The 72,089-nt window shown below is 37.2% G+C and overlaps 3 protein-coding genes across 3 annotated transcripts in view; all 3 read left to right on the forward strand.

Moving 5' to 3' along the window:
• MARCOL (MARCO like) overlaps window positions 1–5,630 on the forward strand; it is an 11,699-nt gene extending 6,069 nt beyond the window's left edge. The window contains exon 2 of the mRNA XM_057302359.2: window positions 1–5,630. This exon is cut by the window's left edge and continues 2,145 nt beyond it. The gene's annotated coding sequence lies outside the window, so the exon portion shown is untranslated.
• A 13,324-nt stretch (window positions 5,631–18,954) lies between these two features.
• On the forward strand, window positions 18,955–39,300 carry SPINK13 (serine peptidase inhibitor Kazal type 13). Its single transcript, XM_055112773.2, has 5 exons — window positions 18,955–21,442; window positions 22,599–22,701; window positions 27,331–27,368; window positions 35,091–35,218; window positions 39,045–39,300. Exons 2-5 carry the CDS (start codon window positions 22,632–22,634, stop codon window positions 39,091–39,093), a joined length of 285 nt encoding a protein of 94 aa, XP_054968748.1. The 5' UTR covers window positions 18,955–21,442; window positions 22,599–22,631; the 3' UTR covers window positions 39,094–39,300.
• Window positions 39,301–65,556: 26,256 nt separating this feature from the next.
• SPINK7 (serine peptidase inhibitor Kazal type 7) lies at window positions 65,557–69,053 on the forward strand. The gene is made up of 4 exons (XM_003829059.5): window positions 65,557–65,678; window positions 66,508–66,533; window positions 67,234–67,358; window positions 68,773–69,053. Exons 1-4 carry the CDS (start codon window positions 65,618–65,620, stop codon window positions 68,816–68,818), a joined length of 258 nt encoding a protein of 85 aa, XP_003829107.1. The 5' UTR covers window positions 65,557–65,617; the 3' UTR covers window positions 68,819–69,053.
• The last annotated feature ends 3,036 nt before the right edge of the window (window positions 69,054–72,089 follow it).

Raw genomic sequence — 72,089 nt, forward strand, 5'->3', positions numbered from 1 at the left:
TCATAAATTTTCATTCCTCACAAGCCTTCCAGATGAAAGTCATTTGTTCTCTTAGTCATTATCAGTTGGCTGGCATGAAGTAGTAATCTCTCAGAGAGACTCCCTACCATTCAGATCTTAATGACATCACCAGCAGGTCTCTGAGTTTTTAGGATGTCACTTAAATTTTTGCAATTTTATATTTATTCTAGAATAGGAGAAATAACCATGTCCAATTAACACAGTATGTGTGAAATAAATTGATCATCATGAAAGGGTTGTATGATTTGGAAAATATGGAGGTATTTTTTTTATCTCCCTACAACATCTCAGCTCTGAGAATACCACATCCTCTATCAAAAATGTCTCATCATTCTCATTAATGACTCTGTTCTCACCTGCTAGTCAAAGGGTACTTATATTCACAGGCTTCTGCCATTTAGCTCACATCCAAAGAAAATGCATCAGGTATTATTTAAATAAATCCTGCATAATCCTACTTCCTGTATAATTTTTTTTCATGGGCATACCAAAAAAAGGGAATCAACAAATTATGACTGTATGCGTTTTGCATTTGCTTGTATGACTTTTCCCTGACTATTGTTTGTCCATGTAGAGGAAGAATTGCCTCCAGAAAATTAAAATGGAGGCAGTCTGACATATAGTAAGTGAGTAGTTTCCAAATATTTTCCTTGATTCTGTGGGTATCTTTTCACATCATTGATTGCTTCCTTTCCTGCGCAGAAGTTTTTCAACCTGATGTGGTCCATTTTTGCTATGGATTGTCTGTGTTAGTTAGGTATTTCAACCTGATGTGGTCCATTTTTGCTATGGTTGTCTGTGTTAGTTAGGTATTACTCAAGAAATCTTTGCCAGTCCAATGTTCAAGAGAGTTTCAACACAGTTTTCTTGTAGTAGTTTCATTGTTTGAGGTCTTATATTTAAGTCTTCAATCCATTTTGAGTTGATTTTTGTGTATGGTGAGAGATAGGATTGTGGTTTCATTTTTCTGTATATGGATATCCAGTTTTCCCAGCATCATTTATTGAAGACTGTCCTTTTCCCAGTGTATGTTCTTGGCACCTTCACCAAAAATGGGTTCACTGTGGACATATGGATTTATTTCTGGGTTCTCTATTCTGTTCCACTGATTCATGTATCTGTTTTTATACCAGTACCATGCCATTTTGGTTATTATAGCTCTATAGCATAATTTGAACTCAGGTAATGTGATTCCTCAAGTTCTCTTTTTTGTTTTGTTTTCTTTTGCTTATGATAGCTTTGGTTATTCTGGGTATCTTTTGTCTCCATATAAATTTTAGCATTCTTTTTTCTATCTCTGTGAAGAATGTCATTGGTATTTTGATAGGGATTGCATTGAATCTGTAGATTGTTTTGGGTAGTATAGACATTTTCACATTGATTCTTCCAATCCATGAACATAAAATGCCTTTCCATTTTTTAGTGCCCTATTTAATTTCTTGCACCAATGTTTTATAGTTTTTATTGTAGAGATCTTTCACTTCTTTGGCTAAGTTAATACCTAGGTATTTAATTTGTAACTAAGGTAAATTGAATTACTTTCTTGATTTGTTTTTCAGATTGTTCACTATGGGCATAAAAAATGCTACTGATTTTTCTGTGTTGATTTCCTTTCCTGCAACTTTACTGAATTTGTTTATCAGTTCAAATAGCTTTTTGGTGGAGTCTTTAGGTTTTTCCAAATATAAGATCAGATTATGTGCAAACAAGGATAATTTCACCTCTTTTTTTCCAACTTGGATGACCTTTATGTCTCTCTTGTCTAATTGCTTTAGGAGGACTTACAGTACTGTGTTGAATAAAACTTGTGAAAGTGGGCATCCTTGTTGTGTTCCCAATCTTGGAGGAAAGGGTTTTGGTTTTCCCTCATTTAGTTTAATACTAGCTGTGAGTCTGTTGTACACTGCCTTTATTTTGTTGAGGTATAATCTTTCTATATCCAGATTTCTAAGGCTTTTTATCATAAAGGGATGTTGAATTTTATCAAATGCTTTTTCAGCATTAGTTGAAATGATCATATAGTTTTTGTTCTTTATTTTGTTGACATGACGTATCACATTAATTAATTTGTGTATGTTGAAGCATCCTTGCACCCCTAGGATAAACCCCAGTTGGTCATGATGAATGATCTTTCTAATGTGTTGTTGAATGTGGTTTGCTAGTATTTTGTTGAGAATTTTTGCATCAACATTTATCAGAGCCATTGGGCTATAGTTTTCTTTTTCTGATGTCTCTTTGTCTGGTTTTGGTATCAGGATAATACTGGCCTCATAGAATAGGATTGGAAGTATTCCCTTCTCTATTTTTCAGAATAGTTTGAGTAGAAATGGTATTAGATCATCATTAATTGTTTGGTAGAAATAAGCAGTGAAGCCATCAGATCCTGAGCTTTTCTTTACTGAGTGACTTTCTACTATGGCTTAATCTCGTTAGTTGTTATTTATCTGTTCAGGTTTTGGATATTGTCATGGTTCAAGTTTAGGTTGTTTATGTCTAGGAGTTTGTCCATTTCTTCTAGATTTTCCAATTTATTTGCATATTGTTGCTTATAGTAGTCGCTAATGATCCTTTGAGTTTCTGCAGTATTGTTGTAATGTCTCCTTGTTCATCTCTGATTTTATTTATTTTTGAGCTTCTCTCTTTTTTTCTTAGTCTGGCTAACAGTTGGTCTATTTTGTTTAACATTTCAAAAAACAACTTTATGTTTTATTCATCTTTTACGTTATTTTCTTCATTTCTAATTCATTTATTTCTGCTTTGATCTTTACTATTTCTTTTCTTCTACTAATTTTGGATTTGGTTTGCACTTGCTTTTCCAGTTCTTCAAGATGCATCATTTGGTTATTTACTTGAAGTCTTTCTTCTTTTTTGATGTAGGTCCTTATAGCTACAAACTTACCTCTTAGTAATGCTTTTACTGTATCCCATAGGTTTTGGTATGCTGTGTTTCCATTATCTCTTGTTTCAAGAAAATTTTTAATTTTATTTTTAATTTTTTCATGGACTCACTTGTTACTCAGCTATATTTTGTTTAATTTCCATGTGTTTGAATAGTTTTCAAAATTCATCTTATTAATGATTTCTAGTTTTATTACACTGTGGTCAGAGAAGATGGTTAACGTTGTTGCAATATTTTTTGAATATTTTAAGACTTTCTTTGTGAGCTAACATATGGTCTATCCTTGAGAATAATTTATCTGCTGAGGAGAACAGTGTGTATTCTGCAGCCATTGAATGAAATGTGTAAATATTTATTAGTTTTATCGGTTCTATAGTGTAGATTAAATACAATATTTCTTCTTGTGTCTTCTGTATGGAAGATCTGTCTAATGCTGAAAGCGTGGTGTTAAGTCTCCAGCTATTATTGTATTGGGATCTCTCTCTCTTTAGCTCTAATAATATTTTCTTTATATATCTGGGTTTTCCAGTGTTGAGTAAATATATACTTATAATTGTTATATGCCCTTACTGAATTGACACCTTTGTCATTATAGAGTGATAAAAAGAGAAAACTCTTTTTATAGTTTTTATCTGGAAATTTATTCTGTCTAGCTACTCCTGCTCTTTTGTGGTTTCCATTGGCATGGCATGGGGTATTATTTTTCATCCCTTTATTTTCTGTCTATGTGTATCTTTATAGGTGAAGTGTACTTTTTTTTTTCTTCTTTTCTCCTTTCTTTTTTTAGGGGGGCGAGGGGACAAACTCTCGCTGTGTAGCACAGGCTGGAGTGCAGTGGCGAAATCTCAGATCACTGAAACCTCTGCCTTCCAGGTTCAAGTGATTCTCCTCTCTCAGCCTCCCGAGTAGTTGGGATTACAGGCGTGTGCCACCACGCCCAGCTAATTCTTGTAGTCTTAGTAGAGATGGGTTTCACCATGTTGGTCAGGCTGGTCTTGAACTCCTGACCCCAAGCGATCTGCCTGGCTTAGCCTCCCAAAGTCCTGGGATTACAGTCTTGAGTCACCATGCCCAGCCTGTGTATATCATGAAAAGTCATTGTAGTTATTATTTTTGATTGGTTCATCATTTAGTCTCTCTTCTTAAGAGTAGTCTATACACCGCAATTATGATGTTATAATATTCTATGTTTTCCTGTGCATTTACTATTACCAGTGAGTTTTGTAATATGTGGCCTCTTGTGTCCAACTTCTTTCACTTAGAAAGATGTTTCTGAGGTTTATCCATGATGTAGCATGTGTCAGTAGTCCCATTCCGTCCCTGGACCCACTAACTCTCTCTCACACTCCTCTCTGTAGTTCTAACCAACCAGGAATCTAATGTCTGTCTCTATAATTTTGCCACAAACTCTTGTATTCTTATCAAGATTTAGTAGAGTTTTAGGAATAAATATTTCTCCATTTGCTGTATGCCCTCAGGACTGTTTTCAGAAACAAAAATATTTAAACAGAATTTTCATCAATTAAATGCTTGTTTCACTGGGAAGAGAGTCCTCTGAATCGTTCACATTGCCATTCCACCCATTGTGGTTTTTATTTGCTCCTTCCAAATGACTAATGCTTCTGATTGTTGTCTCATGTGCACACAACCATTTCTAAATCTTCATAGTAAAATGCCTGTTCCTATCTTTTGCCAATTTTTTTCATTTGTCTTCTTATTACCGAGTTATATGGGCTGTATTTCATTGTACTCTATTTTTGTTTACCAGATATGCTACTTGTTTTTATCACACCGAAAATAGAAATAGGAGTTTTTTTCCTAACTATTAATCTCTTTAATGAGATTAAGGTCTTAAAAGAAAAATACTTTTCTTGAAAGATTTACTTCTTTATTCCTCATCTTTTGATATTTTGCATAAATTTTTCACTAGAATCAGGTCTTCTTTTCTAATGCTTTTCTTGTGTTTGAATTTTTTTCAATTGAGGGTCAACCTTATAAAATTTTCCCATCATGGGTGGTCTCTTTATTGATTCTGGCACCACTTTAAGCTAGAAATAGAGGCACTGGCAACTAATGGACAATTTGGGCTTATTTCTCATTATTGTCTCTTTTACAACTTTTTTTCTCTATACCGGAAAAAACATACAGGTATTCAATTTATATTATCAAGCTCAGTGATCATCTACCCCTCACCACCTGGGGTTCAATAAAGGCACTCATACGTGAGAAGAAGGAAAATGCCAAGATGGGCATCACCAGGAAAGCTCTAGTCATTTCTGGGATTCAACTATTTGGCCACCATCCAGGGACCTGCTCCTTAAGGCCTGTAAGGTTGTTGGCAGTTATCACCTCACAACTCTATATTCAGACCATCTTTCCAAACACAATATTTCTGGGATTTCTTTCAGTCTTATCAGTCACTTGACCAAGGCAAAGAGGTGAATATGGAATGATATCAGAGGGAACTCAGCGGTCAGAGATGGAGAACAATATCTAGAGAACAATAGGGAATATTCCACTGCCAATACTTTTGTTTTTCAATATCAAAAGAAAGTTGACCATATAACCACTACTCCATTAATCACAACAGAATTTAATAGCAAACAAGCAATCAAGATGTGTTTATCATGCAAATCTTGAAAGTGAAAAGACTTTTCATCTTTATTGTATAGACACAGAAAGAATTCTCTTAAAGCCTTTTGCTTTAAGGTATTTAATTTTTTCCAAAAAAAATGAATTAACCTATCAAGTTTAATAATTTAAATTAGTTTATGTAAATACATCAGGACAAATAAAAAGTACTATTAAATTCAAACAATTCAATATTCAAGATAAAACAGTAAACAGAAAAAGTATGTTTCAAAAAAATTTAGGAACTATCTCCTAGCTATGTAAGTTTAATCAATTAAAAAGGCAAAAACTTATCTAATGAGAACTATAAACAAGATTATATATAATATATATACATGTGTATATATATGAAGGTATATATACATATATATTCATATACATGCATGCATAAGTATATATACATGTGAGTGTTACAAAACTCTTTACTTACAGCATTTTTAAAGTAAAAATTAAGTATAATAATTTTATGACCAATGTTTTAAAAATAAACCACTGAAATATCTAGCATATATTAAGCTATTAATATATGCTTTGTTTTTTTAAGTTTAAATCTTTCAGTTAAATGCTAGTATTTTCAATTGTAATATATAATCCCTCTTTGAGCAATTAATTTACTATTTGTTCTAACTAAGGTTTCATAACTCCTAGATATATCTTACTCTTGCCCAGCTCATATAAAGGCTATAAGAAAGTTTCCTACTGGACATCAGATGAAATCAAACTGTCAACTTCACCAGAATGAACCAGAATATTTCTATTAAATCAATGTATGTCAATTTTATTTGATTATCCAAATAATTTCTGTCCTTAAACTTTTAAATTTTATTTGTTCTTATGATTATAGTCATTAAAATATTTGTCTTCTAGTGATACCATGAGTTCTTATTATTTAGCTTCAACCTGTAAGTGAGAAAATGTGGTATTTACTTTTCTGTTCCTGCATTAGTTGTCTAAGGATAATGCCCTCCAGCTCCATCCATGTTCTTGCAAAAGACATAATCTCATTCTTTTTTATGGCTGCATAGTATTCCATGGTGTATATGTACCACATTTTCTTTAATCTGTCATTGACAGGCATTTAGATTGATTCCATGTCTTTGTTATTGTAAATAGTGCTACAATGAATATACGCATGGCTGTGTCTTTATGATAGAATGATTCATATTTCTTTGGGTACATACCCAGTAATAGGATTATTGGGTTGAATGATAGTTCTGTTTCTGGCTCTTTGAGAAATTACCCACTGCTTTCCACAATGATTAAACTAATTTACACTCCCACCAATGGTGTATAAGTATTCCTTTTTCTCTGCAACCTCACCACCATCTGTTATTTTTTGACTTTTACATAATAGCCATTCTGATTGGTGTGAGATGGTATCTCATTGTGGCTTTCATTAGCATTTCTCTAATGATAGGTGAGATTGAGTTCTTATGCTTGTTGGCTGCGTGTATAAGTCTTCTTTTGAAAAATGTCTATTCATATGCTTTGCCTACTTTTAATGGGGTTTTGGTTTGTTTGTTGTAAATTTGTTTAAATTCTGTATAGATGCTGGCTATTAGCCCTTTGTCAGATGCATAGTTTGCAAATATTTTCTCCTATTCTGTAGGTTATGTTTACTCTGTTGACAGTTTTCTTTGCTCTGCAGAAGCTCTTAAGTTTAATTAGATCCCACTTGTCAATTTTTGCTTTTGTTGTGATTGCTTTTCTATTTGATGTTTTATTTTCAATAATGAATTGTTTGAATTTAATTGTACTTTTTATTTGTCCTGATATATTTGCATACTAATTAAAATTATTAAACTGGACAGGTTAATTCATTTCTTTGGAGAAAATTAAATACCTTAAAGCAAAAGACTTGTGATTGCTTTTGACGTCTTTGCCATGAAATCTTCGCCTGTACCTACGTCCAGAATAGTAGTGCCTAAACCCCAAGTCCTCTAGGGTTTTTATAGTTTGGGGTTTTACATTTAAATCTTTACTCCATCTTGAGTTGATTTCTGTCTATAGTATAAAGAAGAGGTTCAGTTTCAATCTTCTCCATGTGGCCAACTAGTTATTCTAGCACTATTTATTGAATAGAGAGTCCTTTCCCCATTGCTCGTTTTCATTAGCTTTGTTGAAGATCAAATGGTTGTACATGTGTGGCCTTATTTTGGGGCTCTCTATTCTGTTCCATTGGTCTATGTGTCTGTTTTTGTACCAGAATCATCCTGGTTTGGTTACTGTAGCCCTGTCATACAGTTTGAAGTCAGGTAACATAATGCCTTCAGCTTTATTTTTTTTTTTTGCATGGGTTGCCTTGGCTATTTGGGCTCATTTATGGTTCCATGTGAATTTTAAAATCGTTTTTTCTAGTTTTGTGAAGAATGTCATTGGTAGTTTGATAGGAATAACTTTGAATCTATAAATTGCTTTAGATAGGACAGCCATTTTAACAATATTCACTCTTTTTATAAATGATCATGGCATGTTTTTCCTTTTTTTTGTGTGTATCATCTCTAATTTCTTTGAGAAGTGTTTTGTAATTCTCATTGTAGAGATCTTTCACTTCCATGGTTAGCTGTAGTCCTTGGTATTTTATTCTTTTTGTGGCAGTTGTGAATGGAATTGCATTCCTGATTTGTCGCTCAGCATGACTGTTTTTCATTTATAGGAATGCTAGTGATTTTTTATGTTGATTTTGTATCCTGAAACTTGGCTGAAGTTGTTTATCAGCTGAAGGAACTTTTAGGCCAAGACTATGAGATTTTCTAGGTACACAATCATGTCATCTGAAAACAGGGAGAGTTTGACTTTTTCTCTCTTCCCATTTGGATGCCCTTTATTTTTTTCTCTTGCCTGATTGCTCTGGCCAGGACTTCCAATACTGTGTTGGATATGAGTGGTGAGAAAGGGCATCCTTGTCTTGTGCCAGTCTTCAAGGGAAATACTTCCAGCTTTTGTTCATTCAGTATGAGTTTGGCTATGGGTTTGTCATACATCCTTCTTATTATTTTAAGGTATGCTCCTTCAAACTTAGCTTTTTGAGAGTTTTTAACATGAAGTGATGTTGAATTTTATCAAAAGCTTTTTTGCATCTATTGAGATAATTTGTGGGTTTTGTCTTTAGTTCTGTTTATGTGATAAATTATCTTTATTGATTTATGTACGTTGAATCAACCTTGCATCCCGGGATTAAGCCTACTTGATCATGGTGGATTTGCTTTTTGATATACTGCTGGGTTTTGTTTACAAGTATTTTGTTGAGGATTTTTACATCAATTTTCATCAAGGATATTGGCCTGAAGTTTTCTTTTTTTGTTGCCTTTCTGCCAGGGTTTGGTATTAGGATGATGCTGTCCTCATCGAATGAGTTGGGGAGAAGTCCCTTCTCCACAATTTTCTAGAATAGTTTCAGCAGGAGTGGTACCAGCTCTTTGTTGTACAACTGGTAAAATTCACCTGTGAATCCATCTAGTCCTGGGATTTTTTTGGTTTGTAGGCTATTTATTACTGATTCAATTTTGGAGCTCATTATTGGTCCTGGTTCAGTCTTGGGAGGGTGTATGTGTCCATTTCTTCTAGATGTTTAGTTTGTGTTTATAGAGTGAACATAGTACTATTATATTGACATTTTTCTTCCTGTGTGATCAGAGGTAACATGCCCTTCATCATTTTTAATTGTGTTTATTTTGATGTTCTCTCTTTCTTTCTTTATTAGTCTAGCTAACAGCCTATCTATCTTAGTGTTTAAAAAGAAACCCAACTCTCATATTTGTTGATCTTTTGAATGTTGTTTTGTGTGTCAATTTCCTTCAGCACAGCTCTGATTTTGGTTATTTCTTGTCATCTGCTAGCTTCAGAACTGATTTGTTCTTGCTTCTCTAATTCTTTCAGCTGTGATATTAGGTTGCTAGTCTGAGCTCTTTCTAACTTTTCAATGTGAGCATTTAGTGCTAAGAATTTTCCTCTTAACACTGCCTTAGCTGTACCCCAGAGTTTCTGATACGTTGTATCTTTCTTCTCATTAGTTTCAAAGAGCTTCTTTATTTCTGCCTTAATTTTATTATTTACCCAAAAGTCATTTTGGGAGTATGTTGTTTAATTTCCATGTAATTGCATTGTTTTGAGTGATCTTCTTAGTCTTGACTTGTATTTTTATTGTGCGGTAGCCCTAGAGTGTGTTTGTTATGATTTTGGTTCTTTTGTATTTGCTGAAGATTCTTTTACGTCCAATTATGTGGTTGATTTTAGAGAATGTGCCATGTGGCAATGAGAAGAATGTATATTCTGTTGTTTTCAGGTGGAGAGTTCTGTAGAAGTATATCATATCCATTTGGTCCAAAGTGGAGTTCCAGTCCTGAATATCTTTGTTAATTTTCTGCCTTGATGATCTGCCTAAAAACTGTCAGCAGAGTGTTGAAGTCCCCACTATTATTGTGTGAGATTCTCTGTCTCTTTGTAGGCCTCTAAGAATTTGCTCTATGAATCTTTGTATTCCTGTGTTGGGTGCATATATAGTTAGGCTAGTTAGGTCTTCTTGCTGAATTGAACCCTTTACCATTATGTAATCCTCTTTTTTTGTCTTAGTTAATCTTTATTGGTTTAAAGTCTGTTTTCTTTGAAATTAGGGTTAAAACCATTGCTTTTTTCTGGTTTCTTTCATCCCTTTATTTGGAGTCTGTGGGTGTCATTGCATGTGACATTGGTCTCTTGAAGACAGCATACCATTGGGTCTTGCTTTTTTATCCATCCTGGCCCTCTGTGCCTTTTAAATGAAGTATTTAGCACATTTACATTAAAGGTTAGTATCGATATGTGTGGATTTTATCCTGTCATTGTGTTGCTAGCTGGTTATTATGCTGACTTGTTTGTGTGGTTGGTTTGTAGTGGCAGTGGTCTGTGTGCTTAAAGGGAGTTTTTGTATAGACTGGTAACAGTCTTTTCTTTCCATATTCAGTGCTCCTTTCAAGATCTCCTGTAAGGCAGGTTTGATGGTTAAAACAAAACAAAAACAAAAACAAAGAACCTCCCTCAGCATTTGCTTATCTAAAAACAATCTCATTGCTCTTTGGCTAAGGAAGCTTAGTTTGCGTAGATATTAAATTCTTGGCTTAAGAATTTTTCTTTAAGAATGTTGAATATAAACTCCCAAACTCTTCTGGCTTATAGGGTTTCTGCTGAGCAGTTCACTGTTAGCCTAATGGGCTTCCCTTTGTAGGGAAATGGCGGCTTTTTCTTGCTAGCTGCCTTTAACATTCCTTTTTTCATTTCAACATTAGAAAATCTGATGGTGATGTGTCTTGAGGATGATCTTTTTGTGTAGAATCTCACAGGGTTTTTCTCTGTTTCCTGAATTTGACTGTTAGCTTCTCTAGTGAGGCTGGAGAAGTTTTTGTGATGATATCATGAAATATGTTTTCCAAGTTGTTTGCTTTCTTCCTGTCCCTTTCAGGGATGCAAATGATTCACAGACTTGTCTTCCTTACATAATCCCACATTTCTCAGAGTTTTTGTTTCTTATTTTTTATTCTTTTATCTTTATTTTTGTCTGACTGTCTTATTTCAGAAAACCACTCTTTAAGTTCTGATGTTCTTTCCTCAGTGTGGTCTATTCTGCTGTTAATATTTGTGATTGCCTTGTGAAATTCTCATCCTGTAGTGTGTTTTTTGCTCTATCACATGAGTTAGATTATTTTTTAAATCGGCTGTTTCATCTGTCAGCTCCTGTACACTTTTGTTGTGATTTTTAGTTTCCTTGGATTGAATTTTGGTCTTCTGCTGAATCTTGATGACCTTTTCTATCCAGATTCTGAATTATATTTCTGTCATTTCTCCAGATTCTGGAGAGTTCACAAGGACCAGGGGCCTGGAGACAGCAAGGACAAGTGTTGTGAAACAGCAAAGACCACAACCCACCCCTCCTACTTGGAGCTCCAACCCAGGGAACTGCAAAGCTACTACTGGTTTGATACCCCTGGTTGGGGGAGTGGCTGGAGACTCAGCCCAGGAAGGATCCACCCAGTGAGAAGATATGGGATAGGGGACCCACATAACAAATAGTCTGGCTACCTTTGTGTAGGGCTGCTGCAGTATGCTGGGAGTCCACCACACTCCCTAGTCACCTCAGATTTTCCAGTATCTGAAGGTATCAACAGTGAAGGCTGTCAAACAGCAAAGATAGTGGCCTGCACCTCCCTCTGAAAGCTCTGTCCCAGGGAGGTATGGACTTGTTGTCAGCCCAAACACACCTGCAGGATGCGGCTGGAGACCCCAGTCAAGAGAGGCCACCCAGTGAGGAGAAACAGGATTGGGAAACTGCATAAACAGGATTGGGAATCTGGCTGCATTTTTTGTAGAGCATCTGTGCTGCACTGGAGGCCTACTCCAGCCTCCAGTCACCTCAGACTTTCCAAAGCCCAAAGGCAAGAACAACTAAGGCTGTCAAACATCACAGATGGTTATCTGTCCCTCCCTCTGGGAGCTTCGTCCTAGGGAGGTATGCAATCACTGTCAGCTGGAGTTTGGATGACTGGAGACCCCAGGTGGCGATTTTGCCCAGTGAAGACAAATGGGATCTGGGTTCCATGTGAATAAGCAGTCTAGCTGCCTCTCCATAGAGTTCCTGGGCTATGCCCTGGGACCACTCCAGTTCCTAATTGCCTTGGACTACCACTTCTTTGGGTTGGGGAAGCTCCCTTGGCTCTGGGTCACTCCTGGGAGGATTGTCATCCTGCCTTGCTTTTCTCCCTTCCCCATAGGTTATTTCTTTGATGAGTCCCAATGTGTGTACCTGGATCTTTCAACTGAAGGTGCTATATTTATTATTACTTGTCCCTTCCTTTTCCCTTAATGAGAGTGGCACACATTAGCTCCTTCTAGTTGGCCATCTTGGCCAACCTCCTCATAATTGTTTATAGTTTCATATTTTCTTTTTCTCTCTCAAACTCTACAAGTACTTGACCAAAGGATGAAATTTTTAATTTGGTTTTAACTTTATTAATTTGAATTTTAAATCAGCAGCAGAAAAAGCTGAGCCCTGGGGCAGAGTGCATGACATTTTTATGTGTGAGGATTATCTGGAAAGAGGGGGCTTATAGTGAAGAGAGACTCAGAAGCTAAAGGTTCCTGTCTTGCCTCCCTATATGTTTAACATGTAATAGGTGAAATTTCCCTCCCTACTTTGAGCCTTCTGCTCCCCCCATGTCCAATGAAATTAACCTCGATTAGGGCTCTAAATTTTTATTCAGCAAAACAATCCTTTCCTCAAATAAATCATCCTCAAAACACCTGTATATATAACACATTAATATGCCTGAGAGATGAGGGTCAGGCTGACTTTGGATAAGATTGGAATCTTACAACTGGATACTTTTTTCAAACCTAACACACACTCTACTCCACCCACAATGCTTTCACAGATTTTTTTGTAGTCATTTTTGTATTACTGTTTTAGATTTGGCAGACTAGCTCTAACCTTTTATATTTCCCCTCTTTCCTTTTTCCTTCCATTTGAAACATGGTATGTCTAAGAAACTTAACACTTTTTTTTAAATTGTATTAATTTAAATCTAAATTGTCACAGGTCCTTTGGCTAGTGACTACTGTGTTGGATGTGCGGGTCCTCAGTTCATCACATGAAACTGAGAAAGGGTACAAGCTTTATTTCTGAAAGCTCTTTCCTGAGACACTCCTGCTCTACTGTGCCTCCTGTAGTCCTGGTAGGCTAACTCTCTTCTGCTTTTCCTCCTTTTACAACTGCTGCTCTCAGTTCCCAGAACCTGAGTTTATTCTACTCCATTATTTTATTTTATTTTATTTTATCTTATTTTATAATTTTTTGAGACGGAGTTCCGTTCTTGTTGCCCAGGCTGGAGTGCAATGGCGCTATCTTGGCTCACTGTAACCTCCACCTCCTGGGTTCAAGCGATTCTCGTGCTTCAGCCTCCTGAGTAACTGAACCCCATCATTTTTCTGCTGTTTTTCAATCATAGGTTGCTTCCAGGTCCCATCTGCTCTTGCATATGGAGCCACTTCTAATTCTTGAATTTCTCAAATACCTCACCTATTACAATTTCTTGTGTTTTCCTATCATTTCGATTCTCATTTCTTCATCTTCTCTTGTCTCCCGTTGTATTCTTCTTCAAAAATGTTCTCACAGCTTTACTCTTTATACACCCTCAAAATCTTAAAATGGGGTCTTAAAATAGAAATCATAAGGCTAAAATAACAGATTCTTATGACAATAAGATCCAAATTCTAAACACGACCTAAGGCCATGCCAGACAAGGGTCAAATCATACACCCCTACAGGTCACTCTGACCCAGTGTATTGGTTAACAGACTTCCTGATTTTAACTTAAACATTCATTTCTGCTGACTCCATATATTTAGACTAAGCTTTATTCCTTTAGCCAATAGCAAATTAAATAATTTCTGAAACCACATATGACCTGTAAGCCATTTCAAGATATCCAATCTTTTAGGCCAAACCAATATATACAGTTCATGTATTAATTTATGACTTTGCCTGTAACTTCTACTTTCCTAAACTGTAAAAAACAGAGTTGTGACCTAACTGCCTCAAGACATCACACTCAAGGCTTCTTAGGTTTGTGTTGCCCTCTGGCTGTGGTCATTCATGTTGGCTCACAATAAACCTCTCTAAAATATTTTACATTGTTTGGGTTTTCCCGGAACAAGTCAAGTAATAAGAGTGCTCCCTACTGAATTAATAAATATATAAGTATTTTGCATCACTCAATTTATTTGAGAAAAGAAGATATTTTACACTGAATATTGCCTTAATCACTCTTCCATTCAGGAGTCCTAGTGACTTCTTCATTGTCTAAATTTCAATCTAGGGAACATGAGGATGGTAGCCTAAATTTATTGAACACTGATTATTCACCAGGCCTTGCAAAAAGTGTTTTAAATCTGTTATTACACTTACTTTTCTCAAAACTAGTTTGAAAAAATACAGTTATCTTCTCTTCTTTCTATATGAGAAAACTGAGGTTTGAAGAGGCTAAAAATGTTTCTTAATTCCAGAAAATTGGTTAATGATGGTGCTGTTCCTGACCTCATTCTTCTGACTTTAGAGTCCATATAATTACTTGCTGCAGTCTACAATATGGGTATGTGAAAACTCCTTTTCTCCTTGCAGCTGGATTGTGAGAGATATAATTCAAGGCACAGGAACATCTTGACATTCTGAGCTAATCCTCATCTCTGTGTGTGGTACAGATAGAACAAATCAGGATAATCCTAGCCAACTGTCCATGGAAATCAAGTGAGGATATTAATAGGAGTATGATGTACAGTATAGGCTAATTATGCATGTCTACTTAGAATTCTTGCTTTTTAGAGCAGGAAGAGAGCAAGTCAACCACCCCATTTTACAGATGGACACACTGATCTCCAGAGAGGGAAATGATTCCTTACTCATATTCCTTACTCATATTCCTTACTCATAATGATTCCTTACTCATGTACATTAGAACTAGATCCCAGGTCTGCTGACTCCCAATCGAGGGCCCAAGTAGTATTGAGGTCTGCATCATGAGACAGTCAACTGTCAGGTTGTGGACCTGAGACACAAGGTGCATTATATTTCTACTGAATATAATCTTAATCTCATCAGATTGTCTAAATATAAATTCTTTCCTTTTTCAGTGATTTTGTCATCTGTGGCAACTTAGTTTCCTTCTTTTTAGCTAACCTTGGGAGTGACTTTGGCTTATGATGACTATATTTTCTAAGCCTTTGACAGAGACAGTTCGTGTGTCCATGATTAAGCCATAAAAAGGCTTATTGGTGTCAGTCACATTCAGCATGAGTATACTCTCTGACCTTCTTTGTTTGAGGAGTATTTTGGACTAGAAGTTCTTTCTGGTGTTTTCTTTTGAGGCCTCCCAGTTTCTCTGATCTATCCTGCTCCTACCTCGGAAATTTCTCAGTTGACTGGATCCTTTCTCTTCCTCTTCTCCAACCCCTGCTGACTGTATGCTCCACTACTATGACACCAATTCTGTCCACTTTCTTCCTTATTGATATGAATATACTAACTTTAAGCCCTCTGCCTCCAATGGGTTCAGTTTTTGAGAAATTCAGAAACCCCAAAAGCAACCACGTGTGGCCAAAGCCATTTTCTCCATCAAATTATATGTTAGAACAAAATATTATATTAAGAGTCCTCCATAATATTAGAGGAAAGTTTTCACCCTCATTTAAGCAGATAACCTTAATATGTCCAATCTTCCAGAGAAAGAATTCTAATAAAAATGTAAAGTGGGAACAGATGAGAACCAACTTTTATACAAATTAGTAAGTTTTATGCTTTTGTATTTGTACCTAACTCATTACTAAAATTTTTAAGTGAAATCTGTAAGGTTTCTATTTGTGTCAGTCTATATGTTTATACATGTTTGCTATGTATATCTGACATTTTTCTACCCCCAGATGGTATTGTCTTTTTTGTTTGTTTGAGACAGAGTCTTACTCTGTCGCCAGGCTGGAGTGCAGTGGTGTGATCTCGGCTCACTGCCAACCTCTGCCTCCTGGGTTCAAGCTATCCTCCTGCCTCAGCCTCCTGAGTAGCCGGGACTACATGCACACACCACCATACCCAGCTAATTTTCTGTATTTTTAGTAGAGACGGGGTTTCACCATGTTGGCCAGGATGGTCTCGATCTCTTGACCTCATGATCCACCTGCCTTGGCCTCCCAAACTTTTGGGATTACAGGTGTGAGCCACCATGCCCGGCCTGGTATTGTCATATTAATTTATAAAATATCTGTATTAGTCCATTTTCATACTGCTGATAAAGACTTACTCAAGACTGGGCAATTTACAAAAGAAAGGTTTAATGGACTCACAGTCCCACGTGGCTGGGGAGGCCTCACGATCATGGTGGAAGGTGAAAGGCATGTCTCACATGGATGGCAGCAGGCAAAGAGAAAGAGTGAGAGCCAAGTGAAAGGGATTTCCCCTTATAAAACCATCAGATATCATGAGACTTATTCACTACCACGAAAACAGTTTTGGGGAAACCAACCCCACGATTCAACTATCTCCCACTGGTCCCTCCCACAACATGAGGAAATTATGGGAGCTACAATTCGAGATGAGATTTGGGTGGGAACACAGCCAAACTATATCAATCTCTTAAAAAGAATTCTATTCTAATAGGCTTAGAAAAAAATAAGCACTTCCTTAAAACTCCCAGAAATTTAGTAACTAATCCAAATGTTTTTCAAGGGTATGTAATTTGTATAAATCTTTGATAAATAAGACAGATTTGATAGTATTGGCTAAATAAAATCAGATATGTGACTGAGTTGTCAGCATGAAGTATAATGGAGACATACATTTTATTCTACTTGGGTTTACTATCCAAATAAGCTAATATTATATTTGATAGGTGTTGAATATTATAAAACTTATAAATCTGATTTTAATCAAAGTGAGTAATTATGCTAACAACTTTTTTTTAGTGATGATTATGTTTTCAGCTAACATTTACTCAATGGTGAAAACTGAAAGTTTTTCTTCTGAGATCAGGAACAAGACATGATACTCACTTTAACCATTTATTTTCAATGTAGTACTGGAAGTCCTAACTGGAAAATTAAGCAAGAAAAATAAATAAAAGTCACCCAAATAGGAGAGAAAAAAGTAATCCCTAAAGACTTCATCAAAAAAAAAATGTTAAAACTGATAAACAAATTTAGTAAAGTTGGGTGCAGGATAGAAAGTCAACATATAAAATCAGTAGTGTTTCTGTATACTAACAACAAACTGTTTAAAAAGTAAATCAAGAAAATAATCACTGCCATGGTCTGAATGTGTCCTCCAAACTGTGTGTAGAAAACTTAATCCCCAATGTAACCATGTTGAGAAGTGTGGCCTTTTGGGAGGTATTTAGGTTATGAGGGTTTTGTCCTCATGAATGGATTAATGCCATGATAAAATGGGCTTCAGGGAATGGGTTCATTCACTTTTATACATACATCTTCTGCCATGTGAGGATGTAGAAAGAGTAAGAAGGCCCACATTAGATGCTAGTACCTTGATCTTAGACTTCCCAGCCTCTAGTACCATTAGAGAATAAATTATTTTCTTTATAATTCATTTATAGCAGCACAAAATAAACTAAGATAATCTCACTTACAATAGCATAAAACAAATAATAAAATACCTAGGAGTAAGTTTAAACAAAGAAGTATAAGATAAGTATACTGAAAACTATAAAACACTGATGAACGGAATTAAACACAAGTAAATGAAATATGTCCCATGTTCATAGATTCAAAGAATTAATATTGTTGCAACATCCTTATTACCCAAATCAATCTATAGATGCAAAGCAATCCCTATCAACATTCCAATGTCATTCTTCACAGAAGTAGAAAAAAATTTCTGAAATTCATATAGAGTAACAGAAACCTCAAAGAGCCAAAGCAATCTTGATCAAAGAGAACAAAGCTAGAGGACCCATGCTATTAAATTTCAAAATATACTACAAAGCTATAGTAATCAAAACAGCATGGAACGACCATAAAAGTAGACACACTAAACAATGGATAGGATAGACAGCCCAGAAATAAACCCACACATATATGATTTTCAACAAAGGTGCCAAGAATCTACAATGGGGAAAGAACAGTATCTTCAATAAATGGTGCTGGGAAAACTGGATATTCACATGCACAGAAATGAAAGTGGATCCTTAGCTCATCCCCTATACAAGAGTCAACTCAAAATTCATTAAATACTTAAATGTAATACCAGAAACTAAAACTACTAGAAGAAAACAGAGGGGGAAGAAAGAGCTCCATAACATTGATCTGGACAATAATTTCTTGGGTATAACCCCAAAATCACAAGCAGCCAAAGCAAAAATAGACAAATGGGACAATACCAAACTAAAAAGCTTTGCACAGAAAAACAAAACAAAACAAAACAACAGAGTGAAGTGACATGGAAAGAGAGAAAATATTTGCAAATGATATATCTGATAAGGGACTAAAATTTGAAATATGCTAGGAACTCAAACACATCAATAGCAAGGAAACAATAAACCAACTAAACAGTGGGCAAAGGACTTGAATAAAGATTTCTTAAAAGAAGACACACAAATGGCCAATACATAAATGAAAAAATGTTGAAAGTTATGTTAAGCAATGGATATTTATTAAATACGTAGATCATTTCTATCTAAGAAACTACTGAAACATTCATTGCTAAACCTAAATTTGAGCTCATATAATTTTGGCTTCTAATTTTTATAGAAATATTAATATTATTAATTACTAAACGTGGAATTTTTCAATTCCACATTGAAAAATTGCACTATTACAGCATATTTATAAAATTTGCTAATCTTCTATAAAATTCTTATATATGACAGATAAATCACAACAATCTACTTTCTCATTTTCTCTGTAAAAGAAAGGTTACTAATGATTGAACATTATAATCAATATATGTGCATAAAAACACTAGAAATAATGAGGGTGAAGGGAAGCAACATTGCATACATGAAAAGTATGCAAGGAATATTGTGTGTGTTTCTATTCAGGGGGAAAATAAAGGGTAACTTTATCCTTAAGTAAAATGAACAAGTTGATTTCAGTTACACAAAGTAAAATGTTACTTTTGTCATACCCGAGTATTATTACCATAAATAATAGTACCATAATATAAGCAATGAAGAGCCAATGGAGGACTTGAGTAGGGCAACAAGATCAGATTTGTATTTGGATTTGTGTCCACCATTGAGGTAATATCTGTACATAAATAAAATGGATAAACTACCCTGCAAGTCAAAAAGAAGGCCCATCATATTCATGTATATAGGAACTATATTATAAAAATATTACTTTTCCAAAATGTATGTGACTCCTTCATCAAAATTAGGTGTTTTTTTTTTGGTGGACTAGATACAATGTCTCTAAATTACATCTGTGAAAACACATTTTTAAAAATATCCAAGAACACAGTAAACAACCGAATAAAAAAAGGATGGGTGGACTACTTTATTTCACCTTATATCTATTTATTTACTGAATACTTACCATGTGGCAAATTCAATACTCTTCACTGTGATTACAAGGTAAAAATTATTAACAGATATAGGCAAGGCCTTTTCCTTAACAGAGCCTATATTCTAATAAATTAGAAGGCAGTATTTTGAAGAGATTAAAATCACTGGCTTTGGGAAAAGCAAGATTTAATGAAAGGAAGAGGGGTACTTTTTTTTTTTTTTTTTTTTTTTTTACCAGAAACGTGAAATGTGTTATACAAGGCATCCATGGTAAGGTTCTAAGAAGACTGTTGGAGGATAAATTGAAGGGATTTTTTTTTCCCTAAACTTAGAGCAAATGTAGAGATAGCAAGTCAACATGGTCTTTGGCATGAATGTCATCTCTGTCCATTCTAGCATGGTTAGTAGCTAGTTGGTAGCTTCAGCAAATGAATTATCCCTTTGAGTTATCCCTATCTCAGTTTCTTTTTCTCTTATACAAGACTCAGAGTGGTATATACCTCACAGGATTATTATGAGGAGTAAATATGATGAGAAATGTAAACTCCATAGCCAGGTGCCGACAGAATGAAAAGAATGAATGAAGGTGTAGATCCCTAGGTAAGTTGATATGGAGTGAAGAATAAAAACAGAGGAAAAAAACGTAGATCATAAAAATTCCAGAATTTTAAAGTAAAAGGGAAAATAGTGGACAGGGCTTGTTCATCCTGAAGTTTGTTTACTCAGCAATGAAGAGATGAAGTTTTCCACTCAAAGTCATGTGGGTGGAATGGGATCAGATAGTGGAAATAAATTGCATAAAACAAAGAAGATGGTGTGGGACACGTGGCATAAAGTAGGAACATGACATTAAATAAGAAGCTTTCACTGGAGTCTAAAGAGCTTAGGTAAATAATGATGTTAGCAGGATCACAGAGTCCCCTGTATGGAACTTTTTCTATCTTTCTCCACAACCAAGGTCTGGAGCAGGAAAATAAGAAGCTGAATTTATCCCAACTTGGAATAAAGAAGGAAAAATAGAGAGCAGGACATCAAGAGAGGATGGACGTGTTAAGGAGCTAATTATTAATGTCAGACTGTGGAATTCAAGCTAGTACAGGAACACAAAGCCACAAAAGAGTGCTAACTACTCTAGGAGAGATTAAAGCCTGTGAAATAGAACTTTTCCAGATAATGGTGAGTTTTTAGGCTTGTTCATGCTGAAGCTTAATATAAGCTAATAAGTAGAGAAATTAGGAGGCTTGGATATTGCAAACTTTATTGGTTGGGGTGTTACCCAGGCTAATAGAAAAAAAATTACATCCTAGAAAGACAGAACAGGTGCGACTTCTGAGAAGAAGGGTTAGAGAAGACTAGAAAGGCTGGGACCACCTTGAATTTGGCACACACACACACACACCCACACGCACACACAAAATCACCAAATGATCTGGAATGTGGTAGGTCATTAATCTGCTTTGCAAATGTCAGAACTTTAGGATCCCAGTACTTCTTGTTCTCAGGATCCACAACCAGAAATCACAAGTACGGAACCTCCAGGTCTGTCTCTTCCTGCTGGAACAGGACACATCAGAGGGGTTGGTTCCAGAGAGGGATCAAACTCAGAAACAGCCATTAAAGTAAACTCATGCCAAGCAATTGGTCACTCAGCTATGCAATGAGTCAGCCTCCACTGCTGTACGTCCTTGGCTACAGACTCCTGGAACAGCAGCTCTTATCAAGGCTAGTTGTGACAGACTCCTGGAACAGCAGCTCTTCTCAAGGCTAGTTGTGACAGACTCCTGGAACAGCAGCTCTTCTCAAGGCTAGTTGTGACATCCAAAGTGACAAGAGCAGGCCCATATTCAGCCACCTCATCCAGGTAACTACTCTTTGACTTCTCTCTCCTTAGTCCAAGTCAGTGGTGGGATCTCTTCAGCTTTCCTCTCTGTCAGTGGGTTTCCCTCTTTTTCCTCTAACACCCTCCTTTTGTTTCCTCTGCATATTAAAGTAGAGAAAATGTCATGCTTATTTATGGTTCTCCTTCATTTCTCTTTATGCCCCTGCTACAATTTTGAAAGGAGACAGAATGGATAGAGTAGGGCGTGAGCAAGTTAAGGAAATGGACTGGGAAGGTATCTTCTCCCTGGGCCTAAATATTTCACTCCTAGCAAAGAAAAGTTGGGCTAAACAAATTTTCAATTTACTATGTTTAAACTCTACTTATATTAATATCAGTTGATTCTTTCAATATCCTATGAAGTTCATACTTTCTGAGGCCTACACTTCTCAGAGACATTAAACCAAGAATTTGAACTGCCATCTCTCTAACTCCAAACTCTGGTTTCTAGCATCTCACTCAATTCAAGGTCATATGTCATATGTTTTTTTGTTTTTTTTTTTCTGATTCTTGCATCAGGGAAGGTATACACAATTTTTATTAAGCATGACCAACAATTCTATTTTTAACCCATTCTTTATATTTGAGCCCATGTGACTGACCTGGCAAAGAGAAATTTAGCTGGGAAATAAAGGGCTTAAGTGTGGGAGAAACTGGTCCATCTCAGGGAATCACATGTTATAGGGTGATATGTCCAAGATTGTACAGGACAGCCCTCAGGTTACACCTGTTACCTCAGAATTCTTATGAATTCTTTACATGTCTGTATTCACTAACAAGAAGGCAGCAGCTTAGGTAATTAACAGCGAGATAATTAGATAATTGTAGGGTGAACCTATGTATAGGTAATAGACTTTGAGTCAGCCCTGATGAATATTGGGCCTAATTTTTCTTCTAGGCCAGAACTGTGATTGTCAGCTAGTTTTTGGCAGAAAAAAAAAAAAGTCATTTTTTTATGTTTTTCATCTTCCTCTTGAAAGCAAAAGGGCTCTCTCAGGCCTGAGTTCCTGGAGACCAGGTCAGTATAAATCACCAGGGCAAGTGTACAAGAATGGTATCACCTTAGGGTATTGTGTTCTCTCACATTGGAAAAGCTAGCTGTGCAGGAAACTAAAAACAATCTTGGGCATGTTCACAGGCCTTATCAAAGAAGAGTCTTATATGAGAGCAAATGGCTGCCTTTCCCCACAGGATTATATTTTTCCTGGTATGCTGTACTTTGACACATGTGGCTTTCTCAGGTGAGTAACCTAAGAGGTTTTGGGAGATAAACTCTGATTTTCTTAAAGTTATAGGAAAGAAAACAAGTAATTTTTTACTTTTATGGGAAATATTTTGCTGAAATGTAAGCCAGTGCCGTCCAAACTGGGTATAATTAAAATGTATATTCTTAAATAGAAAAACCAGACTTGTTTTCTACATGGTGGAGTCACAACCTCGTGTCTATTCTGTCAATTCAAAAGAAATCCTCTAGAGCAGAGAAAATTGTGATTTTTTTATTGTAAGCAATATACAGTATAATTATTATTTTTCCTAGAAAAAATGATGCATTTTCTTATGGATTTCAAATATGATAAATGATATGATAAATACGATAATGAAAAATAAGCCAATGAAAAAAGCTATTTCTGTGACTGATGTTGGGTTGACATGTGTCTTTAGAGTTCAGTAGTAAAAATCATGAATGTATAAAAACAAAACCTATGTTACCTGTTAATTATAGATGGAATAATGCCTCCCCAAAATATCCAAGTCCTAATCACTGGAACCTGTGAATATGTTGCCTTGCATGGCACAGGGGACTTTGCAGATGTAATTTAGTTAAGGATCCTAAGATTGAAAAATTATACTGGACTATTCAGGTGGAACAATATAATCACAAGGATTCTTATCAGAGGGAGGCAGGAGGGCCCAAGTCAGAGAAGATGTGACAATGGAAGCAGAAGTTAGAATGGTGCAGTAAAAGGGCCATGGGCCGAGGAACTCAGACAGCCTGTAGAAGCTGGAAAAGGTAAGGAAATTAATTCTTCCTTAGAAACTCCAGGAGGAATGCATCACTGCTGACATCTTGACTTTAGGACTTCTCACCTCCAGAATTGTAAGATAATAAATTTGTGTTTTGTTAAGTCACTAAGTTTGTGACAATTCATTACAACAGCAATAAGAAAATAGTACACCTGCAAATAAATTACAGATTAGTAAAGCAGACACTATAACCTCATGTTTGCATTTCCAGATCATCCTTAAATACATGGTACAAAGTAAATGCTCAGTAAATGAATGTTTAAAAATGTAGCTATTATCAATTGATTGCCTGCTATGTGTAGGTTCTCTGTAATATACTTTATTATTTTAAATATGCCTCAGTTGGATAGAATTGGATTAATCACAATACTTGGTTCAATAAATTTCATTGGGTTCAATCAAAAAGCACCATGAATATATCATTCCTGCAAAAATCTAGACTACTGACAAAAGTTCAAATCCAGTAATGTAGTATTCAATCAACCAATTCTCTTGTCTATCTTCATCCAGGAAAAACACAATTCTACATCTTTTTTTAAATTTATTTTTTCCCAGAATTCTTACTTCAGTTTCAGTCATTCTAAATCTTGTGTCCATTCTTCTCATGCTCTTATTTTTAATATAGTCTTTTATTTATACACATCGTGGAAAATATATTTTTATAATTATTTTAACATTTATGTAACATTTATATAACTTGTCATAGAGGACTTTTTGTTTTGTGTTGTTTTGTTGGAGACAGAGTCTCACTCCAGCCCAGGCTGGAGTGCACTGCAAGCTCCGCCTCCCGGATTCACGCCGTTCTCCTGCCTCAGCCTCCCGAGTAGCTGGGACTACAGGCGCCCGCCACCACGCCAGGCTAATTTTTTGTATTTCTAGTAGAGACGAGGTTTCACCATGTTAGCCAGGATGGTCTCCATCTCCTGACCTCGTGATCCGCCCGCCTGGCCTCCCAAAGTGCTGGGATTACAGGCGTGAGCCACCACGCCTGGCCTATTATTAGGACTTTGTAATTCAATATTATATGAAGAGAATATTTTCATCTTTTGAAATTTGCTTTTTCCTACATATTGTTTAAATTTATATATATTCATGTGTGCAGCTGTTCATTTAGTTTCATTGATGAATAATATCACATCAATGAATAATATCCCAATGTGCGACTATACCCTAATTTCATTACTCTTTTGTTGATGGACATTTGGTTTGCCTACAAATTTATGATGTTAAAAGCAGAGCTGGTAGAAATATTCTTATACATGTTTTATGATGCACGTGAACAAGAGTTTCTCTTAGGTATATATCTGGAGTACATAGCAAGAGTAGAGTTGCTATGCTACAATGTGTGTGAATTTTCTATAATAGAAGATAATGCCAGATGGTTCTCCAAAGTTACTGCATGAACTAATAACTTTTCATTAGAAAATTAAAATTCAACCCAAATGTCCAACAATGATAGACTGGATTAAGAAAATGTGGCACATATACACCATGGAATACTATGCAGCCATAAAAAATGAGTTCATGTCCTTTGTAGGGACATGGATGAAATTGGAAATCATCATTCTCAGTAAACTATCTCAGGAACAAAAAACCAAACACCGCATATTCTCACTCATAGGTGGGAATTGAACAATGAGATCACATGGACACAGGAAGGGGAATATCACACTCTGGGGACTGTGGTGGGGTGGGGGGAGGGGGGAGGGATAGCATTGGGAGATATACCTAATGCTAGATGACGAGTTAGTGGGTGCAGCACACCAGCATGGCACATGCATACATATGTAACTAACCTGCACAATGTGCACATGTACCCTAAAACTTAGAGTATAATAAAAAAAAAAGAAAAAGAAAAAAATATTAGATAATAAAAAATGTTTCAGATGATGGTGCAATATATAAATTGAGATTCTTTTTTTGTTTTCCTTCCAGAAGCCCAATTGTTTTAGTATGGTTTGTGGAAAGGATGATTCTTTTTCCACTAAATTGTTCTTTCCCCTTTGCCAAAGAGCACTTGTCCATAGAAGTGTATATTTTTGAACTTCTTAGATGCCTATATTTCTGGACTCTATCCTTTTCACTGATCTATTTGTTTATCTTTATGCCAATCTGTTATGAAAATGTCAGACCTTTAGGATGTCAATACTTCCTGTTCTCAGGATCCACACCAGAAATCACAAGTGCAGAACCTTCAGGGTCTGTCTTTAACAAATTAACTAAACCATATTTTAAAAGAAAAATATGTTTACACCAAAATGGGAGGAATGGAACTAACCCAACTTATCTTTGAATCTATTAGTTGAACTATATATTCTTAAAGACAAAAAAGTCATTTATACATTGAACTCTAATTTGTAGGCTTAACGTTTTGCAAAAGCATGGAATAAGAATTCTGTAAATGCAAATATAGTTTTGTTCAATATTGCCAAATTTTACCTCATAAACATTCTTCCAATTTGGATTCCCACCAGGAACCTCTTTCTCAACAGCTAATCTGATACGTGATAAATGGTATTTCCATATAGTTTTAATTAGCATTTTTCTTAGCATGAGTAAGGCTGAATTTCCTTTAGAGATTTAAGGGTCATTTCTGTATCTTTTTGAGTATGTATGCTTGCGTAAATTATATTTGCATGCATATTGTCTGCTCTTCAATTAGGTTTCTTATTTTTTTCTTCCCTCAATTTTAATGAGTTCTTTATAAATTATGCCCTTTATCAAAAATCTTTTTAGATTGTATATGTTTATTTTTTGCCAGGAAGTTGTTTTTATTTTTAAGTAAAAAAAATGCATCTGTGTTTTCTGTTATTGTATTTAGATTAATGAATCTTTATGATGAAAAAGGAATTATGTCATTTTAATTATTGTATAATTTTATTTTTTACATTTAAATCCTGATTCATTTGGAGTTAATTCTTATGTATGATGTGCAGTATATACATGTAATTTTGTTTCATTTTTACTAGATGAAGACCTTTATTTTTCTTTTCTTATAACTATATCCAGCTACTTTTGTCATAAAAATATTCTGACCTTTCAGAAGTAGATAAAAGCATTCTATCTTTTTTGTTCTCTGAAAGAGTGTACATGTAATCAGCAAGACCTATTCCTCGAAAGGTTAGTAGTCTTTTCTTTGTGGGAAGATTTCTAAATATCGTGCAGAATTTTTCTTTTACCTTTTGAAAATTCTAACTTTTGGAAAGTCAGAATATTCTATGATATTTTAAATATCACTTAACAGTGACAGATAAGTAAGAGCAGAATACAATAAGTACTTTCTTATTTCATTTTCCCACAGGCAGCTAGTCACCCTCTGTCCCAGGCAACACCAGCACCCCTCATACAACCAACCCATAAAGTCAGTATTCTGAAAGCCAGGGAACTCCCTCAGTTTTCTTATCATAACTGTGCCCACTTTAATTCAGCATCTTGGTAGGAACTGGCCTGATACATTACTTACTATGTAATATTTACTTTTTTAAATTTTAAAAATGCATGTAATTACCCCAATTGCAGTGAAGAGGAAGCTAAAGCCAACAAAAGTGAAAATAAATAAATACAATTATTTTAAGTTATATATACAACCTCAGTTTTTACTCTTTCCTCACTGATACAGCAAATTTATAAATAAAATCAATACTGTGAAAAAGAAAAAGTGGATAAAGTAATTTAAAAAGGAATGTTACTGCAAATTCTATTGCTATTAAAATTCTTTTGTATATATTTTTGTAAATGAGTAATTAAATTAGTTTACATTATTCAATCAGTGACTTCAGTAGGTGATATTATATCCCATGGAGAACTATTTCCTTTAACTTACTGTGTTTGTTCTTTATTAGCAGGAATTTTCAAAAAACGTGACTTCACTAGGTGGCCTAAGGTAAATTTAAATTTCTCAGTTCTAGGTTGTAATTCTAGTCTAATCACTCTCCAGACATGAGAGATCTAAAACTTCATGGAAAGTCAGGCACAGTGGCTCATGCCTATAATTCCAGAACTTAGGGAAGCTGAGGCAGGAGGATCACCTGAGCCCAGGAGTTCAAGGTCGGCCTGAGCAACATAGGAAGATCCTGTGTCTAAAAAAATACAAAAATTAGCCAGGTGTGGTGGGGCAAGGCTGTAGCCAGCTACATGGGAGGTTGAGTTGGGAGGGTCACTTGAGGCCAGGAGCTGGAAACTGCAGTGAGCCATAATGGCACTACTGCACTCCAGCCTGGGCAACAGAGTGAAACCCTGTCTATAAATAAATAAATAAATCTTCATGGAAGTAAAGCAGAATAGAAGGATTCTATGTGACCTTGCACATAGACCTCTCCATACTTAGATTGTCTCCCATGTAGCACAAGCTTTAAAATATAATATTTTAGTAAAATAAATACCTTTATAGTCAAATAAAATATTGAGTAAATATATCTCTGATCATTAAGTAAAATAATACCTGCCATGTGTTCAAAGTCACAAAGCTAAACCGTGGTAAATCCAGGGTTTATTCTCAGTTTTAATAAGTTTTGGGATACTTGTGCAGAACATACAGGCTTGCTACATAGGTATACATGTGCCATGATGGTTTGCTGCACCCATCAACCTGTCATCTACATTAGGTATTTCTCCTAATGCTATTCCTCCCCTTGTCCCCGCTCCCCCAACAGGCTCCAGTGTGTAATGTTCCCCTCCCTGTGTTCATGTGTTCTCATTGTTCAACTCCCACTTATGAGTGAGAACATGTGGTGTTTGGTTTTCTGTTCCTGTGTTAATTTGCTGAGAATGATGGTTTCCAGCTTCATACATTTCCCTGCAAAGGACATGAACTCATTCTTTTTCATGGCTGCATAGTATTCCATGGTATATATGTGCCACATTTTTTTATCCAGTCTATCATCGGTGGGCATTTGGGTTGGTTCCAAGTCTTTGCTATTGTGAATAGTGCTACAATAAACATATGTGTGCATGTGTTTTTATAATAGAATGATTTATAATCCTTTGGGTATATACCCAGTAAAGAGATTGCTGTGTCAAATGGTATTTCTAGTTCTAGATCCTTGCGGACTCACCACCTTGTCCTCCACAATGGTTGAACTAATTTACACTCCCACCAACAGTGAAAAAGCATTCCTATTTCTCCACATCCTCTCCAGCATCTGTTGTTTCCTGACTTTTTTCTTTTTTTTTGACGGAGTCTCGCTCTGTCACTCAGGCTGGAGTGCAATGGCGTGATCTTGGCTCACTGCAAGCTCCGCCTCCCGGGTTCACACCATTCTCCTGCCTCAGCCTCCCGAGTAGCTGGGACTACAGGCAACCGCCACCAAGCCTGGCTAATTGTTTGTACTTTTCAGTAGAGACGGGGTTTCACCATGTTAGCCAGGATGGTCTCAATCTCCTGACCTTGTGGTCTGCCCGCCTCCGCCTCCCAAAGTGCTGGGATTACAGATGTGAGCCACTGCGCCCGGCCTGTTTCCTGACTTTTTAATGATCGCCATTCTAACTCGTGTGAGATGGTATCTCATTGTGATTTTGATTTGCATTTCTCTGATGACCAGTGATGATGAGCGTTTTTTCATATGTTTGTTGGCTGCATAAATGTCTTCTTTTGAAAAATGTCTGTTCATATCCTTCACCCACTTTTTGATGAGGTTGTTTTTTTCTTATAAATTTGTTTAAACTTCCTGTAGATTCTAGATATTAGCCCTTTGTCAGATGGGTAGATTGCAAAAATTCTCTCCCATTCTGTAGGTTGCCTGTTCACTCTGATGATAGTTTATTTTGCTGTGCAGAAGCTCTTTAGTTTAATCAGATCCCATGTGTCAGTTTTGGCTTCTGTTGCCAATTGCTTTTGGTGTTTTTTAGTCATGAAGTATTTGCCCATGCCTGTGTCCTAAATGGTATTGCCTAGGTTTTCTTCTAGGGATTTTATGGTTTTAGGTCTTGCATTTAAATCGTTAATCCATCTTGAGTTAATTTTTGTGTGAATTGTAAGGAAGGGGTCCAGTTTCAGTTTTTGGCATGTGGCTAGCCAGTTTTCCCAACACCACTTATTAAATAGGGAATCCTTTCCCCATTGCTTATTTTTGTCAGGTTTGTCAAAGATCAGGTGGTTGTGGATGTGTGGTGTTATTTCTGAGGCCTCTGTTCTGTTCCATTGGTCTATACAGCTGTTTTGGTTACTGTTGCCTTGTAGTATAATTTGAAATCAGGTAGCGTGATGCCTCTAGATTTGTTCTTTTTGCTTAAAATTGTCTTGGCTGTATGGGCTCTTTTTTGGTTCCATATGAAATTTAAAGTAGTTTTTTCTAATTATGTGAAGAAAGTCAATGATAGCTTGATGGGAATAGCATTGAATCTATAAATTACTTTGGGCAGTATCGCCATTTTCACAATATTGACTCTTCCTATCCATGAGTATGGGATGTTTTTCAATTTGTTTGTATCCTCTCTTATTTCCTTGAGCAGTGGTTTGTAGTTCTCCTTGAAGAGGTCCTTCACATCCCTTGTAAGTTGGATTCCTAGGTATTTTATTCTCTTTGTAGCAATTGTGAATGGGAGTTCACTCATGATTTGGCTCTCTGTTTGCCTATTATTGGTGTATAGGAATGCTTGTGATTTTTGCACATTGATTTTGTATCCTGAGACTTTGCTGAAGTTGCTTATCAGCTTAAGGAATTTTTGGGCTGAGATGATGGAGTTTTCTAAATATATGATCACGTCATCTGCAAACAGAGATAATTTGACTTCCTCTTTTCCTATTTGAATACCCTTTATTTCTTTCTCTTGCCCGAATGCCCTGGTCAGAACTTCTAATACTATGTTGAATAGGAGTGGTGAGAGAGGACATCCTTGCCTTGTGCTGGCTTTCAAAGGGAATGCTTCCAGCTTTTGCCCATTCAGTATGATATTGGCTGTGGGTTTGTCATAAATAGCTCTTATTATTTTGAGATACATTCAATCAATACCTAGTTCATTGAGTGTTTTTAGCATGAAGGGGTGTTGAATTTTATTGAAGGTCTTTTCTGCACCTATTGAGATAATCAAGTGCTTTTTGTCATGGTTCTGTTTACGTGATGGATTGTGTTTATTGATTTGCATATGTTAAACGAACGTTGCATCGCAAGGATGAAGCCGACTTGATCATGGTGGATAAGCTTTTTGATGTGCTGCTGGATTCAGTTTGCCAGTATTTTATTGAGGATTTTCCCATCAATGTTCACCAGGGATCTTGGTGTGAAATTTTCTTTTCTTGTGTCTCTGCCAGGTTTTGGTATCAGGATGATGCTGGCCTCATAAAATAAGTTAGGGAGGAGTCCCTCTTTTTCTATTGTTTGGAATAGTTTCAGAAGGAATGGTACCAGCTCCTCTTTGTACCTCTGGTAGAATTCAGCTGTGAATCCATCTGGTCCTGGGCTTTTTTTGGTTGGTAGGCTATTAATTACTGCCTGTATTTCAGAACTTATTATTGGTCTATTTAGGGATTCGACTTCTTCTTGGTTTAGTCTTGGGAGGACGTATGTGTCCAGGAATTTATCCATTTCTTCTAGATTTTCTAGTTTATTTGCATAGAGATGTTTATAGTATTCTCTGATGGTAGTTTGTATTCTGGAGGGATTGCTGGTGATATCCCCTTTATCATTTTTTATTGTGTCTGTTTGATTCTTCCCTCTTTTCTTCTTAGTCTGGCTAGCAGTCTATCTGTTCTGTTAATCTTTTCAAAAAACCAGCTCCTAGATTCATTGATTTTTTGAAGGGGTTTTTGAGTCTCTATCGCCTTCAGTTCTGCTCTGATCTTAGTTATTTCTTGCCTTCTGCCAGCTTTTGAATGTGTTTGCTCTTGCTTCTCTAATTCTTTTAGTTTTGATGTTAAGGTGTCGATTTTAGATCTTTCCCACTTTCTCCTGTGGGCATTTAGTGCTATAAATTTCCCTCTGAACACTGCTTTAGCTGTGTCCCAGAGATTCTGTTATGTTGTGTCTTTGTTCTCATCAGTTTCAAAGAATATCTTTATTTTTGCCTTAATTTTGTTATTTACCCAGTAGCCATTCAGGAGCAGGTTGTTCTGTTTCCATGTAGTTGTGCAGTTTTGAGTGAGTTTCTTAATCCTGAGTTGTACTTTGATTGCACTGTGGTCTGAGAGACTGTTTGTTATGATTTCCGTTCTTTTGCATTTGCTGAGGAGTGTTTTACTTCCAATAATGTGTTCAATTTTAGAATAAGTGCGATGTGGTGCTGAGAAGAATGTATATTTTGTTGATTGGGGTGGAAAGTTCTGTAGATGTCTATTAGGTCCACTTGGTCCAGAGCTGAGTTCAAGTCCTAAATATCCTTGTTAACTTTCTGTCTCATCAATCTATCTGACAGTGGGGTGTTAAAGTCTTCCACTATTATTGTGTGGGAGTGTAAGTCTCCTTGTAGGTCTCTAAGAACTTGCTTTATGAATCTGGGTGCTCCTGTATTGGGTGCATATATATTTAGGATAGTTAGCTCTTCTTGTTGTATTGATCCCTTTACCATTATGTAATGGCCTTCTTTGTCTCTTGTGATCTTTGTTGGTTTAAAGTCTGTTTTATCAGAGACTAGAATTGCAACCCCTGCTTTTTTTTTTTTTTTTTTGCTTTCCATTTGCTTGGTAAATCTTCTTCCATCCCTTTATTTTGAGTCTATGTGTGTCTTTGCACATGAGATGGGTCTCCTGGATACAGCACACTGATGGGTCTTGACTCTATCCAATTTGCCAGTCTGTGTCTTTTAATTGGGGCATTTAGCCCATTTACATTTAAGGTTAATATTGTTATATGTAAATTTGATCCTGTCATTATTATGCTAGCTGGCTATTTTGCCCATTAGTTGATGCAGTTTCTTCATAGTGTTGATGGTCTTTACATTTTGGTATGTTTTTGCAGTGGCTGATACTGGTTTTTCCTTCCCATGTTTAGTGCTTCCCTCAGGAGCTCTTGTAAGGCAGGCCTGGTGGTGACAAAAATCCCTCAGCATTTGCTTGTCTGTGAAAGATTTTATTTCTCCTTCCCTTATGAAGCTTAGTTTGGCTGGATATGAAATTCTGGGTTGAAAATTCTTTTCTTTAAGAATGTTGAACATTGGCCCCCACTCTCTTCTGGCTTGTAGAGTTTCTGCAGAGAGATCCACTGCTAGTTTGATGGGCTTCTTTTCATGGGTAAACCGACCTTTCTCTCTGGTTGCCCTTAACATTTTTTCCTTCATTTCAACCTTGGTGAAGCTGACATTTATGTCTCTTGGGATTGCCCTCCTTCAGGAGTATCTTTGTGGTGTTCTGTTTATCCCAAATTTGAATGTTGGCCTGTCTTGCTAGGTTGGGGAAGTTCTCCTGGATAATATCCTGAAGGGTGTTTTCCAACTTGGTTCCATTCTCCCCATCACTTTCAAGTATACCAATCAAACGTAGGTTTGGTCTTTTCACATAGTCCCATATTTCTTGGAGGCTTTGTTCATTCCTTTTCATCCTTTTTTCTCTAATCTTGTCTTCACACTTTATTTCATTAAGTTGATCTTCAATCTCTGATATCCTTTCTTTTGCTTGATTGATTTGGCTATTGATACTCGTGTATGCTTCATGAAGTTCTCATGCTGTGTTTTTCATCTTCATCAAGTCATTTATGTTCTTCTCTAAACTGGTTATTCTAGTTAGCAGTTCCTGTAACCTTTTATCAAGGTTCTTAGCTTTCTTGCATTGGGTTAGAACATGCTCCTTTGGCTCAGAGGAGTTTGTTATTACCCACCTTCTGAAGCCTACTTCTGTCAATTTGTCAAACTCATTCTCCATCTAGTTTGGTTTCCTTGCTGCCAAGGAGCTGTGATCCTTTGGAGGAGAAGAGGCTTTCTGAGCTTTGAAATTTTAAGCCTTTTTGGGCTGATTTTTCCTCATCTTCGTGGATTTATCTACCTTTGGTCTTTGGTGTTGGAGACCTTCAGATCGAGTTTTTGCGTGGTCATCCTTTCTGTTGATGTTGATACTATTGCTTTCGTTTGTTAGTTTGCCTTCTAACAGTCAGGCCCCTCTTCTGCAGGTTGGCTGGAGTTTGCTGGAGGTCCACTCCAGCCCCTGTCTGGTTATCACTAGTAGAGGCTGCAGAACAGCAAAGATTGCTGCCTGCTCCTTCCTCTGGAAACTTTGTCCCAGAGCGGCACCTGCCAGATGCCAGCCAGAGCTCTCCTCTTTGAGGTGTCCGTAGACCCCTGCTGGGAGGCATCTCCCCCTCAGGAGGCACGGGGGTCAGGGACCCACTTGAGGAGGCAGTCTATCCCTTAGCTGAGCTCAAGCACTGTGCTGGAAGATCCACTGCTCTCTTTAGAGCCAGCAGGCAGGAACGTTTAAGTCTGCTGAAGATGCACCCACAGCTGCCCCTTCCCCCAGGTGCTCTGTCCTAGGGAGATGGGAGTTTTATCTATAAGCCCCTGACTGGGGCTGCTGCCTTTTTGTCAGTGATGCCCTGCCCAGAGAGGAGAAATCTAGAGAGGCAGTCTGGCTACAGCAGCTTTGCTGAGCTGCAGTGGGCTCCACCCAGTGGGAACTTCCCAGTGGCTTTATTTACACTGTGAGGGGAAAACCACCTACTCAAGCCTCAGTAATGGCGGACGCCCCTCCCCCCACCAAGCTTGTGTCCCAGGTCGACTTCCGACTGCTGTGCTGGCAGCAAGAATTTCAAGCCAGTGGATCTTAGCTTGCTGGGCTCTGTGGGGATGGGACCTGCTGAGCAAGACCACTTGGCTCCCTGGCTTCAGCCCCCTTTCCAGGTGAGTGAACAGTTCTGTCTCCCTGGCATTCCAAGCACCCCTGGGGTATGAAAAAAAAACTCCTGCAATTAGCTCAGTGTCTGCCCAAATGGGCACCCAGTTTTGTGCTTGAAACCCAGGGCCCTGGTGGTGTAGGGACCTGAGGGAATCTCCTGGTCTGCAGGTTGCGAAGACTGTGGGAAAAGCATAGTATCTGGGCTGGATAGCTCTGTCCTTCACAGCACAGTCTCTCATGGCTTCCCTTGGCTGGGGAGGGAGTTCCCTGACCCATTGCACTTCCCGGGTGAGGTGGCGCCCCACTCTGCTTCTGTTCACCCTCCGTGGGCTGTACCCACTGTCTAACCAGTTCCAGTGAGATAAGTCAGGTACCTCAGTTGGAAATGCAGAAATCACCCACCTTCTGCATTGGTCTCACTGGGAGCTGCAGACCAGAGCTGTTCCTATTCAGCTATCTTGCCTGCAGTTTTAATAAGTTTTAATACAAAATCCTTATTCTGACCAATGACACTTGAGGTCTGTCCTCTAGAAGTTCACAAACACATAAGTATCTCCAGTCATAAACATCCTACTGGAACTGAAACATGAAGGCTAAGTGAAAACTTTGCATTCAAGGTTAAACAGGGATATTAAAATGGTTATGACTTGAAGAGATGATAGGATGGGTGGGGACACTACAATCAGAAAAAGAAACTGGCCTGACAGAAGGCCACAGAACAGTGAATCCTTGATAAGATCAATTGACTGGTATGATTTAATATTATTTTTAAGTGGGGCAGAAGTGACAGGAAGAAATAGATGGGAGAGAGTGTATTATTTGTCACTTTATGGTGTCATGTATTTGCAGCCCCGATGTAAAATGTATATCCCACTGGACCCTGATTACAATGCAGACTGCCCCAATGTGACAGCACCTGTTTGTGCCTCAAATGGCCACACTTTCCAGAATGAGTGTTTCTTTTGTGTTGAACAGAGGTAAGTTCAGAATAAAATGCCATTATTTTTTCCCTCTAGTTCTTCACAGAAATTTCAAAGAAACATAATCAAGGAATTGGGTTTTACTGATGCATACTTTTTTTAAAAAATAGCCTCATTATTTACAAAAACTGGGGACAGACTACAGACAGAGTGAAGAAAGAAAGTCTCCTAGAATTTAGTTAGTATTCAAAGTTGAATCATTTAAAAAAGAAAAAAGGCTTACGTAATGTTCTGGGAGAACTGTACACAGATTATATTTGTAGGTAATCTGTAGATTATATTCAAGCAATAAATGGAAATCTAGTTATTTAAAAAAAACACTGAACTTTTTTAATATGTCACATTGACAAACCTATGAATAGCACCTATCAGTGTTTGGTAGCTATTAAGAGGTGTAGAAAAAGATGCAGATGCAGCTATAGACATAGACAAACGTATAAACATAGATGCAGGTATAGATACACACACGAGTAGCAAAGGGGTTTTGTGGTCTTACATGCATAAAAATTGACAGTCAACTTTTCATATTATTTTTGCCTTTCAAATAAATTCAGTAGGAAATTTAGACTAAAGAATTAATAATATTCCTTACAATGTATATTTAGCTCCATTCAAAATTGTTTTCACAAATCAGCCCTGTGTCTTGTTAGTTAACTTCTTCATGACCTGTGAGATCTTCTCTGTTAAGGTTCCCCAAGACTATCTTCAGGCTTGAGGATTCAGGAGGACTCATAAAACTCAGAAAAGCTGTTACATTCATGGTAACAGCTTATTATAATGAAAGGATACAAATTAAAATCAGCAAAGACCAAAGATGCATGAGGTGGAGTCCCCGAGAGAGCAGGCACAAGTTTCCAGCTGTCTTCTCCCAGTGGACTCACAGAAGCGATACTTAATTCTCCCTGCTACCATGACAACACACATGAAGTATTGCTTACCAGGGAAGCTCACCCAAGACTTGGTGTTCAGACTTTTTAATGGGGGTCAGTCAGGTAGGCACAGAATACCTACATGGCTGATCTTAAATACTTAATCTCCAGCTCCTCCCCAGCCAGAGATCAAACTGATATGGAGTGCTCCAGGACCCTAGGTAAACAACAACAGGTGTTCATTATAAATTTCATGGCTAGCATAAACTCTTTGGCAGACCCAGGTCCTGGGTATACAAACATACCCTATTGCACAGACTATTCCAAGGGCTCGTAGGTTATCTCCCAGGAGCTGGTTTGAGCATGCCAAGCCTGCTGAGCCAACTCTTCTGCACAGCTTTCTTTGAAAATAATCCTCATGAGCTTCTAGTATCATGCTTTCAATGAGGATTATTCCATTTCAGAGGATAATTGAAATGTCCTTTAAAGAAAAAGAATGTAAATGTAAAAATGTAAGTTAACCAGGTCTCTACTGTTGGCTCTACTGTTCTCATTAAAAGATGAACGAGATACCAGACTATATAGAATAATTAAGTTACATTATCCTTCCTTCCTAATGCGGTTACTGTTGATTTCTTAGAAATGAGATAGTCAGAAAAGAGACTTGGAAATGTCTTTGTAGCTCTTCCATGTAATATTTCTGTTATACTCTGTGGTGTTTGTACACACACTACTAAAAAGAGCAGTGTAAGAGGGTCTTGCTCATAATGCCCTGGCCTCTGGAAAATCACATAGATTCAAACAGACACACAATGTGGGCCGTGATCTGCCGGACTATTACTTCACAACTTCCCACAAAGATCATTCTAAGATTCCTTTCAGGCTCATCTAGGAAATGTGAGGAAGCTGTAACCTCACGGAATGGTGTTAGCAGCTCAAAGATCAGGCCTCAGATCTCCTTGGCAAAGATGGGGATGAGGTTAAAGAAACAATCCCTTCTTTCCTTCCTTCCTCCCTCCCTCCCTTTCCTTCCTCTCTTCCTTCCTCTCTTCCTTCATCAATTCCTTCCTTCTTTCCTTCCTTCCTTCTTTCCTCCCTCCCTCCCTTTCCTTTCTTTCTTCCTTCCTTCCTTCCTCCCTCCCTCCTTCCCTTCCTTTCCTTCCTTCCTTCCATTTTTCCTTCCTACCTTCTTTCTTCCTTCCTTGGGCTTCTAGGTCATCCTCCAGAAGCTGGTAATAATTCCTGGTGTAGTAATTCCTTCCTTCCTTCCTTCCTTCCTCCCTCTCTCCCTCTTTCCTTCTTTCCTTCCTTTCTACCTTGTAACTCTGAGAGATGTACTGTGACCACTCTAGTTTTTATTTCTCAGTCTAAGAATAAATGAAGAGCCCTGCTGGTTAAAATAGTTAAAAACCGTTCAGTAACATTGTAGCCAATAGCAGCACAGTTCATATCAAACATATCTTATTCTGGAACACAGAAAATTAATTCCAATGGCAGGAATGGTGCAGTGACATGCATATTTGCTTAATTCTCCATATGACCTGAATGTATAAACTTAATTTTCATGCCATTTCTACATCTCGGGGCAAGAAGAATAGTCCTAATGCTCTTTTGAACAATAGGAGGAGAAGGGTAATTCCTTGGTCTCTGCTCTTGGCAGTGTTTTGAGGAAAAAGCCCTGGCAAATTGGACTCACTGCTCTCAGAGATATCTGCCACTTGTGAACAATGTAAAATCTTTGAAAAACAATGATGAATCCAAGACTTGGCTAGAATTTATAGAGTCATATTCTCTGTCCTTAATGAATCCCTCAGGCCTACTCAGCCTAGCACTCTGGTAATATATGCTAAGAAAAGAGAACATTACATGAAACAGTCCATACTCTTAAAAAGCTTGTGGTCTTATTTGACAAAAAGAACATATGCATACAAAGTTGATGAGAATAGAAACCAACCTTGGTTTTGTTGGACAAAAATGATGTTTTAATATGTTTTGAAATCATTGATAGAATTTACCCACAAATACAGATTTCAAACTTGCTTAGTGATACTAAGCAAGGATTTCTCAGGCAATAAATAAGCAACAGCTGCCTCATAGTAGCTCCCTGTTCAAATGGAGATCATGTGTTCCAAACAACCATAGTTCTTCCTCTCTCTTTTGTGATGGAAGTGGCTCACATCACTTACTTATATTACCCACTAGGCTCCAAGCATTTATGTTTGCAATTCCTGAACCAAATAAGTGCATTAGATATATATCAAAGGTGAACCTGATTATAGGGGTTGGTGTGGGAAGTCTCTTGAAGAATGAGAGGGCTAAAGGAGTTTTAAAGAAATGGAACACAAAAAAGAAAATGGATTGTTCAATCTACACAGTGCCAACTGTTTGGGAAAACACTTGGAATCAAATAAGTGTGCAGTGTCTTTAGAGATGTAATACAAATATGATGCTGAAAGGAACATTATGTATTTAGAGAATAGTAATATGTAAAGATGGGAAATAATGCAGAGGCTAGTCTTTTGTGAAACATAAATACCCAAGTAAGGGGAATAGACTACAATCAATGGACAGTGTGAAAACAGTGAAAAATTTGAGCACAGAGCGAATTGCGTGAATTATGCATAGCATTATTGCTGTGGTTATCTTTTACCTCTTGGTAAAAAAAAATCTGGTATTTCTATGTTGAATGGAAAGGTATTGAGATGGGAATGGGTTAGGGGATGAAAAACTCTACATAAAAATTGTCATAGGACACCTTTTGAATAATCAAGACATGGAGAAAGAATGTACAAATTATAGTGGTAACAAACAAAAATGAAAAAAAAAAGAAGGATGTAAAGGGAATTTAAAAGCAGCTCCCTTTTCAGGACCTCTTTTAGAAGATAAGGAAAAGCACATTCAATACCAATGTTCACTTTCCTTATGATACTAATCTTTTTTTCTCTTCTCTTTAGGGAATTTCATTATCATATAAAATTTGAAAAATATGGAAAATGTGATTAATGGGTACTGGAGTAACTACACTTGCTTATTCTTTTTCTACTTAATTCAGAATAGTATTTCTTTTGGAGTGTGAGGATGTAAATTAAATAACATCCCTATGCTGTACTTAAATGTCGAACAAAATGAGAGACAAAAATGAAGGAATCAAACTGACAAGAACCAAATATCACATTTGTTACAAATAAACAACAAAAGAGCTGATATTCATTTCTGTGTATTGATTGTTTTAAGTCATCTTACTCCCATTTTGGGTAGTTTAAATTCTCTTCACCAGTTGGGCTTAACACTACCTAAAATTATACTTACCACCAATTGCAGGCCTATCTGCAGAATTAAACCCTACCCCACTAATATAATTAAAAGACATGGAGCAAAAGAGAAAATATCCTTCCTACAAAAGACAGAGTCCAAAGGAAGGAATCACTGAGTTACCCAGGTCTAGTGCTACTTTTCACCGTTCGCAAATGGATGTTATACTTTCTGTGGCTGGAGAAGTAAAATACCATGGAGAGAGGAGGAGTATTAGGCTACTGGATGATTCCTACTCAAAGAAAGAAAGGACACTGGTATGGAAATAAGGAGACATGAATTTTGCCCTCAATTTTGCCACTGATTAACTATAATTTTGGGTCACATTCACTATCAGTGTCTCTGGCCATAGTGGCTTTAAATTTTTCTTGGTTCCACTTACTGTTTTGTTTATACAAAATAGTAAGTCATCCACTTTACTGGTATCTAGCCTTATATATATTGAATATCCTGATGAAATACACTATGGCTCCTCCATTTGTTAGCAAGATTGGGATTTGAAAATCCACTATAGGTTTACATCAGATAGTAGAAATATTCTGGCAATAACAATGAGTGTTGTTAGTAGCTAGTATGGGAACTAACGATTAAAAAAGTCAAATAGAGTAGACATGTTTTGCTGATGTCTCTATATCCAGTCATCTATATTCTAGAAACTAAAATTCAATTATCTTTTTGTGATTACCCGAACCCTCAAGGTTGTGTCTTCATTTGTGTTAACTTCATCATGATCTGGGGTGGAACACATAATCTGGGCCTATGCACATCTACCAATGGAAGTCCCTTGGTCACAGACATTAGTGCAGGCAACAGCACATGACGTAAAACAGATCCATTGATATTCTGGTCCTTACCTAGAAATCCTAAGAGAAAGATTATCAGTCTTTTTTCCTGTAATGTGTTTCCTCAGAGCCACAGGCAGCAATCTTGTAAGAACAAATGGGAGCCCCTTTAAGAATGAAGTTAAAGAGCAGAGCAAACAGAAACAAGAGATACAGGGAAAATATATTCTGATGGCATCGATTTTCTGTCTCCAGCCATGCCATGCCTAAATTAGATCTACTCTTTGACTTTTCTTTTATAGGTAATAATACATTTCCTCTTCTCTTACACGGTTGGCATCATGTTTTCTGTTCTCTGAGATAAGCCAAATGATAAATTAAAGAACAATGTATCAAAGGAAAACAGACTCCCTAGATTTTTCACTTTTGCAAAGATCCTTTCCTAAAGCCTATTTGTATTGGAAACCAGAGCCTTTTCCCTGGTTACAAAGGCAGTATAGGCATCCAAGCCCAGACATTTTTTAATATACATAAAATGTTAACATCTAACTTCTACATAATAAAAGTCATATATGAGAGACCCACCACTAGTATCATACTGAACAGGGAAAAACTAAAAGCCTTTCCTCTAAGTCTGGAACAAGACAAGGATGCCCACTTTCACCACTGTTATTGGACATAGTGCTGAAAGTCCTAGCTAGAGCAATCAGACAAGATAAAGAAATAAAGAACATCCAAATTTTTTAAAAAGTTAACTACTTACAAGTTGAATATATATTGCATGGTTACAGAAAGTCATCTTCTGCAAAAAGAAAGGTTCAAAATCTGTATACTCTATTAGAGAGCTCATAATCAGGACAACAGAGCCTTTTTTGTCCGAGGAGAATAGAAGACCAGCTCGACCGCTGCCTGTGTGGAGTTTTGGCAAGCAGCCTTGTCTTAATCATATCACATTCTCTTACAATTTTGTGCTTCTTCTCCCCAGTCCTTCTTTCCATGGCTGTCTTCCCTCATGAATATTTCCACTGTGTTCTACAGATATTTTGTGTTGTTTACCAAATGCTACTTGCACCTCCTTGCCCCTGCTGACTCGGGTGTTTCCCCCAAGGACACTCTTGACTTTGGAATAGTGAGAGTAGGGGATGCCCATTCTCCTCCAGGGTTGTGGAGAAGACTGGAATCATCTTGATTTTCTGAGGCAGCTTTCAGGCCATCATTTATCTGCCCTGCTGGAAAAGCAATGTTAAGGCACATGCCAGGTGAATCGCTAACGATGCCTCATCTCTGCTGTCTAGACACTGGTCATACCCCCATAAGTAATTCAGGCCTTTTGGCCTCTAACAGACACAGTCTTTCCTGACAACATTCATGTCATTGTCCTAGGAAGCTTCTATGTCCACGTAGTTTATTCATCCAAACCTCTGGCCTCACATTTTCTTAGTCCAGACATTTTAAATGTCAGCCATGGTATGCTTGAGTGTGTTCATATGTTTGTGATACACATTTGTGCCATTCTAATTTAAGATTCATTTCTAGTCTAAGAGTTCATGACACAGAGAGCTTTCAAGGCACTCAACACCTCTAGGATCAGTACTGGTGGATAAATTTTACTTATGAAGGAAATGCTCTCCCCCTAACAGAAAATAATGTCTGTTCTTGAAAACTGTAAAGGATGCTACCCCAGTGAGTGTCCGTGGGCAGAGGCGGTTTTCTCAGGGCTAAGTGTGGCATTGAGGTGCAGTGAGCTGAGGGATGGACATGTAGCACTGAGGCTTAGGTTCACTTCCTCCTGCCACATATGTGACTTCCATTCCTTGAGTAGCCCCTTCTCTACCTTTAATGCCAATTTTTACACCTAATGTATGGGATTCCTGCAAACACTAAAGAGAATGTTTGGGAAAATGCCTTTTATAGAGATGGGTGTGTAATCTCACTCACTACATTTTACATTATTAATAATTGGTTTATTGCCATACATATAACCATATATATATAACTATATATAAATATATAACTATATATAAATATATAGCTATATATAAATATATAACTATATATAAATATATAGCTATATATAAATATATAACTATATATATATAGTTATATATATATATGTACATGTACATGGCCATTCTTTTCATACACTCAACTCATTTCAAATGGATTCCAGGCTAAAGTAAAATATGTATCTAACAATGCCCTGAGATGCAGTAGAGACAGCTGCATTTACAGGCTTACCTGAGGTGGGAGAAATTTTCTTCTCTTCTCTCATTTATATTAACAAATGCAAACAAACACTTCAAGGCACAACCTGAAGTGTACTAAAGGATGTTTTGGTGGTAAGGTGACTTTCCCTGGGTGTGAAAAATATCATATTCTTCCTTGTTATGAATTCACTTAAGAAACTATAGGATAAAAGACACAAGCTTAAAAATATCTTTTGTATCCTCTTCATTCATTGGTTGTGAAATTACGCATGTCAAGCATTTTACTGAATGTTTTTCATGTTATTTCATTTAATCCTCACAACAAAATTATGTTACACATGATGCATCTCCACTTTGCATGTTCAACATATATTTAATGAATATGTATCAATCAACTTATAAATTCTGATCTCTGATGAAGATCCAAGGGGAATTTAAAGATAGTATCATCATCAACATGGAAGAGAAACACAAATAACTAAGGATAAAACATAAGAAGAATAGCACCTTCTATTTTGACTGCTTTGTAGTTGAATGACTTATTAGACATCTAGGCCAATATCTAAATCTAAATATCTAGATCTGGGAATCAGAATTAGGATGGGGCTGACAAAAAGTTTAGAAGTCATCAGTGGATAGGTATTGGAGCAGAAAAGGTAAACTAAGACCTCTAACCCCTCCCCCCTCCCCCAACACACATACACATATACACATAGCTGTGGCCTTTTAACTCATTTCCTGGGTAAAGCCCATATTCATTAGGATAGAATAGTGGCCACATGTTAATAAAAGGAAGAAGAAGAAGAGCCAAGCATTTTTGGGGAGTAGGTATGTTTTTGAGCAGGAGAGAGTGAGTTGATATCATTTGATCCCCTAGTTCCAACATACCTAATGCTCACTCCATCTCATCCTATTCCAATTATATCATTGTATTACTCCGTTCTTTCACTGCTATAAAAAAATACCTGAGACTGCATAATTTATAAAGAAAAGAAGTTTAATTGGCTCATGGTTCTGCAGGCTGTGCAGGAAGCATAGGGGCTTCTGCTTCTGGGGAGGCCTCAGGAAGTTTCCAATCATGGCAGAAGGCAAAGGGGGAGAGAGGTGCCTCACGTGGTGGGAGCAGGAGCAAGAGACAGAGAGAGAGAGGTGAGGTGCCACACACCTTGAAACAACCAGATCTCATGAGGACTCACCATCGCGACGACAGCACCAAAGTGGATTGCGTTACACCATGAGAAACCGCCCACATGATCCCATCACTTCCCACCAGGACCCACCTCCAATTGGCACCGGGGATTACAATTCTACATGAGATTTGGGCGGGGACACAAATCCAAACCATATCAATCAGTCAATGAATTATTTTACTTTTTGGTTTAATCTGGTTATAATTCGTCACTTATAATGGGAAGATCTTGACTAATATAGAGGAATGAGATCATTATTAGGTATGAAGACTGCAGAGAATAAAAAGTGAAGAAACTCTCTGCCTTTGGCTCCCTTGTGCCCTGGAATATTACCTGTTACTACCTCTAGATGGCAGCCTCATTCTTCTGTCTTGCCTTATTTAACTAGTTCTTTATTTCACTAGAAGGGTCCAGAGAGTTGTGCATAACTACATTTCCCATCAGCTTTCCAGTTAAACACACAGTCCAGTTCTGCTGGCAATAGAGACCCTCACCTTCTTTCATCTCCTCCCTCTTTTCTTTTGTGTCCCCCTGTTCAGTAGTTTCCATCAGGATGGCTCTCTCTGGAGCTGGAAAGAAAGAGTTTCAGGTTTTTCCAGTTTCAAAAAGTAAAGCAGCTTCTAAAATACAGACATTTGTGTTAATATTGGCTGTCTATTATAGCCTAACACTATTTCATTATTTAGTCTATGTCTCTGCTTTACACAAAATAACAAAAACAAAAATGAAATCTTCTCCTCCAAAGAGAGATGGAGAGGAACAATCCTGTATCACCACAGAACACAAAGAAAAATATCAAAGAAAATTGTATCCTTTCTTTTTCTCTCTTCAAAATATAGAGCTCAAAATTATTCTATTTTAGTAGGAAAACCAACATGCAAAGTCTAGAAACCCCTGATTTATAAATGTCTTCACTATTGTGTGAAAATCCTGTGCTGGTTGAAAGACAAACATGAACACAAACGTAAAAGCAAGGACATTTAGAGGGGGCTCTGGGTATGAGCTGATAATGGAAATAATCATCCAAGGTTCCAGATGAGAACACAAGTGTTCCATTACAGGAACAGGCAGTGTGACACTAAGGCACAGCACATGGGCAGAGATAGAGCTGTAACAATAATTAGCCCAGGTTCAGGGAACACACGTACCATGCCAAGTGCCATAGCATGTTTTATGTGCCTTGTCTCAATTGATCCTCTCCACAGTCTTATAAGCCTAATACCATTGTCACCCCCATACTACAAATGAGGGAACTAAACTCACACAAGGTAAGTAAACTATGTAATCTTGCAGTTCATGAAGAAGGACTGAGATTCAAACCCAAATTATCCTGCTTCTAACCACAACCTTGTGTTGTCAAACCCAAATGGAACCAGAAAAAAAGAGGACAGGTAGAGGTGATTATAAGAGATTTTCAAAAAAAGTACAGACCCATATCTTCTTAAAAATATTAGTCTCTTCTTTAAGAAAGTATTCTGCCTAGATGTAATAATGAATTAATAGTAGTTTCAACAATTTAAGGACATTGAGCAAGAGCCTGACTCCTCTAGATAAAAGTGCAGAACATAGTTTATCTCTAACCACTAGGACAGCTTCCTCATATCCTCATCTGCCTCCTGATTTTGCAGACCCTTGCTCTTCAGAGTGTGGGTAAGGGCCAGCATTGGGAGCCGTTACCAATGCAGAATTACAGATCTCACCTCAGACCTACTGGGTCGGATTCTGCATTGTAGCAAGATCTGCAGGGCACTTGATCTGCAGGGCACTTGATCTGCAGGGCACATTGCAGTTTGAGAAGAATCGGTTTAGACCCCTTAGAGCAATTTTTCAGAAAAATGAGTGGATTATTAAAAAATGGCTTTGTTTTTTCCCTGAAAGACACAAATACTTCCAAGATATTGTGTAGCTTGTTGTTAATGACTCTGAGAAAGATTTACTTCAGCATCTTTAATGGTTAGCAGTCAATGGTTAAAAAAACAAGCTCTAAATCCAAACAGTCTGAATTCAAACCTCAACTCCACCACATATTATTTAAGTGATCTCCAGCAAGTCATTAAACTTAACTCCTCTGTGCCTTAACTTTCTCGTGTGAAATAAACTGCCCTTGGTACATAGGGACTACATAAGGACTTGTTTTTATTATTACTATTGCTTTACAATGATATCATTATTATTTTATTATCCTTATTGTTATCATCACCATCATCATAATTATCATTGCTCTGTTACTTTCTCTTGCTACAGATAGGAAAATTTACATTACCTGGGAGAAAAACAACCTTGATAGGAGGTGTAAATCAATTTTATTTGAAGCCACTGAATGAAAAAATATAGCTGCTCAGATCTCATAAGACATCATTCTCTTCTTTGAATCTTACAATTACTATGATTCAACTATGACTTCAGGCAAATGATCTTGGTCTTATCTTTTCTATGACCTCAGCTCCAGTTCCAGAGCTCCAGTCTCCTGCTAGACCCTGTATCTGAATTTTCTACCATCATCTTACAATATAGAGATCTAAAACTCAAACAAGCATCTCTCACCACAGGCCAGCTCCTCTTCCCTATTTCAGGCCATGGAGCTTCATTTTCCCAGTCATGAGGCTGAACAATTTTGCTCTTTCTTTGTCCCTCCATGGCTCCACCTATGACCATATAATTGTCAAACTCTCTATTGAAGTTCTTAAACCATTTGTGTTTAAGGATCATTTTTTCAAAAACTTTCAAGCCATCAAAGGCCAATATTTGTATAAAAGACAATAAAATGGATCACTAGAAAATGAAATAATAAAAAGTCAAAGAAAATATAAGACCAAAATTTTTTTATCACATTCAGATATAAAATCAATTTCAATAAATTCAGTAAGTACAAATACAGGGAAAGAAAAAAATGAGAAAACTGAACTCATTTATAGAAAGTATGCATACAGGTGATCAATATATCTAGTTATTACATTCATAATTTTTGCTTTTCTGCAATTATAAATATTGAGTAAAATAGCAATTTTACATATGAAACACCTATATGAGTACTTGGAAAGAACATGTTCTTGTAACTGTTAAAAGATTTAGTGTACTTCTTAATTATTAACTCATCTAATTTATTGGTATCAATGCTGCCTCCAGAAGAGTCTATATATTTAAACTCTTTCTGTGTTGTTTTGCTTAAATAATGCTCATGTTTGAAAAGCAAATCTCACAGGAAATATGTATGTTAAATTTAGAAAATACACGTTAAAGCAATTTCAGCAAGCTCAGGATATTCTATTTTAACTGTTAGATGATATTAAGAAAGTGATACTGTATTTTCAAAATTAATCTTCAATCCTCATTAGTATTCAGTTCTAAAAAAAGTGGTATAAAATTACAGTTAATAAATTACATCTGATGAAAGAAATAGATTCTGGTTCTGTAAAGTTTTTATTTATAAGTATTCTTTTGACAGAAAATAAAATTTAAATTGGGAACAAATGTGTAAGGTTTTGCTGCTAACTTTTCACAGATGTTTAATATCAAAATTACCACTACCATTTATTGCTAATTGTTGAATCATTTACATATGTCATAAGAACTTGTAGAAACTGTTCATCCAAGCATCTTTTATTTTTGTTGCTGGTTCATGAAAAACATTCTACATTCTTTCCTTGAATGGAAGTATTAAAATCATTAAAAATACTGAAGATATCAGACAAGTAAATAAGCATGGCTCACTCATATCCTTAAAAGTCTGAGATCAAACTGGTTTCAAAACTTGCCATAACAGGACATTTGTGTGGTAGTTGAAATATTTAACAGAGCATTTCTACTTAAAAGCTATAAAAGACAGTAACTATTGTTCAGATCAGCAGCCATAATATTACATAATAAAGATAATAGTATTCAAGAAGTAATGCTGTAACCTTATGTAATTCAGTTTTTAATGTCATTAAGAACACTTTAGTTCAACTGCTTTTCTTTTCCATAGTGAGACTTTCTCCATGAAGGTAATAGTGATTTATATTCTAGTACGAGTTCTTTCATCTAGGCAACCACTCTAGCATGTTTTCTTGTCATCATAGGTTCAGTATCAAAGTATATAACTATGCAAAACTTCAGTTTAAGACCATATTTGCTTACAATGTAATCTTTCAGAATTTTAGGTAGCTCAGAGTTAATCACATTTGTTGCCAAAGAGGAAAAAATAAATCTTCCTTCATATTTACATCACCATGTGTAAATTACACAAGTGCTAGTCAAGTTACAGTGGAAGATGTTTCAGCAGCTTCACTTATTCTATGAATTAATATTTTATACCACATGTCAGCACGCTATGGTGTTACTAGAAACTGATAGCTGAGCAACCATCTTTGCCAAAAATTCACCCAATATTTCCAAGTAAACATCTTTGATCCAGTCTCTCACTGATGTCTCAGCAAATGTATATGCTTATACTAATCTGAGCAACCTGTAGTGACATTTAATAAGAAGCCCACAAAGCACTAATACACTTATGTGAAACTTTAAACTTTTTTTTTTTTTTTTTTTTTTTGAGAGGGAGTCTCGCTGTCTCCCAGGCTGGAGTGCAGTGGCGCGACCTTGGCTCACTGCAAGCTCCGCCTCCTGGGTTCACGCCATTCTCCTGCCTCAGCCTCCCGAGTAGCTGGGACTACAGGTGCCTGCCACCACGCCCGGCTAATTTTTTTTTTTTTTTTTTTTTGTATTTTTAGTAGAGACGGGGTTTCACCGTGTTAGCCAGGATGGTCTCGATCTCCTGACCTCATGATCTGCTCGCCTCGGCCTCCCAAAGTGCTGGGATTACAGGCGTGAGCCACCGTGCCCGGCCAAACGCTAGTGTTTTCATTGCTTAATTTGCCAAAACATATCCGTAAGTGATGAAACACTATGGTTTAGCTGTTCATAATGGCTATGAAATTAAATTCGATTTTATAAGGTAACATACATTGGAGTAAAACCAATACAAACTCATTTCATCTTTATTTCTTCTGAGTCAATTTTATCATCATTTGTTTTACTACTTGTACTGTACTCAGAATAGGCGTGTCTATTTCTTGTTAAAAAAATCCAGTTAGGCTTATTTTTCTATATATAAATTATGGGTAAAATGAATACAAATTTGAGTTTCCTAATTTATCTAATAAGGTTAAATAAATAAATTTTTAAAACAGGTTTATCTAAAATTAAGATAATTCTAAAAATTAAAAAGATATAATATAAATTATTCTATTTTTTGGACTGTTATACATTTTGAGGACAAGTAGTGCTGGAAGAAGGATGAGCAAAAGCCCTAATGTGTACCATTTGTTCATTTTCGCAGGGTAAATACTCTCAAGTGGTCAAATTCAAGCTGCCCTTAGCAATCAGTTTGCAAAATCCCTGAATACTTGAAAACCAATTCTCAAGGGCTGATGTAAGGTGACTCCAGCACACTACCTTAAGTAAAAAAACTAAGCTTAAAATACTACATATTGTATCTTATCAAAATTTAAAGCTATTTAATTCTTTCGCTTTGTTAAATAGCCTATTAAAAAGATGGAAAGACAAACTCTAGACTGCAAGAAAACATTTGTAAACCACATATCCACTAAGAACTAGTGTTTAGGATATATAAACTCAACAGTAAAGAACAAACAACCCAATAAAAAATGGACCAAAGTCTCTCTCAGGGTGTACTGTCTATTCTGCACCTAACTTCCAAATATTATTTTTCCTTTGTAATAAATTGCCCTATGCTGCACCTCATTTGCTGTGTGTCTCTTGTTTCAATTCATTTAAACCATGAAGACAAGAACCAGGGTCTCACAACAGCCATCAACATTGTTGGTGATAGGTTATGTTATTTAAACTTTTATATACTTAGCTATATTTTATCCCCTTTGACAAGCGAATGTCTAATACTAAGAGTGATGTGTTAAAGTTTTCTATTATTATTTTGTTTCTGAACACTTCTCCTTGATAGTTCTGCATCATAAAATTGGCTGTATTTATTGTAATTGGAGGCTTTAGCATTGTAAAGTGTTCATATTTGTCTTAATTTGATGACTTTTGGCCTAAATTCTACTTTGTCTGTTATTGACTAAGGATCAAGGGGCTAAGAATAGCAGAAATAAGCATCACTGGAGGATGGAGTTCATACATACATAATTTATCTTCCCATGTTTCTTCCCTTGCTGTATTACTACAGTTGCCAACAACAACAACAACAACAAAATCTGCCACCTACTACTATGTTGCTTAGGACAGATCCCTGATCCTCTCTGAGATCTACCTTCCACATGTGTAAAATGCAGGTATCACTTCTTAGTGTTGTTGTAAAGACTAACAGCACTGACAGCATTGGCAAGTTGTGAACTTTTTTTATGGTTATATTTGAAAATGAGAGTGATACAGGCTTCATTATCAATGATAAGGTAGAAATTTCCTCTAGAAAGGGTACCGTGTTGTCACAATATCCTGGATCAGCCTCCACTGGTAGAGGAACTCACAGGAAATCATCCACCCGGATTGGGCCTAGATTTACTTCCATGGCACTTTGATGTTCCCTTCATGTGCTCCAGGATTAAACAAAGATATCCCAGACAACCTGCAGGGAATTCATTGAACGTACAAAAGACACATGGATATATCAGTCACACTCACAGGAGAGTGAGGGAACACCTAGTTGTATTGACTATTTCTTTCCTGTCTCAGAGAAGAGACATGGGTAAGAAAAAGACTCAAATAATTGAACCAACCCTTTATTACATACTTTGCTACCAATAAGTCTATACAAATCCCATGGATACAGATTCTATCTCTGTGACTTACCATGACACATGACACACAGAATTATTAAGTAGGTTGATAAACTGTGTTATGGAAGCATGAATGTCACAAACCAAAAAGAATACAGAAAAGGACTGAACAACGTTTCTAACAAGCACAGTCATGGGTAAGAGAATGAAGACAAGACAGATTCCAGCCCTTTCTTCTTAATCCAGGAAGGCTTCTTAGAGTAGGCAGGGTTTCACAAGCCAATTGACTATATAAACAGTTGAGCTAGGTTGGTTCTTGCATTGCTATAAAGAAGTGCCTAAGACGGGGTAATTTATAGAGAAAAGAGGTTTAATTGGCTCACGGGTCTGCAGACAGTGCATGAAGCCTTGTGCCAACACCTTCTCTTCATACCTTCTGAGCTCTGTTGCACTCTCAGATGCAGCCCTTCATGCTCTCTGGTTCCAGTAGCCTTGACTGCCACTGTCTCTTTCACTTTCCCCTCTTGCTGTCATTTCTAAGTTTTTATTTCTGGAAGGCAGATATTCTTCTTTTACTGACTTGTATCTCCTAAGATCATTTGGTTTATTTTCCTTCTTGGCCTTCAGGGGCCAAACTGCCTAATTCTCACAGCTATACCATTTCCTGTAAGTCTCTTGCCTTAGGCTTTACCCCATTTTTCAATGACTCAAGCCTCTTCTAATTGGGCCAGTCCTGCCTCTTGGGCTCCTTTCATCATCTGGTTTTCCCTTCTGTATTACTAAATGTTCCCAGCTCCTCGGCTCCCTCTATCTTCAGTGGCCTCACCATTTGTTCTTTCGTCATTGCTCTGGCTTTACGTGTCACTTCCATCATTCTGTCTCCTGCACAGCTCTTATTCATTTAGCTACTCCCTCACTTCAACTGCTTTCATTTCCTCACTGCCCCAGTTGTCACCTCATGGAGAACTAGAGTAGAGATTCATACGCACATTAGAATTCCTAGGAATTTTATAGACCATATCTGTCTCCAAGCTCCTCCATTCACTTTGTTTTTCTACTCTGTTTTCATATCAGTGAATGTCTATTCTCTCTACTGTCCTTATGTCAACTTCCCTCTTTCTAAATGCTATTCATCTTCCTTAAGCTGATTTGAAAAGTGTTAAGCTCCCCCAGTGCCATTTCTTGCTTTGGTGATTTAGATCTTCTCAGCTACACAGCTTGTCAGCTAATCTCACTGACCACATCTCCATCCCTTCCTCAACACACACTTATTTTGCCCTCAGCTACTTTTTACTCCTCAGTTGCTCACCTATCCCAGATGCTCTGATAGTATGGAACCACATCCATTTCCTGAACTTTTCTCATCTTCTCCACTATATAATCCACCGTTGTGCTGTCCACCATTTCCACTCTGCTCATTTCTTCAACTTTTCATATATCCTACTAAAATGTTCCTGCAGCTATAATCTCTTGCCCTTGCCAAGCCACTTGAGTTGTCCTGATGTTTCTGATCAATTGTCAGAAACTGTCCTCAAGGGCTTTTAAGAAATTTATTTCTTCATTGCTCATTATACTAATTGTCTCCTTGTTCCTTTAATTCTTTCAAATTTCTAGTTGATGCTAAACTTCAGCCTTTCTCAGACTCTTAAAACTGTTCCCAGCTGTTCCTGCTAACCTCAGTCACAAAGCATATTTACTATCTTGCTCTATGCCCTAAGAAGTGCACTTTCCTATTGTTTGCATTTTATTGTATTTGTTTTGCTTCTAATTGATATTTAAATTATGCACATGTTCATTTCCTAAATTGTTCCCATATCCCACATTACTCCCAAATTCAGTAATTATCCCTATCTGGAGTTAGCCAAACTATGGAGATCAAGGGCATAGTCCTTCACAACAAGACTGCTCTCACTTCTGACACAAATTGCAAGTTCAGAAGTTCCTATAACCACTCACGGGTTCAACAATTTGCTTGAAGGACTCACAGAACTCCCTGAAAGCTATTATACTCATGCTTATATTTTATTATAGCAAGAAGATACAGATTAAAATTAGTCAAAGGAAGAGACACAGGGCAGGGGAAGGCAAAGCTTGCTTTGTCCTCTTTCTGTGGAGTCAGCACACATTACTTTCTGTGTAGCATCAATGCGTGACAACACATGTGGAGTAATACCAACCAGGGAGTTTCCATAAGCCTTGGTGTCCAGAGTTTTTATTAGGGCTTTATAGCAAAAGTATGATTGATTGATTGCTTGATTGCCCACATGGTCGAACTCAGTCTCCAGGTCAATTGGAGCCCTCACCCTAAATTACATTGTTGGTCTTTCTGGTATGAACAGCCCTACCCTAAATTGTCAGGTGTGGCCAGCCGCATCCTAAGATCTGTTGTGGCCAGATGCTGCTCTAAACAAGGACACTCTGACTTAAATTACATCTCAGAAGTCAAGAATAAAGGCCAAATCCTTTTTTGGAAAAGACCAATTTCTTCATGACACAATTCCGTATTCTCTTTACTACACAATTCCATATTCTCTGATGCTACCATGTCCTATACAGTTTTGGGGTTAATTTAGTACTCATTTCTTCAGCTCTTTCTTCTCTGTATTTGTGCTATTATTACTCTTTAGCTTTTTTCACTTTTCCTATTTCTCAGACATTGCCCAAATAATCTCACTTCTTTTTCATGGTTCCCATTTCATCATATACTTTAGTTTTTTTCATCTCCTACATAAAACTGGAATTGGAGTTTGTAAGGAGGTCCCATTTTTTAAATTGAAAAGCTACCACTACCTGGCTGGTCACGGTGGCTCACACCTGTAGTCCCAGCACTTTGGGAGGCCGAGGTAGGTGGATCACGAGGTCAGGAGTTTTGAGAACTGCCTGGCCAATATGGTGCAACCCCGTCTCTACTAAAAACACAAAAATTAGCTGGGTGTGGTGGCGTGCGCCTGTAGTCCCAGCTACTCAGGAGGCTGAGGCAGAAGAATCGCTTGAACCCGGGAGGCGGAGATTGCAGTGAGCCAAGATTGTGCCACTGCACTCCAGCCTGGGCAACAGAGCAAAACTCCATCTCAGAAAAAAGAAAGAAAGAAAGAAAGCTACCACTACCTTTACCTATATGTTTCTAATCCTCTTGCCATCATCAGGAATGCATTTTCTGTTGCAGTGCTTTTCCTTCAGTACTGTCCCAGGGTTCATAGAGCCTGATTCCTTTCTTTCATGCTTTCTTTTTCTCCCCTCAATCCATCTCCTGCATCAAGGCTTTTATCTCAGGGTCTGTCTCATTTCCCATTATCATTGTTTAAAAAAAATGTTCTCCAATGTGGAAAAAAAGCTTAAGGATGTTTTTCATAGTTTAAAATTTGGGTCAAATTATAACAAACCCATTAAACAACAATGTCATTAGTAACAAAGAACCAGCTGAGATGGGTGGTATAATAACACCCATCTCTGAAAGTTAACAAGACATTTCATTTTTATTGCATCAATGCATCATGGATTTTTCCAGCAAAGCATTTTGATTTATAATATTTATTTGTATTCAAAATGGAAGCATTACCTTGTCCTGTTTAATAATTTAAAATATCATGCATTATGTTAAGGCAAGTTAAAAAGTACTACTAAATTTTAATAATTCTATTTGCCATTCTATTTGCCATTAAGAACATTTGTGATTCATGGGAGGAGCTCAAAAGAACATTAGCAAGGGTTTAGAAGGTGAATACAACTGTCATGGACAACTCTGAGGGGTTCAAGACCAGTAGAGGAAGTCGCTGCAGTGTGGTGGAAATAGCAAGAAAACTAGAATTAGATTGGAGTCTGAAGATGTGACTGAATTGTTGTAACCTCATGATTAAACTTCAATGGATGATGAGTTTTTTCTTATTAATAAGTAAAGGAAGTGGTTTCTTGAGATAAAATCTACTGCTGATGAAGATATTGTAAACACTGTTGAAAACACAATAAAAAATTGAGAATATCACCTAAACTTAGTTGATAAAACAGTGGCAGTTTCAGAGGATTGACAATTTTGAAAGGTCTTTGGGTAAAGTTCTATAAAAAATCACTGCATGCTATAGAGAAATCTTTCTTGAAAGAAAGAGTCAATTGATGCAGCAAACTTTACTTTTGTCTTATTTTTAAAACTTTCCACAGCTACCCCAACCATCATCGATCACCACTCTGATCAGTAAGCAGCCATCAATATCAGATCCTCCACCAGCAAAAAAACAACAACTTGTTAAAGGTTCAAATAACTGTTAGCATTTTTTAGCAATAAAGATTTTTTAATTAAATTATGTCTATTGTTTTTAGACATAATACTATTGTATATTTAATAGACTAGAGTACAGTGTAAACATAATTTTTATATCTACTGGGAGACCAAAAAAAATCCATGTGACTTGCTTTATTGCAATAATCACTTTATTTTTGTGCTCTGGTAATGATCCTGCAACATCTGCAAAGTATGCCTGTATATCAGACATGAGTAAAGGAAAGTCTTTTGAATCCACAATACATTGACTGAGTTTAACTTGGGTATAACCACAGGTTTTCAGAGTTGAATGAGGACTCAGAGACCATCTAAATCATCTCTGATTTCTTTCGCAGTATTCCTAGTGGACCAGCATCTACAGGATTTTCCACAAAAAGGAAATGCACCTCATGATGAAGCATGAACGTTGCTATAGAGATCTGATTGATAGGCAGCTCTGCTTACCTTAAATCCACAGCTACATTTGTGATGCTTTCAACCTTCAGAGCCTTTCACGACAGAACAGGTTTTTACTCTCTCTCCCAGTTAGTCATATAAAATGCATATTCCTACTTCTACTTAATGCATTCTCAAATTTTTCTTCTCCATTAAAAACAAAAACCCTCAAGTTACTAGAGTCATTTCTCATGACCTTTTTTTTTTTTTTTCTCTTTCTACCCTGGGCCATTTGATCTGGACATGCTACATTTAGGCAGTATCCATGTTTTAAGTAAGTAGATACAACCTTAATTAATAAAGTCTTTTGATTAGCTGATAAATCGTTTTATAGACTATGTCTGGGCACTCCTAGGACTGGTGTATTCCTTGTATTGATGCAGTGATGGTAGCAGCTAAGGGGGAGTAGGCAATGGTTCTCCTTCAGCCCTAAGGCATACATTTATCCTTTGGCCTTCTCTCCTAACAGCAGCTCTGCAAAGGGGTCTCTGCATGCTCAGATAATAATTATTTTGACTTAAACATTATTATGAGTCATTGGGGGGGAAGTGAAAGAAAATATGTTAAACATCTTAGTTTCCTCTTATTATTGAAATTAAATTCAATAAAAAATGGTTAAATTATTTTTAGTTCCAGTGAGGTAAGTTTACTTATTTTGTTTTAATCCACTAAAGGAAAAGATATGATTTCTCCCGAATGCTGGATGAATTGTGAGTTACTCTACAATTTGGCTAATGTTGTGGAATCTTAGGGCTATTTATTAATTTAGCAATTATTTATTGCCTAGTTCCTACTCTGGGCAATGCATTGTGTGAGGTGCTAGATAGGCAAATTAAAAACAGGCAAGAGCCTGGTCTTGTGGAAGCTGAATTCAAGTGGTGAAATACAAATAGTATACAAATAAATAAATAGGTGATGTCATATAGTCAGTATGTCAGTAATGAATGCTGTCGTAAAAATGAATTAAAAGTCATATGATAAAAAGTGAGGCATATAATAGGAATTGAATAGATAGATGTTGAATGGAAGTTTGAGACTATAAACTCCTGGACAGAGACTCCAGCTGAAATCACTGGAAGGAACACTTGCAATAAAAAATAAGAAGAGAGAACCAAGGAAAAAGAAAAGGTGATTTAAAAAAGAAACTAGATGGAAGAAGTTTTCAACTCAATGCCATGTAGAATTCAGTATAAGACATTTTGCCTAGTTACAGAAGATACAGGCTACAACTTGCTTGATTTCCAAATTGAATGTTTTAAGGAAAAAACAGCCATTTTATATAATGCTGGAATTGAAGAAAACAGAATCCTTTAATGTGTTACCACACCAGCTATTCCCTCTTCACTACCTGAGCTTTTTGCACTCCCAGACTGGCTCCTCATAATTAAGGTGTCCTTCAAATATCACCTTCTCTGAGAAGTATTCCCTAGTCACCCGATCCAATTCATCCCCCATTTCCATGTTACCTCCTATCTCAATATCATGATACATATTTTTAAGATATTTGTCAGGATCTGAAATCATCTTATTATATTTTCTTGATTTTTTTTTCTTACTCTACAATAAAGTAAGCTTCATGAAGTAGGGATCCTGTGTGTCTTTTTCAACTCTGTATCTCTAGTGTGGGGAACACTGCCTGGAACAGAGAAGGGAAATAGTAAAATTGGTTATTACTTGGTATTTCATTTTTATTAAGCAAACTTGTATTAATATGTCAGCATAGGGAGGACTTATAAGACTATGTACTATAAGGGGAAATATTAAGAGATCTAATCATCTGGAGAAAAAAAGACCTTGACAGGGCACTGTAGAACTGCCTTTGCAGGTCTGAAGGGCTATACTTGAAAAGAGGGTGCAGACTTGTTATGTTGGGCTCCATTGTTGAGAACTAGAATGTTGGAGGCCACATCCCAGTGGAGCTCTGTTCAATGTGATAAAGAACTTCTGAGCGGTCGAAAAAGACCAAAAATTCAGTGACCTTCTTTGGTGATGAGTCTGGAAAATTGGAGTAAATTCTTATTTTTTTTTAATGTTCAAGAAAACACTGGCACCTTTTAGATGTTAGTAAGTGTTCTATAACATGATAAATAAACTGTAGCCAGTTAAGTTTTGGAAAAATTGAGTTAAATAAAGTGAAAACTTTCCATATTGCAAAAAAATGTAATTGAACCTTTAATAAAATAAAATGTACTGTGAATTCCTCAAAAAGAAATGGAGTACCCAGAGTTTCCCATGTCTGGTTGATCAGGGAATCTTATTTTCAAGAAACACTTATTAACATTTTATGAAATACCAGGGTCTTGAAGATCAAAAGTCTATAGTTCTCCACATGTGAAAAGAATATGCATATTGAGGGTCTGGGGGTAGAACGTCATGGACTGAATTTTGTGTCCTCAAAATGTATATGTTGATCTCTGATTTAAAAAAAAAAGAAAAAAAGAAAAACTTCATCTGAATTACATTTAAAGAAGTTGAGTTTAACTGAGAAATGAATGATTTGCAAATTGGCAGCCTCCCTAGCAAGAGTAGGCTCTGAGACTCCGGCGCAGTCATGTGGTGGAAGAAAATTTATAGACAGAAAAAGTAAAGTGATGTACAGAAAATGACAGTGAGGTGCATAAACAGCTGGATTGGTGATGGCTCAGCCTTTGCCTTATTTGAACACAATTCGAACAGTTGGCTACATTTGATTGGCCAAAACTCAGTGATTGCCACAAGTGTAGGCTATGGTCTGTTTACACCTCCACTTGTAATAGTTCACGATGTACAGAGAAACCTTTAGACTGAACTTAAAATATGTAGGGAGGCAGCTTTAGACTAAACTTGATTTAACATCTCCAATGTGACTATATTTTGAAATATGGCTTTAGGATAGTAATTAAGGTCGAATGAGGTCATAAGAGAGGGACTCTAATCCAATAGAACTGGAGTCCTTATAAGAAAAGGAAGAGACATCAGGGGCATGTACACAGAGAAAATACCAGATGAGCACACAGTGAGAAGACAGACTGTCTGCAAGCTACAGGGAGAGGCCTCGGGAGAAACCAGACCTGCTGGCATTTTGATTTTGGATTCTAGAAGTGAAAAAATTTCTGCTGTTTAAGCTCCTCAGTTTGTGACATTTTGTTACGGCATCCCTACAGACTAATACATTTCCTGCTGTTGGCTAACTCTGAGATTACAGGTATCTTTTCAGCACTGAGCACAGGAAACATGATTATTTATTTATTTTTAAATGTTTTTTTAAATTGACAGATAACATTACATATTTTTATCTTGTACAATCTGATGTTTTGAAGTACATTTACACTGAAGAATGGTTAAACCTAGCTAACTAACAAATGCATTACCACTAATAGTTATCATTTTTGTGGCAAGAGCACATAACATCCACTTTCTTGACATTTTCAGAATAAAAATGAATATATCATCATTAACTCTAGTCACCCTGCTGTATAATAGTTCTGCTGAAATGTATTTCTCCTAACTGTAATTATGTCTCCTTTGACCAATGTCACCCCATCTCCACCTTCTTCCTAATAACTCTAGCCTCTGGTATAGGCAATGTCCTACACTTGCTTCCCTGGCCTTCTCCCAAGCAGGTATCTATCTCTCTCCAAGCTGTGCTGCCTGGGGTTAGAGGAGGGGGTTGTGGGTAATACAAAACTGTCTTTTCTACCCTCTTCAATGTATATTTTCTTCTTCTTATTTTTAAACGAGGTACTCTTACCTGGTTTATTTAGCTCTTGTCAAGATTTTTCCTGTATGGGTAATTGTTACAAATCAATTTTTCTGTTCAGGGACAATCACTGGAGAATCCTACTCTGCCATCACGCTCTGCTCCTTCCTAGTAAACATGATTTTTACCAATTGGAGCTGGGAGCTGTGTGTGTGTGTGTGTGTGTGTGTGTGTGTGTGCATGTGCTCATGTGCGCGTGTGTGTAAAGAGTCTTCATCCAGATACTGTGAGGTCCCCTAGGAACAACATAAATTAAGAAAAAAAAATAGTTGTTACTGTTCATCCAAATCACCTTGTTCCATGATTGGAGCTATTTAGTCTCAATGGCCCAAAAAGAAGTGAAGGCATTCAAAGCATAAGATCCCTGGATGTGCTAACTCCCTGCTCTCACGAGATGCAGGAAGCAAAGTCTTGCCAGACACAAAGTCAAAATGCAAATATCCAGATTCCTAGGTCACTGTACCCTCAGTGGTCACAAGGACATGATCATAATCAGGGCTATCTTGAAAAATAAAAAAGAAAAGAGTTGGGATGTGAAGGGGCCATAAAGGGAAAGAAGAAGAGACAAATCTAAGCCAGTGATTTTTAAGCTGTCAAAAGACTGCTTGAGAGTGTTCAGTGGTTTGTTTGCTGGACGTCAAGAAGAAAGGCACCCTGGTGGGGGTGGGTGAGAGGTGCTGGTGAAGCAATGAGGAGGGAAAACCAGAATCAATTAATAAAGTTCCACCCTCCCCTTCCCACCTAGCCTCACTCCTCAGCCTTATTTATTGTATAAATTAGTGTACCATGGATGGCTTTTTAACTCGAAAATGTGAACTACCAATCTAGGCTAATCTTACTAGATTTAGAGGAAGTAGAGAGCTCACATTGGAGAAGGGATTGTCACAGCGTTGCTCCCTAGATAGATGGGGATGGGGGACAGGATAGGAACCCTTGGATCCTGGCTCTCAGTCCTCCCCTCTTTCCACTGGAGTGAACCCTCTTTCCAGATGATCCTCACAGATGAAAATGTCACACACTCTGGCCCAGTGTTCAGCTCCCTCTGCTGCTCACTCAGAACTTAGCTGTCCTTCCTGACTACTCTGATTCTGCCAGTTACACTCCTATTATTTCAGTGTCCAATGAGTCTACAAATCTACCTTTTAGGTTTAGATTTAAAGGTAATACACAGGAGTGATTAAAAAGAATCTTTAAGCTCTTTACCTTAAACTAGTCATATCTCTTAAGTTCCCATTATTGCAGCTAAATAGCAGGGAGAATAGTCATTCCTATTTCCTAAGATTGTTTTAAGTATGAAATGAGATAATGCACACAGCAGGTGTAGTGCAGTTCTAGCACTTCATAAGTGCTGAATATATGGTTAATTTTCTTATTATAACAGTCCATCCTTAACGCCACTATTCTATACCTGGATTCCTGCACAGCTACAGTGCTGGCTTCCCTATTTCCCTCCAGCTAACTAACCCAAAAACTCTTCATACAGACCTTGCTCCAATTTAATTCCCTCACCTTTCTCTAACCCTCTAATGAGTTATCCCACTCTTCCTTGTGACACCCCAAATCTATAAGGGAATAAATCCCCAATACTCTCAATTTTTTATATTAATTTTTTATGCTTTTCTTCCAAACCTTTTCCCATTTGCCCTGAGAATACTCGCTGGTAGCACTTGTGGCTGCAGCATTTACCCCAAGAAGAAGGAGGTGACAATGCTGTCAACATTCCACAATTGTCTTAGTCCATTCTCACAATGCTATAAAGAACTACCTGATACTGGGTAATTTATGAAGAAAAGAGGTTTAATTGACCACAGTTATGCAGGCTTAACAGGAAGCATGACTGGGAGGCTTCAGAAAACTTACAATCATGGCGGAAGGCAAAGGGGAAGCAAGTACCTTCTTCTAATGGTGGCCAGAGAGAGGGGAAGGGGGGAAGTGCCATACACTTTTAAACCATCAGATCTCATGGGAACTCACTCACTATCATGAGAACAGCAAGGGGAAATCTGCCCCCATGATCCAATCACCTCCTACCAGGCCCCTCCTCCAACACATGGAAATTACAATTTGAGATGAAATTTGGGTGGGGACACAGAGCCAAACCATATCAACCATGATACTGTGATTGAAGTAGACAACAGAAATGGAAAGAAAACTAAGGAGCCATGTGCCATTGTGGATTATAACAAGAATATGGGAGCGGTGGATTTGGCTGATCAGATGCTCACTTCTTAACCAACTGAGATCAAATGTTTGGTATAAGAAATTATTTCACTACCTTCTAAAAATTACAGTGCTGGACTCCTACATCCTGTTCAAGAAGGACAATCCTGAGCACACAATTAGCCATGTAAACTTCAGACTGACATCGATTGAAAGAATGCTGGAAAAATATCACAGACCATAGCTGTAATATCTTTGAGGTCGTCCATGCTCTGATGATGTCACTCTTCTTTGCCTGTCTGGAAGACATCTCCCCAAGAGCACACCACCAACATCAGGGGGGTGGAATCCAACTGGTCACTGCAAGTTTGCTGCTTACACAATGACAAGCATAGCAAGATCTGGAGAGAAACGGAATATTTTTGTGTATAATATGATGTTCTGCTTTGTGTTGTTCTGTGCTTTGAAATTTACCAAATTAAAAAAAAACTACTAAATACTGATCATCATTTACATTTCTGTTACATTAGGATTAGAGATAAGTTCTGTTTAGAAATAACTCCAAGAACAGTTTTTGTATTTTATTTTCACATTGAAAATTAGATTTACTTCAGCCTCAAAGAGCATGTTTATGTAAAAATAAATGAATGCCGGCAGCAAGCTGCACTTTTTTTTCTAAATGGGAAAAGAGCTAATTTTATTCTGCCTTCTTCATGATGAAACCAGGACCATAGTTATTGTCTCTTACAAGGCCTCAAGATTTTCTCCTTGGAGAACTACAAGGATAAATGAAAAAACTATCCTGAAATGAACTGCTTTTATCTTCACAGGCTTTGACTCTCATTTTAAAAGCCTCCTCCATAATTTGTGCCTCAGTATCCGGCTGGAAAATTTCCTCTCTATGTAAACGGCTTCCAAAACCCAAACCAACCCCTCTCCTGATCCCTTGACCTCACCTTTCCTCATCCTTTTCAATCGAGAGACGTTTATCTCCAACCACTGGATACACCCTGAGGATCATTATCTCAGCCCCACCCCTGAGAAATAGTATCCGACAACTTGATTCCTAGCCCTGTCTCAATAAACAATTGTTCTTATTTCCTATACCTACCACATTTTGCCTAAACCTTGATCTCTAAACACTTAAATGCCTGTACCTTGTGTAGCCCATCAGAAACTTCTGGAACATTTAACTCTCTTTCAAGCTTTGCCACCTCCTAATGCAGTCTTTACGGTATCCTCAAGCCTCTGATGTATCCATTCCCTATCTATAAAATCACTGTTCCCCATTTCTCACTCTGTGTCGCACAAACTTTGGGAGAAATACGAGGAATAGTACTAATTGGGCCTTCTAAAATCTAGTTCTAACTTGTCCAGTGGCCATTAATCTTTAGATCCATTGCTGACTATCTGACATGCTGCCAAGTCTTCTATCATCTTTCTCAAGCTCCCAAACGAACCCAGTTCTCCCAGTGCAAAAAAGCAAACCAGCACTGAACAACTAGAGCCTACCTTACAGTGGGCTTCCCCCATCTCTCCTTCCTTACCCTTCAAAATACGCCTGTCTCTACATTTATCCACTCTTCTCTCTCTCATGTGTCAGAGAAAATGGTTTTTCATCTGTGCTCTTAACCTTATTTTCTATCTTTCTACATGCATCTAATTAGCCACTCTCTACCAAGTATCTAAAATTTCTTCTTCTCTTTGGTTTTAAGACATGCTCAGTCTATCCTAGATCTTTCTGTAGCCTCAGCTTCTTCCATTCCTCCTCTATCAAAAATTAAAAAAAAAAATCTGTGATCCTATCTTTTACCACCATTTTGACCACCCTTTGACCCTATTCCCACTCCTCTTTGATAAAAGCACATTTTCAAACTGCAATAAAGATACCTCATCTTGAAACACAATGGCTTTTTCTTAGGATTCATTCTTTTCAAACATTCACGGCAAACAATGAAACCTACAATTACCTCTCCTTATTGGAACCTTCACTTTGCTTCTTTTCCTTGACTGAACTCAGCAGTTTCCTCCATTAATTGTATCATGATCCTTGGGAGATTACTTAAATCCTCTGAGTCTTAACTTACTCACTGGCAAAACTAGGGTAACAAAAATTCCTTCCTTAATGAGTTGTTATAAAGAGCACATTCCATATTATTAGCTACCATATATCAAGATCTAATTATGAGCTTGGTGCCCTAATACACAAATACATACAAACCACACAAGCATACCACACAGACACCTCACAGACATGCATCCATAAGAGATTATATGCACAGTTGACCCTTGAATAAAATTGGTTTGAACCGCACATGTTGACTTATACATAGATTTTCTTCTACCTCTGCCACTCCTGAGACAGTAAGATCAACTTTTCCTCTTTCTTCTTCTCCTTAGTCTACTCAAGACGAGGACAACAAAGATGAAAACTTTTATGATGATCCATTTCCACTTAATTAATGTAAATATATTTTATCTTCCTTACAATTTTCTTAATAACATTTTCTTTTTTCTAGCTTACTTTGTTGTAGGAATACAGTGTATAATACATGTAACATACAAAACATGTGTTGATTAACTGTTTATGTTATTAATAAGGTCAACAGTAGGATATTAATAGTTAAATTATTGAAAAATCAAAAATTGTATGTTAATTTTTCAACTGTGGTGGTGTCAGCACCCCTGGACCCCATGTTGTTCAAGAGTTGAATGTATAATGTGTGTGTGTGAGAGAGTGTGTGTCTGTAAAATCTAATTTAACACTCAAAACAACCTATGAGGTAAATATTATTTCTGTCATAAGGATGAAGACACTAAAGTATCAGATGTTAACCTAAATACTAAAAGACACACAGTCAACATTTTTTAGAAGAAAGATTCTAAATGGGATCTACTCAATGCCCATGCTCTTAACTACTCGATTACATTGCCTCCCAAACAGATATAGGAGTAAAATATTAGAGATTATGCAATATCATTTATTAGTCACTTAATATGTCTTGTAGATGCTAGTTTTAGAATGTACTAAAATAAACCTGCCAAGCAGTAAACTAGTGGGACAGTCTACTGCCTTCCCCCAGGTCTTCATACATATGTCCTTAAACTCAATAAGCAAACTGCAGCTATTTGGACAGTTGTGCATGGACAATACAGTTTACAATCTAATGTCAGCAACTCATAGCATTAACTCTTGGTTTGTAAATAATAATAACAATCACAATAATATTATTAAATGCACTATGCTTTAGAGCAGACTTTTATGTATATGATTCCAATTATGTGAACTCTATTGTGGCTAACAACAGGCCCTATTGGACTGGGATGAAACTCAGTCTCTGTTGTTTGCCAACTATTCTAGTTCTTCATCCAACCTTCAGGTCAGGGAACAGGACAGGACAAGGTAAGACTGTGTATTAATCTGTTTTCAAGCTGCTGATAAAGACATACCCAAGATTGGGTAATTTATAAAGAAAAAGAAGTTTAATGGGCTCACAGTTCCACATGGCTGAAGAGGCCTCACAATCATGGCAGAAAGTGAATGGCATGTCTTACATGGCAGCAGGCAAGAGAGAATGAGAGCCAAGTGCAAGGGGAAACCCCTAATAAAACCATCAGATCTTGTGAGACTTATTCACTTCCATGAGAACAGTATGGGGGAAACTGCCTCCATGATTCAATTATCTCCCACCAGGTCCCTCCCACAACATATGGGAATTATGGGAGCTACAATTCAAGATGGGATTTGGGTGGAGACACAGCTAAACCACATCAGATTGATTGCACTCACTCCATACATAACAAAGCATGTGATGGCCACGAGACCATGAGGGGAAGTGACAGCAGTATTGCTCTGGGCTGGAAGTTTTAATTGCTAAAATGAGAACTCCTTGAGAACTAACTCAACTTCACTTCACCTTGACTACAGTGTTCCAAATAGTGATGACTCTGCCCACTTGGCATCCACAGTGAAGGCAATGTAGCATGAACAGCTGACTACCATACAAGTGTAGCTTGAGTAAGAAACAAAGTTTTGTTTTAATTCACAGAAATCTTGTGGTTACATGTTATCACGACATAACCAAGCCTTTTGGATTGATAAAGGCTCACAGCATATAACGACTTATCCAAGATTATACAGGTAGAAAATAACAGAAGTATTATGTTAGTGCTTTTCTCCATACCTCATAAATGCTAATGTCAGTGTTCCTTCCATTAGGTCCCAGTTTGCTTCATTGGTTCATTGCCTAAAAATAAACAATATTTCCCCAGGTGCCAAGATATAAACCTAGGTGTAATCAGTCTAATCTGGGTTTAATAGATTCCAGTTTTGTAAAATAAAGGAGGTTTGAGATTTTCACTTATTTCATAACTAAGTCAAGAAGCTCATACTTAGTCTCTTCTAGTTCATGAAGTTTAGAATTCTTAACAGTCCCACCTTTGGGGAAGATAGAAAATACTTCTTACCTCAAATAATCAAATCATTGGTCAGATAAGAAGTGGCAGTTCAGTAACAAGGACTGTAACACAGCCCAGGGTGTGGCACCGTGCTTTGAGATCCTCTGGATGACCTCACAGGAAAGGTGGAGAAACCAAGCCTTGCATATATATAAACATGACCCCTTACCTGGGATATGGTCGATGCAGCTGTAGTGACAATCTCAGAGCAGCTTCTACACCACAGCCATTTCCAGCATGAAGATCACTGGGGGTCTCCTTCTGCTCTGTACAGTGGTCTATTTCTGTAGCAGCTCAGGTAAGTTAAGGTCAGACAGTGCCCTATATAGCCATTAAGATTGTTTTCATAAATAATCCCTCCTGCGATGTGAGCATCTCAGAAACATCTGGTTGTAAGAATTTAAAGTGTACTGGTTTGTAATAGGATCTTATGTTCCATCTGGAGTTTGAGAGACTTGAGTCCAATGTCTTCACTTTCAAGGATTCTTATTTGCATCCATAGAACAAAAAATGATCTAATTTCTCTGTAAGTCTTCCATTTCTATGTTCATATGGACACTGGAAGTTGTCAGTGTTATTAGATATACCATTTCTTAGTGCAAAGATACAGAAAAACTTGGATGTCTTCCCAAATCAGTTTGGGGGGATTAAAATAAAACACAAGTCTCAAAAAGCCAAGGGTCAACAATTAGACTTTTATACTGTGAAAAATTAATTAAAGTGTTTCCAACCACATAAAGACATTCAATTGCATTTCTTTATGTCAATTGGGAAGGAAAGGATATCAGAGATGATTCTTCAGGCTCTTAGGAGTGATGATTTTAATACTTCTTATTGCTACTTGACTTTGGCCATTATCAAAAACACTATGAGGTTCAGAAAACATTCCATGATCAATAAATAGAGGAAAATTTTATAATTCTCTTACCTAAACCAAGGGTTAACCTAACCCATTGGCCATTCAACTTCCTCAGCAAACAACTAGGATTTTGCATAAGGATGGACAGTGTGCTGAATCTCATTGCTAAAGGAAATGTAGAGTAATTATATAGGATGAAACTTATATTAATTAATGAGATTTAAAGTTTGCTTTATTTTTAACATATTCATCTGTATCTCTTTTTCAGAAGCTGCTAGTCTGTCTCCAAAAAAAGTAAGTATGTTGAATAACATTTTAATGTCAGTAACTATTGACTGTCATTTAGTCAACATATATGTAGGATAAATTATGTTTAGGGGGATTCAAGAGGGAGGCAAACACACATGGAGAAATGGTATCTGTTCTCCAGAAGGCAACTGAAGAAATATGACATACATATAAACAACCATATTTTAAAAATGTTTTTTAAAAATGCCAGAGTTAAAGAAGGGAGAACTGCCTTCCAGCTGAGAGGTTGGTGATGTTTTCATAAAAGGCATAACGTGTAAAAGGCAGAGCAAAAGTACCCTGATAAATTGCACAGGCTCTGGATTCAAATCCTAACTCTACTACTTACCAGCATTTATCTTCAACAAGTTATCTCTATTTCTAAGCTTTAATTTTCACATTTGTAAAGAGAGGTAATAGTAGAATTTACTCTAGTTGTTCTGAAGATTAAACAAGAAAATTCATGTAAGATTTAAGTTTAACGCCTAGCCCAGAAATGCCCAGCAATTGTTAACTGAGTGTAGCAGAAAAAAACAGAATACTAGTAGTGCTAGTATTTGTCATAGTGATAACACTAGTACTTAAAAAAGTGGCCAAGCAACATCTGAATATCTGAGCTGGGACTTCCAGCCCTTGTAGTATATCTAATAGTGGCCTAGCTTGGGGTCTGGGAGGAAAACAGGACATTTGCTTGTATACGACACAGGTGGACTGCAGCATTTACAAGAAGTATCCAGTGGTGGCCATTCCCTGCCCCATCACATACCTGCCAGTTTGTGGTTCTGACTACATCACCTATGGGAATGAATGTCACTTGTGTACCGAGAGCTTGTGAGTACCTCATAAGAAGAAAATGAGATCTGGAGTCAGTGCTCTCTACTACAAACGCTTCTACTTTCCAGGATCCAGCTTAAATCTCTATAAGCTGTAATTTATAATTATTCCCACCCAGAACAGCAGGTGGGGATAGAAAACTGACTGTTGCACAATCAGACAGGGTAGAGTCACCTGCTCTGCCAGCTTGGACTAGTCCCATCCCATCACAGAACCTCCAGTTCCTGTCTGTCAATTGTGAGAATCCAGTAAGACTGTGGATTCTCAAACTGCTGTCCTCAAAGCACAGAGGTTCTATAGAGGCAAGTCAGGAGTCACCATTAGGGTTAAAGGGACCATTTGGGGTAGTTTACAACATAAAGTTCAGCTTTGACTATTTTAAGTAGTGGAGTGCCATACAATATCATGTTTGAAGAAAGGGCCCTGAATCCCCACCCCCCATAAAATAATTGAAAACTACTACACTACCTGACTTAGATTCTAAGATAATTAACATTCTCACTGCAGGTTGATTCTTAGACAAAGTGTCCCTAGAGGTTCTTTATCTTCGAATTTCTAGAGGCTCTAAGTATCTGTAGCTTTAAGGGGGGAATAAGGCTACAAAAATGATTACTTTTCCTTTATCTAAAATAAGGGATGCAAGCCGTCAGTATTTGGACAAGAATACCACGGACATGTTTTGTTTAGGTATTTTCTTTGGCCCACAAAATGTTTTTGCAGAAATGTAGCTAGGCAGATGTCACTTCTTTGGTACAAGACATGCAAATTACACTTAACTGTCTCATAGCAAGTCCGCTGTGATCATCGTTAACTCTTTTAGGCCACTGGATTTTGGACACTTAGATCTTGCGTTTTCATCTTTGTGATTATCTTAGCAAGTGAGAACAACAAGCCCTTAGCCCAAAAGGACATGTCTATGTATTTATTCCTATTTGGGAGGTTTTATTTCACAAAAGGGAAAATTCTGTAACATAGGCAGACTGGGAAACTAGCCCTTGGCCAGGAAACTAGCTGTTTTCAAGGGACACTGGAGAGAAACATGATGAAAGTCCTCCTCACTAATGCAGGATCCAGCTTCGTCAAAGGACTTGCTGACCAGGAAAAGCTGAGAGACAGGCCCTCTCAATTTTGTCAGAGTACTCTTTCTTTGTTGTGTTAAGTCACTGGGTGGTCAGTGGGGCTCTGGAATCAGAGGAGGCAGCAGAGGGGTGGAATTATCACTGGACTAGGGAAATTCTGCTTCTTCCTCTGTCAGAATGTGCTTTGGCAAGGTCATTCATTTTCTGAGACTCAGTTTCCTTATCTGTAAAATGAGGTGCTGCCTCATAATCTCTATAGTTCCTTTCAGCTCTAACATTACATAAAATTTCCTCTTGTGCTAATGAATCTTGTGAACTGTGTCTTCCCTTAGGAAAAGTAATGGAAGAGTTCAGTTTCTTCACGATGGAAGTTGCTAAATTCTCCATGGACATAGAGAGAAAGGAATGATATTCTCATCATCATCTTCATCATCCCAGGCTCTGACTGAGTTTCTTTCAGTTTTACTGATGTTCTGAGTGGGGGACAGAGCCAGATTCAGAGTAATCTTGATTGAATGGAGAAAGTTTCTGTGCTACCCCTACAAATGCATGCCTCACTGACAGACCAGCATTTTTTTTTTAACACGTCAATAAAAAAATAATCTCCCAGAAAGTTTATCTTTGCTTCTGTTTGTGTTTGTTTCTTAGATCGGGGTATATAATAACACAATTATAAAAGAAAATTGAAAAACACACAAGTCTTGATGTTTAGGAAATACTTTTATACAAAGAATCCCAATCAGCTTCCAAGAAACACATGCACACCACACACACAAACACACACACACGATACACAGACATACACACACACACAAATGCCAGTGAACACCACACCTTCTCCTGGAGTCTTTATCCACTAGCGACAAGTCTATGTACTATACCGTTGCTTTACATTGGTCTCTTTTTTTAAAAGACCGTTAAAAGAGAACCTCTCTTGTTCCAGGAAGTCATTTCTGGAAGGGAAGTTTTTCTTCCTATTCCTTTCCAGAAACATACCACAATTTCTCATAGGCCAGCTCTTCTAGAGTGCTGATGGGAAAGCCACTGCTTCAACAGGAAGCATGTCCATTGTTGTAGAGATCTGATTGTTGAGATGTTCTACTTGTTTAGAATTGAAGACTACATTCATGAGGCTATCAACCATCAGCGCCAGTGAGACTACATAACAAAGAAGTTCACCCTTTTTGCCAATTAACAGAATTTTCATTATTTAAAAATGAATATTCTGTCTCCATTGAAATTTATTTTCTCCAGGATAAAAATCTCTGGTTAATTCAACCCTTTTTTCTCAAGTGTTATTTCCCTTATAATATTTCTATCCTGGACCATACTCCTTGGATCTGTTACAATTAGGCATTGTCCATCTTAAAATATGTTGGTATGTTGTCCAAAAATAGACTAATCACCAAATTTTTTTTTGTCCGACAGATACAGAGAAATTAAAACTACCACCTCTCTACTAAACCTTCCCTTCTATTAATGCAGCTGAATACGCCAAGGATCACGTTTACAATATAGAAACATCATTAGAATAAAATCTGACATGTTTGCAAATACCAGGCTTGCTGCATAAGAATAATGAGGAATGAACTAAAATAAAGATGCCAGGACTCCACCCTACAAATTATCATTCAATAGAACTGAAGAAAGCCCTAAACAATCTAATTTTTTTTTAATTGGTATATATTCAGAATTAGAAAATTCAGAGATAGATGTCTGACCCAGCTCAATACAAGAGGGTCCCGGTTGAAAGCAACATCACTACTGCATGAGATTAACAGGAAATCTCTCTTAGAGAAGGTGAAATTTCATTTGAGCCCAGCATGGCAGAACTGTGGTTATTCACCAGAGTCCTTCCTGGCACGTGAGAATGGAACCCAACCTCTACTTCTCTTACTAACTGGCTCATAACAACTCACCCTCTCCCAGCAGCCTCTGTGCAGATCCATGCAAATAGGTCTATTTGGACAAGAATTTAGCCAGAACATTCACTCAACACAGTATCCACAGCAAAGAAACAGTCTTCTCCAAGTTGTTGGTCACATCCTGCTTGTCCTCATTCTGGTATTGTGGTTTTCCTCTGGTAAGCATCTGGTTATTAATGAGCACTCCCTCTCTGTCATCCATAAAGTCTACGACCATACTTAGGGTAAAAAATGGTAAGTGCTAAATCACATCACAAAATTGTCAGATGGAAAATGGAAAATAGTTCTTACATTGACTACGAATTTTAAAAACTTCTTGTCTGCAAATAATTTTAAAGAGCAAATTTTGATCCTTTTCACTGTTTTCTTCTTTTTTAGATATTCTTAGTGAGACCAAATATTAGTTTGAGTCTGTATATGATTTATCAAGTTTTGTAAAAGTTGTTTTAAAGCTATTGCATTCATTTAAATTTTTAAATCTTGTTTTCAAACAGAATTTTATCATTTTGAAACATTTATTTGTATTTTTTAAATTTTATTATTATTATACTTTAAGTTTTAGGGTACATGTGCACAATGTGCAGGTTAGCCACATATGTATACATGTGGCATGCTGGTGTGCTGCACCCATTAACTCGTCATTTAGCATTAGGTATATCTCCTAAAGCTATCCCTCCCCGCTCCCCCCACCCCACAACAGTCCCCAGAGTGCAATGTTCCCCTTCCTGTGTCCATGTGTTCTCATTGTTCAATTCCCACCTATGAGTGACAATATGCTGTGTTTGGTTTTTTGTTCTTGCAATAGTTTACTGAGAATGATGATTTCCAGTTTCATCCATGTCCCTACAAAGGACATGAACTCATCATTTTTTATGGCTGCATAGTATTCCATGGTGTATATGTGCCACATTTTCTTAATCCAGTCTATCGTTGTTGGACATTTGGGTTGGTTCCAAGTCTTTGCTATTGTGAATAATGCCGCAATAAACATACGTGTGCATGTGTCTTTATAGCAGCATTATTTATAGTCCTTTGGGTATATACCCAGTAATAGGATGGCTGGGTCAAATGGGATTTCTAGTTCTAGATCCCTGAGGAATCACCACACTGACTTCCACAATGGTTGAACTAGTTTACAGTCCCACCAACAGTGTAAAAGTGTTCCTATCTCTCCACATCCTCTCCAGCACCTGTTGTTTCCTGACTTTTTAATGATTGCCATTTTAACTGGTGTGAGATGGTATCTCATTGTGGTTTTGATTTGCATTTCTCTGATGGCCAGTGATGGTGAGCATTTTTTCATGTGTTTTTGGCTGCATAAATGTCTTCTTTTGAGAAGTGTCTGTTCATGTCCTTCGCCCACTTTTTGATGGGGTTGTTTTTTTCTTGTAAATTTGTTTGAGTTCATTGTAGATTCTGGATATTAGCCCTTTGTCAGATGAGTAGGTTGCAAAAATTTTCTCCCATTTTGTAGGTTTCCTGTTCACTCTGATCCGTTTCTTTTGCTGTGCAGAAGCTCTTTAGTTTAATTAGTTCCCATTTGTCAATTTTGGCTTTTGTTGCCATTGCTTTTGGTGTTTTAGACATGAAGTTCTTGCCCATGCCTATGTCCTGAATGGTAATGCCTAGGTTTTCTTCTAGGGCTTTTATGGTTTTAGGTCTAACATGTAAGTCTTTAATCCATCTTGAATTAATTTTTGTATAAGGTGTAAGGAAGGGATCCA

The sequence above is a fragment of the Pan paniscus genome, chromosome 4 (assembly GCF_029289425.2).
Source record: "Pan paniscus chromosome 4, NHGRI_mPanPan1-v2.0_pri, whole genome shotgun sequence".
In the NCBI taxonomy this organism is placed as follows: Eukaryota; Metazoa; Chordata; class Mammalia; order Primates; family Hominidae; genus Pan; species Pan paniscus.

Coding starts and splice junctions, on each gene's coding strand:
- SPINK13 (XM_055112773.2), top strand. CDS start 22,632: ATGGCTGCCTTTCCCCACAGGATTATATTTTTCCTGGTATGCTGTACT. Junction 22,702..27,330: donor GACACATGTGGCTTTCTCAG/GTGAGTAACCTA, acceptor CTTTATTAGCAG/GAATTTTCAAAAAACGTGAC. Junction 35,219..39,044: donor TTCTTTTGTGTTGAACAGAG/GTAAGTTCAGAA, acceptor TCTTCTCTTTAG/GGAATTTCATTATCATATAA.
- SPINK7 (XM_003829059.5), top strand. CDS start 65,618: ATGAAGATCACTGGGGGTCTCCTTCTGCTCTGTACAGTGGTCTATTTC. Junction 65,679..66,507: donor CTATTTCTGTAGCAGCTCAG/GTAAGTTAAGGT, acceptor TCTCTTTTTCAG/AAGCTGCTAGTCTGTCTCCA. Junction 66,534..67,233: donor CTAGTCTGTCTCCAAAAAAA/GTAAGTATGTTG, acceptor TATACGACACAG/GTGGACTGCAGCATTTACAA.